This window comes from Fistularia commersonii, chromosome 34 (genome assembly GCF_037954325.1).
Source record: "Fistularia commersonii isolate RoL2024-O1a breed Wild chromosome 34, RoL_Fcom_v1.0, whole genome shotgun sequence".
Classification (NCBI taxonomy): Eukaryota; Metazoa; Chordata; class Actinopteri; order Syngnathiformes; family Fistulariidae; genus Fistularia; species Fistularia commersonii.
In genome coordinates, this window is record NC_141317.1 from 4464527 (window position 1) to 4532745 (window position 68219).

Below are 68219 nucleotides of genomic sequence, written 5' to 3' on the forward strand. Positions count from 1 at the left end.
AACTGAGATCGCCTGGCAATCAGCAGCCTGCAATCAAGATTTCTTCCTCTGACAGTAACATTAGAAAAGCCTCTTCTCCTTTGTCTGAATACATCAGTCTACAGTTTCAGGAGGGGTAACACAAGAGAGAGTGTTTAATTTCGTGCGCATAAATAATATATTTCTGTTGGGGTAACGACAGTGTTCTCACACAGCACTCAATGCTGAACATTAATTAAGCATCATAAATTCCTCCTAATCCCTAATGACAAGACACTGGTGTAATAGACTCATTATGCATAGCATTGTCAAACTCCATGTTATATTACATTTTTGTTGTTTTTTTTTTTTGTTTGTTTTTTTTTTTAAATAGTGACACAGATACTCATTGGCCACTTTATTGGCAAGCAGTAGAGAGGTTGCAAAAGTTAGCTATGTCAACAACTGAAACTGCCAGGAAGGGATATTATTGTAATTTGTGCTTGTCATTGTAGTACAGGTTATGTCACACCTGCAATTATCCTATTCTGCTATTTTGCCTCTTGTACTGGGTGGGAAAATCAGTGTGGTCCAATTTAAAACAATTACATATGATAGATTAATAATAGATCAATAATAGATTAATAAAAAGATGATGCCATTTCTGCTTCAAAAGCCGTTGCATTAGTTTACGATACATAGTTGTATACATCCTACTGTTATTTACTTTAATATTTCATTTTATATGAATGGTTGTTTCCTTCGGACATACCATAATAAAACGAGATTCTCTAAAACGAGATCTCGTTTATTTTGATCTTACATTTTGTGGACTTCACACTCTAGAACACCAAAATAATACTATCAGAGGTGTGTGTGTGTGTGTGTATCTGTATTAGGAGGGGGAGGATCAGGGTCGAGGTAGGCCAAGATAGGATCAGAATTAACTGTGATTCAAAATTGCACTTTGCAGCGGATCGATAAAAATATTACAACCTAAACGTTGTAGTCGACTGGAGTGCAGTTTGTTGTTGGTGTTTCTACCATATCCGGTTTTACGTGAAGGGGCTGCAAAAGAAAAAGGCTCCGCGTGACGTGTAAAACTTGTTTGTGTGCGTGTGCGGCTTGGTGACGTCATGGGCCGGCACGCCTGCCGGCGGGGGACTCGCGCCCGGCTCATCAGCTCCACTCATGGCACCTGTTCGCCGCCTAGGAAGAGACCCGAGGTCACGGAACTGCCGCTGCCGCCGCTGGTCGCCCGAGACTCGTTCCAAGTTGGAGAAAACAAGTAAATTCGACAACCGTGTAGCCCTGGAAGCTGTAGAGATACACTCTTAGACACGCTGAGGTTTACAGACAAAAAAAAAAAAAAAAAAACTACCCGAGGTACCGCGGCTAACTGCCGCCGTCGTTTCTAGGTGAGTGACGGTGTCTTCTGGGGAGGCGGAATAACAATCTTCGAAAACCAAAAACTCGGCGTCTTTCGACACAAAAGTCGTTACACTTGTGAAGAATAACAACCTTCCCTCAAGGGTCGACGGGTTTAAATTGTTTTTAATACATTCGCCGGGTTTATGGAGGCTTTTCGTTTCCTGAGTGAAAAGTCAAGAGCATCACCGCGCAGTGGCTTCGTGTTGGAAAGTGTGCCTCGGGCTCCGGCGGCCTGGAGAGACGCCGCGCTCTTCACACAAGTTTGCGGAACCTGATTATTGTTTAGAGCTTTATGTTTTCTGTGCTGAATGGAGTTTCAGTATCAACAAACGGTTCCCTTTTTTGTGTGAGAACAGCGTATTGTTTCATTGAATGCCATATTAAAACCTTGCCTGGAAGAACCCTGAACAACGAAAGTTTGTATTTGCGTCGTCGAATGATGTTTCGGAACAAGAGTGAAGCATGTTAGGGGGAGAAAATGCTAAATGTTATTCACTTTAACCACATATGATTCTTATTTTTCTGGAAAAAAAAGATTGAATGAATATTCTATGATAAGGCTGGATCTGACTCACGGGCTTCACTGTGAAATAAAACTTGAACTTCCTGCTATTCAGTTTGGTGCAAGGTGGCAAGCGACTGAAACGGAGAACCCCCCCTTCTGCAGCTCTGCCACTCAAAATCAAAATGAGTTCATAGTTTCCGCTGTCATAGAGCTGTGAGCCACCAGCGCCTACGTGCCTAAATCCCTTTGCTTTTTTTTTTTTACAAATTAAAATCAACGCCACGTTGCTGTTAAAAAAAAGTGTGCGCTCTTAAGGATGTGTACCAAACTAACATCCTGATTGTGAAATTTGATCGTCAACTCTTGCTACCTGATGAATGAGAAGATAAACCACTGTGTCTGATTCTGTTCGAAGGTATGGAGATCATTTAGGCAAGATCCAGAAAACCCAGTTTGCTCTCCCAGTTATTTATTCAACTGTCTTGAGTGTCAATTTATATCAAAGGTAACAAGTTTCAGAATATACTGAATTTTATTATTGACAAACAGTGACTGAACCTGAAGTAACCTACACAGCACTTATATTCTGTTTTGCGTAGCAGGAAACAGGTTCTTATTGTGCAAAGTCTGGGTGAAATTATGGTGCTTCCAATAGGTAACTTCCTGTTACAGTTAAGCGTTACTACAACAAGCCTCTGTCATTCACTCAAGCAGCGAAAGTCTCAGGTTAAATAAGTCCTGCCACATCCCACCTGCTGCCACGTAGGTCCTGGAGGACTGGGACCGGAGCAGGTGATTGCAGGTGTTTACTGAGAGGTGTGGTTTGTTTGCTCACACCCTCCCACTGATTTTTTTTTTCCCCCTCTCACACCCTGTGGAATTGTTTCCCGGAGAGATAGGGCGGGAGAAGTGAAGGTGACGAGATCACCTGCTACCATGACATTCATGGCAGCACATAAAACTGTTCCAGCCATTTCTTTTTGATTTTTTTTTTTTTTCTGGAAACATAATTCTGTCAGTGAGTAAAACCTGGCATGGATTCAAGAATATTGTAAATGATATACAAAGTCAACTGACAGTTTTTGAGGATTTTTTTTTTTCCTCTTTCCTCTTGACAGCCTTGGAGACAATTCCATTCTGAGACATGCGGTTTTTCCTATGGCGACGTATCTCCCCTATCAAGCTTGTACTCCTTGGGGGCACAATCTTCATGATGGCCATCGTGGTTCTTCAGAGGGATGTTGGCCCGTCTCCTGCCGGGGACCCCTGGTTTCAGGAGTTGGTGGACAAGAGGGACAAGGTCATGATCATAGTCCGTGAAGCTGTCAACAATATGGGCTTCCAGATAAAAGCTCCACATGCACCCCCCTTAGCAGAGCAGTCCACTTTTAATACCAACTGCCCTGCTGGATTGTACTCTCAAGCTGAGCTCAAGCCTCACCTGGAGAGACCTCCACAGGACCCCACAAGCCCTGGAGCCGATGGGAAGGCTTTTCAGAAAGACAACATGACTCCAGAGGAGGAAAAGGAGAAGGATGAGGGCATGACCAGGCACTGTTTCAACCAGTTCGCCAGCGACCGCATTTCACTCAGCCGTAGTCTTGGGGACGACACAAGGCCTTCAGAGTAAGAGCCTGGTTTACTATGGACGCTTCAATTTCACTTTTTTACCAAACAGTATTGAGGTATGTACAAGAGGTACAGAGCAAGCCAAATATAACTTAAGTGTCGACTGGGGTTAAATTGCATGGCAGTAAATTATTTACACTCTGAGCTTATGAATACCCTGGAAATACACAAGGTCAAAGATAACTATGACTTTATGCATGCAAAGTGAGTTTTGAAAATTCCTCTATCGCTTCTTTGTTTTCCATGCTTCTTCGTATGTTCATCGGGTTTGTACATTCTGTTATAGGAAAACTCAGTAATCGTAACCAATTATCAGCAAACAATGGTTTGTTTTACTTAGTTCTGCTTGACTGTCATTTTGTCAGGTATGGCATGCTGTGCATGGATTCCTCCCATTTATTTTTCTTATTGTACTACGATTTTTGCAGGTGCATAGAGAGGAAGTTCCGTCGTTGTCCTTCACTGCCCACTACCAGTGTAATTATAGTCTTTCATAACGAGGCTTGGTCAACCCTCCTCAGGACAGTCTACAGTGTTCTGCACACATCCCCTGCTGTCCTGCTCAAAGAGATCATCTTGGTAGATGACGCAAGTACTGCAGGTATGAAAACTCAAAGCACAAACAAGTCAAAAAATGTACTTTTGACTCCCTTGCCACGGATATAAGACAAAATCCTTCTTGAAGAGCTGTTACGATCAGAGTGAAGGTATATAATCTAGCCCTATATCTGATCAGAAGTGTATATTTGGTAGCCTGTTTATTAACAGAAGAATCATTTGGTATTAAGTGTTTGTTTTGAGAAAGTGGTGATAATACAGATTGGCAGAGTTGGTAGATAGCTGTGTGGTGATCACTTTGTTTACTGATGTTGCAGTCAACATGATCCTCCGTCAAAAAGGTTTTGTTTCGTTCCACAACTACCTAAAAATGTGGTGTTCTATTCTCACTCATTCATTCCCTCCCCCCTGCTAAATACATAATGTTGGTCAGAATGCAAGAGTGTATTGCCACCACCTTCAAGTTCAATTCCCCCTCAGTGAAATCTCTTTCTCTCGATTTCACAAGCCTGTATTAATTTTGGATCCGCTCAGTTTGATCCTCTCTTGCCAATTTAGTCTGCTTGGTCATTTCTCATGATGCCTGAATGTACTGGAACCCAAGTGAAAATGAGCCTCTCAGCTTTTTGAACTACTTTTCAGTTTGTATACAATACCCCTCGGACCATGTGCTGATTGAGAATCATTACTGATCAACTGACATTTTATAAAAACCTGCAACTGCACATTTATTTGTGTTGCAATAAAAGCGAACATCCTGGCTCATGGGATTGCAATCAGTGTGCTGGAGCTCACACACTTGAGTGTGTTTTCTTTAACCTCTTGATTCATGTGTGCATATGATATGTAATCAGTACATATAAATATCTTTAGAGAGACTTTAGTATAATGTGTATATTTGGATCCATACCAATGTTTCATGGTATTCTAAAAAGAGACCACAGGGGTTGTGGATTGTCGTTTCTCACAGTGTAGTGGTATTTAGCAAGTGAAAAGCTGTTTGAGGGTATGCCTTTGAGTTGTCTGGGATGTTGATGGCACTAGTTTAATGTTATCACATTCAAGCTGAGAATGGCACAGTATAGACTGCTTTTCATGACCGAATCATCAAATGAGTCTTTGCAGTCATTATACTGAGACTGCAAGAGAGCAGAATCTTCCTGTTATCAAATAATTGGTCAGCAAAAAAAACCACTGTAAGCAATTTGGTTATTCTTAATAATATACTAATATTAAGTAGTTCCCTTTGGGTTGTCTTTCAGTCAACTCATCAAAACAGTCTTCTGTCTGGTTTACTTAATTCCTCCTCTGTGAGGTTTTACTGTAAGTTTTGTCTGTGGAAGTTGCAGAGCTGGCTTTATGCTGCAGTCTCCCTATGCCCTCATTGCATGCATGTCTTTCAATATGTAATGTTCTGTCTTTGACATACAGTACATATTTTATGCAAGTTGAAAAGAAACACACACTTAACTTTGATAGGTCTTTAGCAATTCACCTACATGAATGACTGAGTCAAACAAGGCTTTTGCTGATCGCAGAGCTAATAGAGTTCTGCTGAGCTTGACTGGGGGTTTTCAGTGAAAAAATCAGGTAACTGTGTGGGTATGGCCAAAAACTCTGCTTTACAAAATCCATGCATCATTTTCTTCTTACATTACTGAAGCTAATGTGTTTTTAGATTACAAACATTTAAGCAGGTAACTACGGTATCTTAAGATTAACATCTGTCCTTGATGTCTCAGTTTCCCTTGTGAGAAATGCCACCTATAATGATCATTTGAAAAATATAATTGTGTTGGCCATAAAAGTGTATGAGAACCATATTCACATAATACCTGTCATGATCGATTGGGTGTCACATGATCTCAGTTTTAAAGAGTTTCTTGACAAAATGTCCCCTAAATGAATACCCACTGTCCCTGGCAACTCTCTCACCAAACCTGTTAAGTAAATCTGATATCAAAACAACTCAGAGAAACATTTGAAGACGAAGCCCAGGTTTTAGTCAGGTATTACGTATTACTGATTTAATGACTTATTTAAAGAGTTTGAAATGTCCGCATTGTCTGTTCCATAGGTGTATAATGTGCCGTTAACAAACACTATATACAGTTTCCTATTTTTAAACAAACTATCTTGCGGACGACCAGAGAAATAGCTTTCTGTTAGTGAGACAAGTCTGTTTTGCAAGCACTTAAAATCAAACAAAGTAGAAAGGAAGTATTTGCGTTGCTGTAAGAAGTGTTGCTGAGGGGAAAGTGTGACCAGTCCTACCTGGGTGGTTTCTATTTCATCTTTTTTGGCAGTAGTTTGATACTATTTACTTTTTCCTCTCATACAGTAGGAGATTTTTATTTCAATCTGTCTTAACCAAGTATACCTCAACAGTACTGACCCATCAGCCTTCACCGACTGTCAAAACAAGTTCCAAATTAAATGTCTCATCATGCCCCTAATGCAATATCACAATATTTTAAAAAGCAGACTGAAAGGGATGATAACTTTATTGCACATTACAAGCTTAGCTGTCCTAAAATATTCCCAGATTGCAGTTCTGAATCATGATACCTTCAGCTGCCAGTGTTTTTCTCATGGAATATGTCTATTTTGTATTTTATCTTTTCAGAGCACCTAAATGAGAAACTGGAGGAATATGTCGCCCAGCTAAAGATTGTTCGTGTTGTGAGACAGCTTGAGAGGAAGGGCCTGATCACAGCGAGGCTGCTGGGTGCCAGCATTGCACGGGGCGAAGTCCTTACCTTTCTAGACGCACACTGTGAGGAAACACACAGCCACACAGCTGACATGAATTTACAATCTTTATAAGTTCAAGTCTTTAGTTTTTCATCCACAAGACAACATTTTTGCATGACTGCAAGAAGTATTTAGTGAATATTTGCAGCACAGCTCTAAATAGAAATAGGATTATCTCACTGAATAAATATAAACGCTAATTTTCTCCCAGTTTTATCAACTGATATATTACAATTATGTTCCTATCCAAAATAATGTCTTTGCTAATTCCAGAATAATGATTAAATCTATGTGCTAAAGTTAATTTGTGATACCTTTATTTTCAGGACACCTTTCAGTATATTCTCATGTTTATCATTTCTTTTTTTTCTTTGACTTTTTCTCAGTGTACTTTTTTCCTTTTTTTCTTTGACCTTCCTCTTAATGGTTGTGAGTCTGGCAATTAAGATGGCCAGGAAGAGTGTTTTCATCAGAGGCCTTTATTTACCATAATTTTCAGACTGTTAAGTGCACCTGAATAAGGGCTGCACTGGCAAAAAATTAAAAAAATAAATATGTTTACAGGTATAGACTGTACTTGTCTCGAAGCTGCAGTTGTCCATGTTGTAACGTGACATATTTACACAAACGTCTTTTTAGCTTATAATTTATCCGGTAACATCCACAAATACATATTGGAAATGCTTTTTTCCCCCCAAACAGTTCCTGTAACACCGCTGATGAAAAAGATTAATAATAAATAACACAAGGAAAAGTCCATCCATCCATTTTCTATCCCTGCTTTGTCCTACTCCAGCTGATCGCTACCTTAGTCTTCCTCCAGCGTACTAAAACCATTAAAGTCGTTGTCTTCAGTGTCAGAATTGAACAGCCTCAGAATTTTACGATCATTTCATTGGTCCGATTCGATGAGGCTAAATGTTTTGGCGGCATGAAGCTCGATAGCCCAAAAGTCCATACATTTGTTATACGTAAATGAGTTTAAGCCACAAAGCAAAATGTTTCAATGTGAAAAAAAATAGTGGCTAATAGCTGAATCTGAATCTGAAGGTACTTATCCATAACATAAAATCTAGTGTTAATACATTTTTAAGCGAAATTACAAACTGATTTTGTTCAGTTCATGAAGAGTTGTGTAGCACTACTCACTGTCCAATCTGACAAATGTCTTGTTTTTTAACAAGTTTTTGAAGTAATGTGGCCAAAATAATAACCACCTTTTGTAATGCAAAGCCATGCATATTATGTCTTTGTTTCTTACTGACACAGATGCAGCAAAAGATTAAATGATAAATAAGCCCTGTCCTGTCTGTTTAGGTGAATGTTTCCATGGTTGGCTAGAACCCCTCTTGGCCCGCATTGTTGAGGAGCCCACTGCTGTAGTTAGTCCCGACATCACCAGCATTGACCTCAATAGCTTTCAGTTTAACAAGCCTGTGGCCAGCAGACGGGCCTACAACAGAGGTAACTTTGACTGGAGCCTGACTTTTGGTTGGGAGATAATTCCAGAAGATGCAAAGAAGCTACGCAAGGATGAAACCTACCCTGTAAAGTAAGCAGAGTCCTGTATTTCCACTAAAATGTTTGTTTGACACATGACTGGCACTGTTTTATGTGCTTGACCATTCAGGACACCCACTTTTGCTGGAGGCCTCTTTTCGATCTCGAAGGCGTACTTTGAACACATCGGAACATATGATGACAAAATGGAGATTTGGGGTGGCGAGAATGTGGAGATGTCCTTCAGGGTCAGTCTCGTACTCCTTATCCCTCAGTTCCATTATTTCTGTGTGTAATTTTCAAATTTGTATTTGAATACGTCTCAATGCAGATTATTGCTTATAGGTGTGGCAGTGTGGTGGTCAGCTTGAGATCATACCATGTTCTGTGGTGGGCCATGTTTTCCGTACAAAGAGCCCTCATACATTCCCCAAGGGCACAGAGGTCATCACTCGCAATCAGGTGCGCCTTGCTGAGGTCTGGATGGATGATTACAAAACCGTCTTTTATCGGCGCAACAAACAAGCAGCAGTTATGGCCAAAGAGGTCAGTATTTGGGTATGCTGTGTTTAAGACAATAGTTGTACATTTTTACATGGCAAGTTGCTTTTAATTGCCAAGTCAACAGAGGTTATTGGATTGCTTTGGTTGTGTCTACCTCCCATTTTACAGGATTTTGTGAAAAATTGAAATAAAATACATGTTTTGACAATCTTAGTGTACCACATGTTACTTTTTTTAAATCCAGGAACACTTCACCACTGTGAAATGGGGTAAAATTCCAAAGTATTCTTCCTCATTCATTTCCTTCAGGCTATTTCCCTTATTATACATTTCTTAATTTCTAAAGAAATATTGCACTGAAAATCTCAATTCTAATTATTTTTGAATTGTCAAAATAACTTATTTGACAGCTCATGCTGACAAATAAGGAAGTCAATCCATCTGAGGTAATTTCCAGCAGATGAGTTCTACAAATAGTTTGAATAAAATGTTTTCACTGTCACAGCACAAGTATGGGGACATCTCTGATCGACTGAAACTTCGAGAAAGGCTGCATTGCAAGAACTTTACTTGGTACCTAAACACAATCTACCCAGAGATCTTCCTCCCAGATTTAAACCCGGAAAAATATGGAGCAGTAAGTTTCACTCTGTGTGCATACATCAACAACATTGCACACTGTATATTACATGACACTTTTACCTTTATGCTCCATATTGATGCATATTTGCTTCAGATTAGAAATTATGGATCACAATCCTGCCTAGACGTTGGAGAGAACAACCAAGGAGGGAAACCTATTATAATGTACCAGTGTCACAACATGGGAGGAAACCAGGTATAAATACTAATTGATGGAATTAAGAAACCATACAGAATGGTACATGCATTTGTGCTTTGCGGTCAGGTGTCTTAAAGGATGCTTGTCTCCTTAGTACTTTGAGTATACGTCGCATAAAGAGCTGCGTCATAACACTGGAAAGCAGCTATGTCTTCACGCCTCACCTCAACCCGAGCCAATGAAGATAGAGCTCTGCAAGCTGAAAGGGAAAGGCACAAGCTTAGCACCCGAACAGGAGTGGGTCTTTACAGAGGTGAGGAGAATTCTGGAACCAATTGCTTTTGGTAAAGTCAGTGTTAATAATGTTCTACTGGATGGTAAATCACCTTCTTCCCTATTGTTCTTTCTAGGAAAATCTTCTGAAAAATCCCAGCAGTGGGAAGTGTTTACAGCTGAATGCAGGTGTTATACAGATGAATCACTGTAATCCTGAAGATCTCTACCAGCACTGGTCTTTCAGCTGAGGCCCCTGGTCTGTTTATCAGATAAACAGACACCTTGTGTTCCCCTTCAAAGGCTGGACCCAGTGTGGTGAGCTCACTACTGAGCCAGCAGGACACATTGTGAGATGTGGGACATCTGGCCATTCAGAGGAGACCGTTAACAATGGGAATGACACGTTGTGCCGCATCTGAATACTCTCTAAGGTTGTTTTAAATCTATTTATAATGGAAAAACATTAGATTACGGTTGGGAATCTTCAGTTGACTGTGAATGGCAATGAAGTGATATCAGTGTGTTTACACACCAAATTCCAAAGTCACAATGATGTGATGTTACTTATTCTGACGGAATGTTGAAATGTCACGTAATGGACAATGTTGATGAGTCAGATGCTTTGGTTGTTTTTTTTAATAAATGTATTCTGTTTTGTGTCAGAAGAGTTATTTTTTTTGAAAAATATTTTAAGGACTTGTGGCAGAATTCTTTGTAATGTTATGGTGAGGCGGTGACGAAAATCTTTGTGTTCAATTGTATTTTGATATGCCAAATCATAAATGGTATTCAGTCGATCTCCAAAGAACTGGCCCCCAGCCTTCTTTTCATGTTAGTCACTAGACTTAAATTCACCCACACACGGATGTGTCAATGTCCTTTTTTACAACCCTGTCACAATGTCCATGCCACAAATTGTGTGCTGATAAAATCTCCTTGCTGTAACACACCAACAAGACTTCATCAAAAGTCACTGCCTAATGTTTGCGCAACATTTACCCAGGGCGTGGCGTAGGGGCCAGACATTCTTGCTAATTCTTTCAGCCTTGTCTGAGAAGACCTGAAAGGCAAAGGACTTCATCCAACTTGTCAAACCTGATCTGACGGAACGGAACCGTTTTATTTCAGGACCAAACAGCCTCATACACTCCAAATTCCTGGATTTAACAAGCTGGGGGAGCAAAGGTTTAAATACACAGTTGTGACAATAAGGTATTATCTCATTGCAACATTAGATGGCAGCATTAACTTGCCATGTATTTCTGCAAGGCTATGATGACATAGGAAATTTCACCATAGTGTGAGTAGCATGTAGCCCCAGGGAAATTCAGAGTTGCCACAGAAGGGACAGGCAGGTTGCATACGGGAGAAAATGGGTACTGAGGCTTTAACACGTTCTGAGGTGTTTAAACAGCTGAGAAAGGACCTGTATGGAGAGCAGCAGTCAAGTCCTTCCAACACAAACATATTCATCATCCTGGGAGCCTCTGTGAGTACACCTGAACAACTTACACTGTGCAATAGCTACTGAGTGTCCTTTAAATTAACAAATTTGCTTCATCAATAAAATTGGACTTCCAGATTACTTGAGGGAATTCTAAGCTATACAAATTCTGGACTTGACCTCTTTGTGCGGTCTCAAATCCTTTTACCTACAACAAATACCAAAGGAAAGTTTGAAGTGACAGTGGCCCGACCAAGTTGAGACATAGCTTGAAATGAATAATTGGGAAAAAATTCCCTCAGGAAGCAGCGGAATGGACACAGTCTATGACTGAAATGTGCTACAGCCACAGTTTCCTTTGTCAAACATTGATAGGCGGGGATAACCGTTGCGAAAATATTTGCCCAGCACTATTTACGACCGTGTCCTTTTCAGGCTGACATCCCTACTGGTTAGTGTTACAGTCTTCCTCGGTTTTGTACAAAAAAAATATTGCCTCAAAAAGGATGTTTTCTTGTTTGTTTTTTTTTTTTACTTTTTCAATGCTTACCAGTACCATTCATACCACTTTAATCTGACTGGTTGTTTTAAATGTTGACCTGGTCTTTGCACATTGATTATTTACAGACAGGTCATTATGCTTACTCATAGCTCAAATCCAACTTTTGATTTTTACACACCTATATGTACACATACTCAAATGTGTCTATTTATAAACATGATTGTTATCACAATATATACAGGGAGATCTTGCTAAAAGGAAGATTTATCCAACTTTATGGTGAGTAGAGAAGCACTTCTTATATTAAAATCTGAAGAGTCTAAGTTTGTTCTTTCACCCGTGAGAAGTTTGACCCTCACTTTCTTCTCCAGGTGGTTATTCAGAGATGGCCTTCTACCTGACAACACATACTTCGTGGGCTTTGCCAGGTCTAACTTGACTGTGGAGGACATTAAGACAGCATGCTTGCCTTATATGAAGGTAGTACCTTATATTCAAGCAATTTAATTGATTGATTTTATTGAATTGAATTGAGAAGATTTAGTAAACCTGTTATTTATGTGAGTACTTTTCAAATGTCTTTTTTTTTCTTAGGTTACTGATGAAGAGAGTGAGGTTTTATCAGTATTTTTTAAAAAGAACTCCTACCTGAGTGGCCGATATGATGACGACAGCTCCTTCAACCAGCTCAGCGTCCATCTCTCCGCTCTGCCCGGGGGAACTGATGCTAACAGAGTCTTTTACTTGGCTCTGCCCCCCACTGTGTACCAGAGTGTCACTACAAATATCAGCACCCACTGCATAAGCCAAAGGTTAGTGTCTAATTTACTTACGCGTCCAATCAGAACCATGTTTTACTTGCTGTTTGGCCGCATTTCAATCGTCTTTTTTTGGCGCAGAGGTTGGAACAGGGTTATTATCGAGAAGCCTTTTGGTCGTGACTACCAGAGCTCTCAGGAGCTGTCGGCCCACCTCTCCTCACTGTTCACTGAAGACCAGATCTATCGCATTGATCACTACCTGGGCAAAGAAATGGTCCAGAACCTCATGGTGCTCAGGTAGCAACTTCCATAATAACATTCAAGTTCTTTGTCACTGGGGCAAAATTGCAAGTTGTCATTGATAAAACCATTGTGTTCCAAGAGAACTTAAATTTAGTGTTTACTGGCAATCACTCTACTAGCTTAAAAACAGAGAAAATAAAGGTGGATTTTAGACATTTCAAAATGTAGGTTCAATGTTATCCTGTGCTCTCGTTACGCCTTAAAGATGATTTAGCATGTTTTTGAAGTCTGATTGTGTGTAGCTGCAATATCAAGAGTTAGGTTTTTGGTCTCAGGAAAACCAAAAAAAAAAAAAAAAAATCATGCTTATGTTACACAAGAACATAATGAAATTGTATCACCAAGCATATAGAGATGCCTTAAACTTTAGACTACAAACTTCAGACTTTCTCTTTCTTTTCCCTAGTTTGGGTAAAAGTACTGATTTGGGAAATAAAAAATAGTTCATGCAAAGTATTGGCAGATCCAAAGACCCCCCCCCCCCCCCGCCCCTTTGCCATTTCTGAGTTTTCGGTGTTTGTATCTTTCTCATGCAGATTTGGAAATCGCATTTTTGGACCTATATGGAACAGGAACAGTGTGGCCTGTGTGGTGCTCACCTTCAAAGAGCCTTTTGGCACCTACGGCCGTGGAGGATACTTTGACAAGTTTGGTATTATAAGGTGATGGATACATTCAGCAGAACACGTGAACTCTTAATTACATGTTAAATTCAGTACCTGCTCTGATGCCAGCTCTTTCCTCTCATGTAGAGATGTCATGCAAAACCATCTCCTCCAAATGCTTTCTTTAATTGCCATGGAAAAACCCACCTCGACCAGCCCCGATGATGTGAGGAATGAGAAGGTATCGACAGTGACGGGTCAGTTTGTGCACACTTTTATGTCGCTAATACCAGGAATGTCATTATAATGCAGTTTTGTCATTTAGGTAAAGGTGCTGAAGCATATCAGACCTGTTGCTCTGTCAGATGTTGTTCTTGGCCAATATATTGGTAACCCTGAGGGGGAGGGCCAATCCAGACTGGGTTACCTCGATGACCCGGCGGTACCAGCGGACTCCTTAACGCCGACTTTTGCAACTGCGGTGTTATACATCCGTAATGAAAGATGGGATGGTGAGGCAGCTTTTTTTTTTTTTTCGTAGTTTATATTTGTATGACAGCTCTTTCCAAACGGTTCTTCCACTCTTTGTGCACGTCCGCTCCATCAGGGGTGCCTTTCATTCTGCGCTGCGGTAAAGCCTTGAATGAGCAGAAGGCCGAGGTGCGTCTACAGTTCGCAGATGTGACGAGAGACTTCTTTGGGGAGCGTTGCCAGCGAAATGAGCTGGTGGTGCGAGTACAACCTAATGAAGCCATTTATCTGAAGATGATGACCAAGAGGCCTGGGGTTCACTTCACCCCAGAGGAGACTGAGCTGGACCTTACATACAGGAGCCGATACAAGGTGATCGCTACACTCAAAGGCTGATTATTTTATTGTTTTTTTCATATCAAATTGTTTTTAATATCTTCTGTACAAACAGCTATACTTAGTCATGAAATGGAGTCATCCGAACCCCCTTCAGGGTTGTCAGGACAGTTGTACTGGGTTGACTGATATATCACTAAACCTGCAAGAAAACAAAGTAAGAAACCTAATATTTTAAGGACTAAATACAAATACACCTGATGAGCAAGAAGAAAAACAAAACAGTAAAAAAAGACACACCATAAACACGCACTACTTTGGCAACTAACAGCTATGTGGGCATTAATAACACCCAAGGTCAACCATTACATGCTGGCATTCAAACAGCCAGTGGCAGCAGATCTGCATAAAATGCTATATACACATATAAAACTTGATAGAATTTGAAAGATGCATCTACAGGCTAGTGAAAAAAAGCTCTTCAATATGGAGCTGTAGATCACGATCATGATTCCCTTGTCCGTGCAAGGATGGCTGCCGGGCGACTGACCGGTTAGAGGATATTCCAGATATCCCAGAGTCTCAGCGGGATTATTTAGCCTCAACTGAATGGTTTCCATGTTCCTCATTGCCTCGCATGCTGTCACTGAAGTTCATAAATATGTGGTTTAACAATTTAGCCGTCTCACCCTGCAGCATGTGAAGCTTCCAGATGCTTATGAGAGACTTATACTGGACGTCTTCTGTGGAAATCAGATGCACTTTGTCCGCAGGTTGGTAACGCCACTCATTGTCAGAGTTAATGTTTCGCTATTTTAATGTCATGTCCTCCCTGAATTTTTCCTTTTCCCCCCTCAGTGATGAGCTGCGGGAGGCCTGGAGGATTTTCACCCCCCTCCTTCAGCAAATGGAGCAAGAGAAGACACCGCCGATACCTTATGTATATGGAAGGTATTATTTTATTTTACTCACTAAAAATAACAAATAAATTCATGATTCCTGTAATTCATTAATGGTTTTCATATTTGTTTGCATAGTCGTGGCCCGGTCCAGTCTGATGATCTTGTCAAAAGAGTGGGATTTCGATATGAGGGGACATACAAATGGGTGAAACCCCCTACAGCATGAGGCCTTCCCACACACACACACACACACACACACACACACCTCCACAAACCCACTTTGGATACTCATTAACACAAAAAAACACATAATTTTACCAACAATAAACTACTGAAATCTTTCACACTCGTGCCGTCTTCTGATTTTTGTCTGCATATAGGAAACATCACGCTGTTTATTTTTTTACCAATCAAGTGTAACTAACTTTAGAGGCCAAATTAATGTTCACATGGAAATACCACTTTACAGAATAAATTATTTTCCCCTCTCAGTGTGCACTTTTTTCAGCACTTAAACACCTTCATTTAAAACCCACAGAAAAATCTACACTTTCATGATTGGTTCTTGGTCTCACTCGGAGCATCAGTATTTGCACAGGATAGCTTGAAAATGAAGATTTAAGCTGTTTCCTCTGCTTTCAGCTGCCCAGTGTCACCACCAGGTAAGATGACACTTGCTCACTCAAGCTTCAACTTCAAATAACATTTCTACAAAATAGGCTTGCTGCTCTAGTGCTTCTATAAACAATGGTCTGATCCAAAAAAAAAAAAAAAACATTTACTAGCCAGCTTCAGATAAGAATGATTTCGGGTAGACGTTAGAAATGATTAAACCTCATTCATTCTGCATTTTGTAACATTCGATGTCAAAATCTGTGTGACGTCTGACTTCCTTTAATGGTGTCTGTCCTAAGACTGATGGCTCAAGCGGGTTTACGACCTTGCTGTGGGACATGACAAGTCACGTTTACATCTAAACAATCAATCCGCAGTTAAACCATTCAGAGATCTAATTCTGAAAGCGATGGAAAGTAAAGCAGTTCCGTGCTAGGACGAGTGTTTGTGCCCTTGTTCTTCAAGTCTTCAACTTTTGCTCAATGCGGTGTGTCATAAGTGTAGCATGAGATACTACTTACTGGAACAAGAAAAAAAATTGCCCTGCATGTTGATGCCATGAGAAAGGCAATTTAAGGCAGCTGTTTAGACAGAAATGATTTACCATTAGCCAAAAAGGAGGCATTTTTATTTTATAAATCTTTCCCCAAAAGCTGCACGCACTGCAAACAATCCACAGTTGACTGTTTCATCAAACGGGAAAATACACGAAATAAAACAACAGCACGATGAAACAAGCACAACTGAAATTCGGTTAAGGCTCGTGAAATCGACGCTTTGGCCACGTCAGACCGGAGGTTTACTTTCATTTCCCAGATGGGCCTTATCATATGATCGGTTTCTAGGATTATCAAAGGCTAAATTGGGTCTATTTGTGCTCGGTGCATCGTCTTTCACATTCATATTCCTCGCTGCCGTCGTGCGCCGCCGCTTTGTCTTCGATGCCCCTGGCATACAGGCGCACGAGCTGGCCGTGAATCCTGAGGTAACAAGCGAGCGCAGTTAAAAATTGCTGCCAGGAAATCTTTACTTACTAGTTGTAAACAACAAAAAAAAAGTCCCCTTCTTACCTGCAGAGAATGTCTGTAACAGGCAAAATCTCTCCATCACAGTTCCACACTGACACAGTCGGAGTTTTGCTGCAGCACAGACAGCACAGGAAGGGGGATGCTTCTTTCTGCTCTTTTGTCACCACCTGCTTCCCATCGCTTTCTGCCAGCTGCAGTTCAGATCCGTTCCTGCTTATAGTGTCGATAAAGCCTCTCCCCCCTTCGTCCAGCGCGTCATTTATCCCTCCGATCTGCTCGTAGGTTTCATCCTCTTTGCCAGGGGAGAGGAAAAAGCGGACGGCTTTGACACGGTGGACCTCCACAAATGGCAGGTCAAACTACAAAGAGAAGGGAGAGATTTGGTCACGTGGTGTGAAACCATGCTTTTAATTTTATTTTTTCTTCCAACATGAAAGTGATTATACCTGGTCCTGTGTGCTCGTGTGCCTGTAGAGGAACTTGAGGAATCCCAGCTGGTCAGTGTCCCATACAAGGATGAGATCCCCTGTTCCATCCGCTAGGTGTGCAGATGGGGAGAGGCCCAGGGGACTCCTGGGACACGAGCTGGACATGCACGTGAGAGAGAGACATCTGAAGTTGCCCTTCACGCTCACCCACTCTTCTGAAGATCCTAACGGAAAGAGAAGATCAATTTAAGACACAACCGATAACGAGAACCGCATCACATTTGTGCGATTTGTTCGCTTTTAATGATTTCCTGCTCAAACGTAATCCGTGCGTCTACAGGACTGTCTCAGAAAATTCAATTCAATTACAAAAACATTCTGGATTCATTACAAATCAACTGAAATATTGCAAGCCTTTTATTATTTAATATTGCTGATTATGGCTTACATCTTAAGAAAACTCAGAAATCCTATCTCAAAATATTAGAAGATCATGAAAAAGTAATTTTTGTTTGTCTTAATTGCATTACAGAATATAAAGAACTTCATCATAATATTCAAATTTTCTGAGACAGTCCTGTATATTTGTAAAGGGTTCGGTTTGAGAAAGCACCGCTTGGATTGCAGATGCTTCTTGTGATTTCATTATTTCTTCAAGTTAATCGACGGACGAATAAATGTGATCTTTGTAAGATTAGAACGAACAAAACTCGAGCTGTTTGAGCATGCAGAAAACAGATAATTATACAAAGCCAATCGCGCACACGATGCGATTAACCAAAAAAAAATTGTCTGACTCCCCAAGGCTTAATATTGCCAGTGCTCTATCATCCAAAAGCATTCGTTGACGGTGGATTTACTCAAGTATCATAAAAATCCAGTGAATGAGCTACTCAGAAGTATTTAAAAGCTTAGGAGGCAAGGTGAATCTCGTGATGTAAAATAAGAATAAGAATAAGAACAACTTTATTTATCCCGTTGTGCCAAAGTTACAAGAAAAATACGACAATAATAAATAATAGTAGAAAATTCAAGTATCGAGATAACATACCGTTGCCAAAGGTTTTTGCAAATTTTTTCCAATTCGAGGAAGACCAACATCACCATCCACTCATGCATGAGTCAAATAAAGTTATTAAAAAGGATTGTATGTGCATGGTATTTGATCATTCTAACAACCAATGGACAAAACAATCTGATGAGAGTAAGAATGAAACTCTTGTATTACCTTCTGTGTCACTACTGAACTGACTTAGATGCGAGCTGTACAGCGAGGCTGAGTCTGAAGAGTAGGGGATGAGTCTTTCTGTACTCTTGGAGCACACGCTGCATCTAAACACCAACAAAAAAAACATCTGTTTTTCCCTGTGCTTGAACATCGGTAAAATATTCTCCACGACCTTGACTGCAAGTACAGTACATTTATAAATCATTTGTTGGCAGCCAGAGGCAGCTGCCCTGACACATAGAAGCGTTGCAAACACCGCGACTCAACTTTCATCAAGATCAGGTTTTCTTCCACCGAGCGTCCCGCCCTCCTCAAGGTTCACCCTACACCTGCCTCTGCTGCTGCCGGTAGCAGTTACACAAACGGTGAGTGGATGTCACCTGCGGCGACGATCCTTCCACAATGATTCCTCTCCTTCCATCTTCTTCAATGCCGTTTGAGTTTGAAGAGTCATTTTTGTCCTTATGTTGAAATGATTTAGGCTAACAATAAAACCAAAAGTTTGCACCGAAAATAGAATATTCTCCAATCATCATCTATGTAATATTTTACAACAAGCTTTATGTCTCTGTCAGAGCTATGTCCATCACAGATGGGTCATTTTGGCAAAAATTACTACAGGACTGTCACGGAAAACTAGAATATTGTGATAAAGTTCTTTATCTTCTGTAATGCAATTACAAAAACAAAACTGTCACACGTTCTGGATTCATAACAAATCAACTGAAATATTACAAGCCTTTTATTATTTTAATATTGCTGATTATGGCTTACATCTTAAGAAAACTCAAAAAATCCTATCTCAAAATATTAGAATATCATGAAAAAGTATTTTTTGTTTTTTTAATTGCATTACAGAATATAAAAAACTTTATCACAGTATTCGAATTTTCTGAGACAGTCCTGTATGTACAGTATATATATTACACACACACACACACACACACACACACACACACATATATATATATATGTGTATATATATATTCAGTTGAGGTGTTTTACCCTGAGAGACAGCGAGTTTTGTCTCTTGGACTGGAGAGCAGGGGGTCTGCTGGCAGATACTGAACTACGCCTGTGTAACTCCTGTTGCTCAGATACACCACTGTGCCTACACACACACAAATAAAAAACAAATACAAGTTATTAACCGATTATGAGTGGCATTTCAAAATTACGTAATCAGATATGTGTGACCGAAAAAGGGTTCTAAATAGAGCATGGATCCATCTTAAGGTGGTAATAAATGTTATTATTTCTGTGTAAATTCTGGTGTCAGAACAAAAAATAGATGCAAAGAATTTAAAGAAACACACAAAAAAAAAAAAAATGTTTGGACTTCACAGAAAAGGCAATGAGGAAATTACTAAGAGCTTTGAAAATATTAAAACTCTTTGAAGAAGGAAAAAATTGAAAACTATAGCAAAAAATAAATCAGTATAATTCCATTTTATTGAAATGTCCTTGAATGCTGCATCCAGAGGCAAAAAACAAGCATTTAAATGTAGTGGAGATGAATTGTCATTATTGTTTTCATTCATTTAAATCTTAATTTGGGGATACTGGGAGGAAGATCCAACTTAGACTCAAGCCAAGTGAAAAAATAACTGATAATCACCAAGAGACAGAATAGCAAACACCAGTAGCGGAAAATGAACTAACAGAATGCATTTTTTCTAGCAGGCAGTCATTTCTTTATCTAAAAGGAATTGTCAGTCTGTACCAGAATAGTCGTATCTGAAAGGACCCATCCAGCGGTGCTTTTCGCTCTCGGCCAGCACGTCCCCGTAGAAGCCGTAACCCACCAGGGACACGGAGTAGCGCACCAGAGCAGAGGCGTGATGCACCGAGCACACGTCCAAGGGCTGAGAGTCCCCTGCAGGGCATTGTGGGAGGTGAGAAAAACACAAAGGTGAAACTGGAAAATATATATTTTTTGACGGTGAACAGACGCAAACGTCTTCCTCACCGATGACGATGTGCAAAGCAGACGTGACCGGGTCGATCACTCCCACGGTGGCGTAACACACGCAATCTGTCGAGCCTGCGGAGGGGGACAGAAGACCACGTGTCACGACTGTAAATCTAACTCCACTCTTTCTCGATTGGAATACGGCGTCCAGCACCTGCCGGGATTATGCCGATATGAAGCGGACAGGGCTGCAAAGTGGTGTTGGTATCGTTCTCGCAGAGGCCCGCTTCTTGTTGCGTCCGCCCAATCACGCCGTGTAGTATTTCGCTGAACATGCCATCGCCGCCCACGCACACAACACTGTAACACAAGAATTGCTGTTAGGCGGCGACCGAGATCGAAAAGCCGGAGTTGAAAGAGCCGCTTTTACCCGTCGAATCCTGTCAGGTCTTTCTTGAGGAGATGGTCTCTGGCCTGGTTTGCCCGCTCGGTAACTGAGCGATAAACGTCATCATTACAAATCGTCATTAATGAGTACGAAAATGATAAAAAAAGGAATCTTACCGATGACATGAGAGCTGATGCCAGCCAGCTCGAACAGCGGGGCGACCAGAGAATGATAGATTTCTTTCCCCTTTCTCTTTCCGCCAAAAGGATTGATAAATACCAGGATTGAGTGAGGCCGCAGCGGACCTAACAATTTAGAATATGACGTGTTAAGTCTTTAATTTGGGTTTGTAAGAGGGGAATAACTCGGCGTCGTGTCTGATGATCTGTCCTTACTGTGCGTTTTCAGAGCGGTTCGTAAATGTTTCGTCCACTGGTCTCTGAGCACACGACTCGGACAGCAGAACTGGGTCCGGCCCAGTCTCCATAGCAACCCATAGGAGCCTCCGCTGCTGCTCCGCTTCACATAAAAAACTAGAGAGGAGTCACGGGTTATGAATGCCTGCTGTTAAACCAGAATTTCAACTTTTCTTTTGTGTGCGTGTGTGAGGGGGAGGCAATGTGTGAGGCACATTATTAATGTTATTAATTATAGCCTCAGCATGCGGCGTAAAGACGCTCACAATTACAGGCGTGCTTGTGTCAGCCTGCCTGTCCACGCATATAAAATCTAAAATTCTAATTGAAAAAATCTCATCGGTTAATCATGTATCTATTAACGACCGGATATGTTTACATGACGGCTTTAGTTGTGAAGTGCAACATTATGTAAGACTATTGAACGACGTTTGTTATTTTAAGCGGCGTGACCGAAATCCGTTGACTGTCCAAAAGTCCAAATGTCTTTCTGAATTACGGCAAAAGACGCACGGTTTTCGAGGATCTTCGTGACCTGGGTTCTGTCGCCCCGGGAGGGGAGAGAGGAAGGAGAGGAAGAGGGGGGCCCACCTGTGAAGTCTTTGTCCGTGTCCTCGACAGCCTTCTGGGGCAGGACGTGCACCCTGCCCTCCTCCACGCCGACGACATCTGCCACCGACACTGAAACTACAACAGGGGTCGAAACATCGGTTGACAATGTTTTTCTTGGCAAATAGTGGACTGTCACAATGACTGGAAGAAAAACACCCTCCCTGCACTGAGATCACAAGTGACATAAGCCGCTCCATCTGCTTAGGATATTTTAATGAATGAAGTGCGCCGTCGGTAGAACCGCATTTTTCTCATGTGTTCATTCTGCTGTTGATGCCCTGAAGGAAGGATGTAACTGTGAACATCAACTCAGATCTTCTCTTCCAAGATGCAACTTGAAGCCAAGGACTATGAGGGAAGGGGGGGGGGGGCACACGCACACTGTACACGCACATGTATGCACATGTGCGTGTGCAGCATGCGTGTGCAGCCACCATCAGGAGCAGTGTTGTCATTAACACCCCTCCTCCCACATAAACACACACACATACATACACACACACACACAGAAACACATAACACACACATACATACACACGCTTTGAGTTCCTTTTCGGGTTAATGCGGTTCAACTTGTTTTGCGCGTTTCCCCTGCGCACGGGTGCGCTGCAATCCCAAACAATGAAATGTGCAATTATTATGAATAAAAGTTAATTATGATGGGTATTTTTTTTGGAAAGTTGATGAAAGTATACATATTTAACACACCATCTCATGCACCATATGTGAACACAGAAAATATAAATTAATAAAAGTTTATTTTGCGCCGCTGTTTCGCGCGTCACCGCGCCAAAACAGCTGCTCTGTAAAGACAACCTACTCGTTTTCCTGTCGCGATTCTTCTTGTCGACCTCGGTCCAGCTGAAGGTCCAGCCGGTCAGGACCGCCCTGTATCTCCTGCTGCCGATCCACAAACTTGACTCCAACCGCAGGTCGGCCTCCATCTCCGGACGGGACGGCGCGTCTTTGTGTCACATCCAGACCGTCTCCATGTCGGCGGGAGGTCTCACCCCGCCATCGGCACCCGCCCCCCGACCCAAACCCAAACCCAAACCCCGATCCCCTATCTGGAGGTTTCCATCTCCCCCCGCGGACGGAAGGCAGGTCGTTAATGTGTTCAAGAAACGGCTTGACACACACCGCCGCCGTCTGCCCCTCCCTATCTCAACTTCTTTTTTTTTTTTTTTTTTTTTTTTGGGAATGGGTCACCTGACAAACGCCTGCAGTTACACTAACTTTGTAGGGAACTTATATTTTGTGGTGCGTTCAAAAGTGACACATCATGACCTGTTGGTTGCAAATAGAGCACACTGTCTGGTACGCATGATGCGTTCACCGTGTATATGCACAATAGTAATGGAGGTGAAGTGAGTGTAATTTGCACCCTCCCCAGACATATTCAGTAAAGCAAAAAAAAAAATGACTGTAAGTCTACTCAATAATAGGTTGCATTTTTTTCAAATCAAATTTAGATTTTAATCCTGTTACAAAAACATCTCTACCAAAATACAACTTTTGCTGTTGTTATTATTGTTGTTATTGTTATTGTTTTGGTTGTTGTTGTCATACCAGGCCCTTCAATATAAGGTCCAATGAGAGAAATCATTAATTAACAGAGTAAAAGTGGATGACGGTAGTGACATTTATGTCTTTTGAACATAAATTGCTTGCCGTGACGAATCACACTCTTGATTTGATAAGAGGCAAGGCTGAACAATAGCCTGCTTGTGAGTCACTCAGTTTGTATTTAGATTGATTTGTGGTAGAATTAACTGCAGCTTTATTTAGAAATGTGGAACATGTGAACATAATATGATTTAAATAGTCATAGACCTCCAATTAAATGTCACAAAGCCTCCGATTTTTGGCACCATTTGTCTTTTCCTGTTGTGTAACCACGCAAAGGTTACTATAAACGACATGATTACGTCACTTCAAATGACATATAAATGATACAAGGTGAAAAAAAATCTCCTTCCCCTTTTAATATGCAGTATGTATGTGTTTGAGCCTGAAAACTATGTACTACTCAAACTAATTTGGAAATTAAAAAAAAGACAAGTTTTCTTTTTTATTTTTTTTACTGTTTCTTACCTGGCAACACAAGTGTCAACTTCTTGAAACGGTTTAAAACGATTGAAACTACAGCTGACTCAACAAACAATGATTCCCACCGCAAGGCAGCATTCGTCTAGTTTATTGACTGTGGTTCCCATGGTAACTAATCGCACTGTCATAATGAACTTGCTGTTATAGAAATTTTTTTTTTTTTCCCTGTTATAGAAATTAAATTAAGCAAAATCTCGACACATCACATATTTCAAAGTCAAACATTTAGAGTTAGAAGGTATTATAAGAATAAGAATAAGAACAATAAATAAATAAACAATAAATTATGTAATTCACGATAGTGCACATTTAAGTTTGCTATGAGGATAGGCTGACGTTGTTTTAATGTTTAACGTGAATAAGAGGCATACTGTATAAATATAAGTTAAATATAAGTTAGAATTTGTTTCTACTTGTTTGGGGCGGTACAGTAAGTAAGGGTGTTCCCCCAGAATACAAAGCCGTTACCGGCGTGACTGCGCGTCTTTACTACTTCCGCTTTGTCATACAGGAATATGTGCCCTTCAAAATAAGACTATTTAGGGCGCCATTCGTGCGTTGTTGTCGAATTTTAAATGCTTTTATTTTGAAGGTCCGGCAAACACGTTAACCGGATACGATCCACCGGAGCCGCACGCTTCTTCCTCTCCTCCCTTCCTGCTAGTGCCGATCGGATTAGCAACGTACCGAGTGTCTCTGGAACTCGTAACGCAAGTGTTATGAATTGATTTATCAGTAAAACTGAGTCGATTATTGTTTACATACTACCCGTACCTATTCATTTAAACAAAATGAACATTCGAAACGCCCGGGTAAGCACGTCGAAAACGCTCTCGGCAGCCATGTTGTTTCAATAAATGGTTAGCTAAGCTAGTTTTGTGCAGCCCATATGTGCTTCAGAACAGATGCTAATGTTGCTGTTGTTGGTGTCACTGCTTTATTTTGATGACATTCCCTTTCTTTCATTACAGCCGGAAGACCTCATGAATATGCAGCATTGCAACCTGCTGTGTCTACCAGAAAATTACCAGATGAAATACTATTTTTATCACGGACTCTCGTGGCCTCAGGTTCACTACTGTTTTGTTTCTTCTCCACTTTTTGTTCTTCCCTTTTGCACAGTATATGTTTGTTTCATTTGCCTTCACACGCCTTGTTTTCCCCTTCCCTTTCAGCTCTCTTACATTGCAGAGGATGAAAATGGCAAAATAGTGGGATATGTGCTGGCAAAGATGTGGGTATCTGTGCTTCTTCACCCACTGGAGTTTTTCCCCAGTTCTTCTTCATATTGTGATTTGCATACTTTTCAGGGAAGAGGACCCGGATGATGTACCTCATGGACACATTACGTCCCTGGTGAGTCCGAGCAAACAGATATTACACCGGGATGCCAAATGTCGCACGATGCCATGATTCACGCTTTCAATTTCAGGCGGTGAAGCGCTCCCACAGACGCCTGGGACTGGCTCAGAAGCTGATGGATCAGGCTAGTCGTGCCATGATAGAAAACTTCAACGCCAAATATGTCTCGCTCCATGTCCGCAAGAGGTACAGTGTCTGCGATGTCGTCATTCTGTGAACGTGACCTCCAGTTAACATGTCTGGACAAATATGCGTGGTTGTTCATATATCTATTATTGCCTCTAACCACTTCTGTCGTCACTACAGCAACCGGGCAGCTCTGCACCTGTATTCCAACACACTGAAATTTCAGTAAGTCATTCTTTTTGTCAGTCAACCATCATACCATTATTTACATTGTATTATACAGACTGGTGTTTTGATATCAATGTCACGTAGGCATTACCTTGATTTCCGAGAATCGCGAAATCAATAAATCACCCATTAGTAAGATCATTGCTCCGCATCTGCAGCAGACACCAATTGTTCAATTTGGGGACACACATCTGCTGTGTGGCAGAGGTTTCCTATTTTACTGCAAACATAGGTCTTATAAGGTTTAAACAAACACCGCTCTTCATTCCCAGACGAAAGATTGTCACATGGTGGTTAAAATTACTTTTAAGATCAGTATGTGATGTAAAAGAACATTAGTGTTGGATTTGTTGCCCTTATTTTGTGATTGCTCAACAGGCATCAACCTTGAAAAGGTTGAATGGAAATGTCTTGAAAAATTTAAGCAAGTCCCGTCGACAGGATAAGATCTGTCATTAAGTACCTCAACCTCAATGAACAAGAAGCTTTACAAATATGAACTGCAAGTCATTTTCAGCTGGATTTCACCCATAATTTGAAGCACTTCATTTTAATATTTGTCAGGGCAGAAGAAACGGCTCATTCATTCTGCCAGTTTGGCTATATTTTGGGGCGGCAAAGAGTTATTGTAAGGATCTGGAAAAGTAGCATCAAATATCTCTAGTTTCACTTAGCTTTATTTCATTTGTTATGAATGACCAGATGGTAATATCTACATAATTAGACTTTCAAAATCTCTAACACAGTCTTCAGAATAGATTTCTACAAGGTGAAATGTTGAAATCCTTTATGAATCAGTATAAATGTGTTGACATTCAAATCTGTGGCGTTCAGGTATATCGGCATCCCATGTAATACCTGCAGTGGATTATGTTTGGTGTATTTGCTCACGTGTTGCTTCTGTGCAGCAAAAACTTCCTTGCACAGAGCACAGCAATTTGTCCCGAATACTCAGACCCAACCTTTTGTAAACACAGGGTTTCTGCTGGTCATTAAAAAGCATTTAAAGTCACTGAATAGATTCAGCAAAAAATTAAAGCATTAAATAGCATTAAAGGGCAATGGAGTCAAAGTCAAGAGGCATTTAAAATGTAAATACACTTGGCGGGAAAACACATTGTTTTTTGCAATTAATTTTGATTAGGTTATATAAACACTGAATAATTTTGATAGAAATCGTGTGACGATGGCCAGGGAACAAACTAAGAAATATGCTGTAATAATCACACACAAAGTGTAATCCATGTGCTTCTTTAGTTCCTTTGTCACTCAGACGGTCATGTGTACATATCTGCGACTGTGTAAAAATCTATTCCAGATGTAAAGAGTCGATTACAAATAAACCTGTCTGCAGTTGGCTATGGTCATTGAATTTAAAATTGGGTATTAAAAAGGATTAAATTCGATTGTCTGATACCCGCAGAAAGCCTGTAATCAGTCCGTTCTTTCGGTCCCTCGCAGGATTAGCGAGGTTGAGCCCAAATACTATGCCGACGGGGAGGATGCCTATGCCATGAAGAGAGACCTGGCCCACATGGCGGATGAGGTGACTTCACTGTCAAGGTTTATTCACCAAAACATACCACGATGGTGTTCTCGAGTCCAATAAAATAGCACAATTACTTCTAAACGCGATATTTGTGTTTGTGTCCCACAGCTGAGAAAGCCGGGGGTTCGTCTGTCTGGTCACGAAGCGCCGTCTGGCCAGAGCCCGTCGGGGTCCGGCGAGCAGGAGAGAGAGAGTGAGAGAGACAGTGGAGGGGAGAGCAAAGAGCTGAGCGAAGTCAGCGAAGCCACAGAAAGCACAGACGTTAAAGATTCTTCCTCTGACTCCCAATGACACTCGCCTCCAGACAGTTTTTAATTGCTCTCTCATATGTTTTTATCTTTATTCAACAACGCTCGGGCTTTACAAACTTTATCGAAGCCGTTCCCAACCACTCATTGTCAAATCTTCTTAATGCGGGGATGACAAACACAATATTGGGTTCTAAGAATTATTGTTACATAAATGAAATTAAAACAAAAAAAAAAAACAATCTCTTTTTTTGTATTGTATTGCTGTTGTTATTCACAAAAGTCTGAAGTTGTGTTGAGTGTCAGGTCATTTTTTTGTGGCTTTGTGATAACATGCACATTTTTTTGTTTTTTACTCACTATAATAACAGACAGATAGAGGAAGCATTCACCACACTTATGAATATTTCCCATATAACATACTGTTATACGGGAATATTTTTTGACTCAATCTCTGTGAAATGTTTGTGTACATGTGACTGCGCCACCAGTCCATGTCTTTCTAGGCGCCTTGTTTCTTTTTCTAAGTGTAGTTTGCAGAGGAGCAAATCTTGCCGGGGAGTTTAAACTCACTAAGTCTTGCAGCACGTGTGACCTTGTAGTTGTACACGTGTTGACTCCGACCAAGGCCTTGTTCCTGTGGTGTAAATACTGAATCAAGCTGCCTGGAACTTTTAACAAGATCTCGACTTAATCGAGCAAATTCACCACCGCAGACGAAAAAGACAAGTAAGAAAATACCTGCACAGACGGTCCCGTGGCCTGGAGCCAGTCTCAGCTGACAGGGCAGCATGTGAAGAGTAGGCTGATGGATATCTGTTAGAAGAATGTCTGTCTCCTCACTGGAGACTTACAAAAACATATAGACGATCTTGAAATGATCTTTCATGTGAATGTACTAATAAGGTGCAAAAAGAGCCGGTTAAACAACCAACAGGTGTTTTTATCAAATGCAAGAATAGGCTTTTATTTTTAACTGAGTATAAAAAAAAGGTTGATATACTGGACAAAATGTGCCTCATGACTGGTGACTACACTCAATGATTTTCTATTATTATACAGTTCAAAAAGAATGTTTTCTTGATTTATTGTATTTATTTTTTGACTGATTCTTTTAAAGGCTGATGTACAAGGGGTCGAAGCTTTGGCGAAACCTAGTGGAAATAGTTAAAACGACAGCATGAGTGCTATTTCTTCCTCTTGCAGAACTGATCATTGCTGTGCCTATCTTCAAAAAGACTGACATCATTTTCAGGAAAAAAAAAAAAATAGAATAAAAAATGATTATGATGTTTTTAGAAACTCAAAAGAAAAGGAAAGTCCACCTCCTTTGTGTTTTAACCACAGACATCTGACACACAGCTCAGGCGGCAAATCCAGAATCTTGATCTTTAATCAGATGGCAAACAACTATAAACAGGAACTTCTATTTTCTCAAGGTACAAGAATATTTTTTCCTCATTAATTTTTGGTTGCGTGTGCAACATGATCATTGCTTGTCTGACAGAGGAAGGAAACATAAGTGTGAAAAGAAGTTTGTGAAAGACAGAAAGAAATGTACTTGTGGTTTGTCAGAGTTCTTTTTTTTTTTCTTCAGAAAATTCAGAAGTACAGAACTTTTTTCACACTTTACAGCTTGGTGGGAGGCAAACAACACCATTTCTGTCCAAACACAGCCTTGCAGTATTCAAGCGCCAATGAAGGGCTCAACATTTCATACTGGTTCTAGCTTGAATGTCACACACATAGACAGTAATGAAGATGAAATGGATATTTTTCATTTAAGAATCAGAGATCCTGAGTGTTTTGTTAGAGGCCCTATGTGACTTGCCTGGAACCAAAGCAAAAGTGTGTTTGCAGACACCGAATTGCGTTTGTCAACATGACAGCAGCTGATTTCACTCCGTTAGCAATGAGTGAAGGGCCAATCAGTGAAGGCAGCTGCTGTTTGATTACAATGAGCTGCTTCGGAGTTTAACTCGGGGCAAGTAGGCGACAGAAAAACCATGAATCGGAGAAAAAAAAAAAAAAAAAGTTTTTACAGGAAAGATGCATTGGACTGTGAGGGTGTGAGTGATTGGAGGGTTGAGAAATGAATTAGAGAGTGTGTGTTCGAGCAAGTCAAGGAGATGAGTTCCTCTCCACCCACATCCATCTGTGTCAAATGTGAGGGGGAGGTGGAACCGTGGAGAGCTCGCCGTGCCACTGACTGCTATCATTTAGTTGTCTCACCGTGAAGCAGAGACTAGTCAGCACGGCTCCTCACCAGGTACGACTCTGTTGTTAGGCTCTTAAACTTTCATCGTTTTGCTCATCGAAACCCGGCATGCTGCTTTTCATACTATAATTTCATTTGTTCGTTGGTTTTTTTATTTCTAATTCAACCTATAATGGTGGTTTTACTTTCTTTCTCTCTTTCTTTTTGCAGTTATGTTGTAAATGTCTTCACACTTTGCCCTCAGGGCATCGGTGTTTTAAAGGTCAGGCGGCTTCTATGTGTTGGGACTTGTGAAATGTGCAGCTTTAATTTAATACCAGTGGAAGAAAGGCAGACGTGTGGCATTCATGTCTATATCCAATTTAAAATATTGCAGCAGATTGAGACAACAGAAGGTGCTGATTCACTGCTGATCACATTTAGAAAGAATGAAGGAAGAACTGTGACGGCTTGGAAAATGAGACCTCCGTTTAAAAGTGTTTTGCTATAACGTAGTGGGACGGTTAATTATACAGTTGAATAAGAGGGCGTGTATATTTCTGGGATAAGAGTGTTGGTCATTGTTTTTTTAACCCTTTTTTTTTTTTTTAAAGACAAGTTAAATGTGAATGAAATTAATAAATGAGGTTATTACCCAGCAAGAAAAACTACCCTGCTCCCTTTTCCAATGAGCGCTAAATATCTCCCTTTAGATCCTTAACTTTGTAAATGTTGGGTTTTAAATTCTCCAAAGTTTTATCGTGGAATCATATGTTTCCATAGTGACTGAAAACGCTGAACTCACGTTCTCTGGTACACCATTGGCACACACAGGCCAGAATGTTGTGCAAGGATAGCGGTTTTCATCGCATTGCTTCATAGGAGTGCAGTTCAATCTAACTTTCATCAACAGCCTAGTTTTTCTTTATTTACTTTGTCTTCTTAATTAATATACCCCCGGTGAAACTCAATCATTTGAATTGGACGAATACAACCTGGTTGCCCAAAGAGTGAAACTGCATGCCTGGTCAATTTTGAAAATGCGAAAGCCAAAATCAGGTTTTCGTGACAAAGATCCCTACACATTTGTACCCCTTGTCGCTCTCTCTATTTTTAGGCTAGCTGAGATTTTGCTACAGCTATTTTTGCCCCTCTTGCAGTTTTGCAGTGTGATCAGTGCAGCAGGCTGGACATGCCAACTGGCTTTCTAGCTGACTGCCATTCAGCAGTGTTGCAACACACCGGCTCCAAGAGATGTGTTACAGTAGGACAAATGCGGTGACAAATGTATTTTTTTTTTTTTTTTTTTTTTTTTGACATGTAGTAAATAGGGCCTGCTTTGGCACAGCAGTGACTTCTAGCTTTTTTTTTTTTTTTTTGTTTGACCCGTAATGAACGTCTGAACTTGTTGCATGCTTTTCGTGAATGTAAAGGGGAGTTTAAAAGCAGACATTTGATTCAACATGGCGGCATTATGATGTTATACAGAAGCAACAATGACTTCCAATGTGAAACTCAAGAAAGAGAAGATTGGTACAGTGGACTATGACACTCAAATCAAAGGTAAAAAAAAACTTTTTTTTTTTTTTTTTTTAAGCTTGATCATGATGAGTCATTATGTTGAAACGATTTATCACCCACAAACACTTGAATTTCTCCAACGTTGTCGTTGTTGTCCAGAGGTGCGTTCACAGTTTGTAGAGCAACTGAAGGTATTTGACTTGCATCTTGAGCAGAAGAGCCAGCAGCTACAGGACTTGACTGACTACCTGCGGCGTCGGGGTGAGATTGAAAATGAGTACTCCCGCTCCCTGGAAAAACTGGCCGAAAGATTCACAAACAGGATTAAAAGGTAGAGAGTTCATTTTGGGGATTTCGCCGTGCAGAAAGATGGGCTTTATTTTGGAAAAATTCCTCATTTTGTTTTTCGCTCCACGACGCTCAAGGAAGGAATCCAAAGGTCATTCCGTAGCTCACGTCTGGTTGACTCTGTTATCCCAAACCCGCCAAGAAAGTAAGGATCACAACAGGCTCAGTGAGAACTGCAGCACTTTGCTCATTCAACCAATCACACATTGTCTGGAGTACACGCAGCGGCTCGCCAAGAAGGTACTAATGCAATCACCTTCCCATCCACCGGTATCAAGTCTTTACCTGTACACTGTGTCGTACCTGATACATGTAGTTCGGACAATTTTACCTGTGTATTCATTTTGATTCTATCTTATTGCCACCCAGAGTAAAGAGATCTGCATTCAGCTGCAGGACGACCTGTTGAAGGTTACCACCGAGCTGCAGATGGTGAGTGAGAGGGGGGGGAAAAAAAGCTCAATCCGAACCGTTCCTTGACAAAAAGGAGAAAACCAAAACTAGATGTGTGTTTTGCTTTTTCTTTGAGGCGTGGCGGACATATTACCAGTATCACAGTGACTATGTGTTGGCTGAGGGGAAGTTGAAGGAGGCAGAGGAAAAGCAGAAGCAGAATACTAAGAAGCTGGAAAGGGTGATAGAGAAAGTAAATTAATACTCTTAAATACTCGTGCATACATGAGTGCATGGATAAATATCCCCTTAAGTTTGTGTGTGTGTGTGTGTGTGTCGCAGAGACAAGGTAAAGTTCAGGAAATACACCAGAAATGCAGCAAGGCCCGAAACGAGTACCTCCTCAACCTGGCCGCAGTCAACGCGTCTATCAATAAATACTACCTCCTAGACGTCTCAACACTCATTGATGTAAGTTTGTGTGTTTGTGTTACACTGTGCTTTTAAAAGCAATATTTTCAGAGAACTGGTACATTTAAATCACGAAAAAGAGGAAGGGGAATTAGAATAACGCAGCGTGTTGTATGAAGTAAACTCTATTCTTGACAGTTTGGGAATTAATATGTGCTTTTAAAGTAACATTACATGGCACTTTTAAGCAGAAATGAAAGACTGCACTGCTGATCACGTCTTTTTTTTTTGTAAACAATGTTAAGTCCTTATTCTCCCAGGACCTTTAACTTTACCCAACCACACATTTCACAAGCGGTGGCGGGGCATTCAAGTACATGAAGCTTGCTCTGAATTTTTCAGTCTTGCGTCGATGCAAAAATCTACTTTTTGAACAGTTCTTGTCGTAGAACACCGTCATGGGTGTTGGGGATGAGAAAAGTCGTCCTCTGCTCCGACATGAATACAGAAATCCTGTTTTTAATGAAAGCTGTGTCAGGAGCTTGACCTAAAATACAGGAACTTTGTTGACTGCTCATTCTCTGTCCACGCTACACCTGCTTCAGCTTTTTCTTCCATTTTTTTTAAAAAGCTGTATTTCAAGCAAAGGAGTTTTGTAACCTGGACAAAGAACTTTGAAATTCCAATAAAAAAAACATAATACTGAACCTCTGACCATGTAAATTCTCTACTTACCAATCTAAAGTGAACATAGATTTATTTATTTATTATCTTTTTTTTTTTTTCAATTTTATTTTTTTATAAAAGCAAGATCATAGTTTAATGTTTGAAACTGCAGCGGCTGTCTGAAATGTCAGTCTTTCCCAGTGTGCAGATGTGGGATACCACCTTTGTCTTGGCCGGGTGATGCAGGCATACCTGTCCAGTCGGTTGAAGTTTCAGCAGAACCTGGCCGCCGGGTTGCAGCAGCTGCAGGATTCTGTGTCTGGGCTGGATCAAGGCCGAGACAGAGACGCCCTCATGCAGGAATACTATAACTCCTTCTCTATGCCGCTTCGATTTCCCTATCAGCCCCACGACGGAGATCAGGTTTATTCCGTGCGATCGCCGGCAATGTTCCGCTTCCTGTGGATCTTTCGTTGAGCTCCTGCCCTCCCTGTCGCTCAGGTGTCCGAGGTCAGCGCGACGTCCGAGATGGGATTCGAGCTCGACATCCGATTCAAACAGATACAAACCAGACTGAGGTCGGTCACCGTGGAAACAGAGAAGGTAATCAATCGTTACATTTAATGGTTGGATCTTTTTGTATCCCCTTTTTGATGAATTGCTGTGGCAGACTTGAATTTATTATTTACTTTGCTCATCTTGATCTCACATCTTTTTAAGTGGCCTAAGTGGCAGTCGTGCATTTATTTGCAATTTAAGTCTGTCTTATATTTTTGTTCAAAAATACAGGTGTAGTTTGCATTATCATTCAGAGCTTCGACAGTTTATTCTGCAAAACGATGTTTCCACGCAGAATCCTTTCATTGCATTCTTGTCGATCAAATTACAGTTTCAAAAGCCTCATTTCTGCTTCCATATATAGATTTAAATTACATTTGATCCATTTACAAGTCGGAAGGTGTGAGTGTCCTCAACTTTTCATGGTTCAATGGTATAACATGCACAAATACAGATAGTTTGCAGAAAATAGATGGGGTAGGTATTTCTTTTGAATTTTGAATGCCCTTCATTGCAGTCTTTTCCCTACTGCCGCTAACCCGAGGTTCCCTCCAAGTAGAAATGTTACTTATACATGACTGATGGGTTTATATAAATGTAATCTCTAACCCGGTCACAGGCTACTAAGAGCATGTCATCAGCTCAGTCGTCACTGCTGGAAAACCTCACCGACGATGATCTGGAGTGCAGCATAGGATCCTGTCAGGAAGGGAGCACAGAAAACCTAGCTGTTCGACCCAGTGTGGCACGTCGCAAGGCCAACTTCCAGGAAATAGAAAACGCCTATGTTACTGTAAGTAGTTTTTAAATAAACTTGAAACACACACTGTCCGGAAATGGTCACACTGAGCGCTATGGGTGCTTCTGGTTTCTTTACACACCATAAGATATTTGTGAGGACCAGAGTGGTGAAGCAATAAGTTGTGGTCTAAGCATTTTTTTTTTTTTTTGTCTTTTGCAGAAGGTGAAAGAGCACCTTATTGGCACTTCTTTAATATCCAAATTGCAAGCCAAACATGACCTCCTTAAAGTGGCTGTCGAAAAAGGTATCTTGTTTGCCTGTTCCATGAAATGTTGCATAAAAGTGCTGACAGAAGTGTGTGGGGTTTTTTTTTTTGGTAAATTGTTCAGTTGTGGTATCACTTCAATGTTCCTTGACCAGCAAGTCATATTTATATTAAAAAAAAATAAAAACAATTTCTGTTTCATTCCTCACAGGAGAAGCATCAAATAGACATCAACCTAGGTGAGAATAGAAATCTTGTAAGAGCTGCTTTTTTTTTTTGTTTGGTTTTCAGATATAATTAGCCTAATAATCTGTGCTCAGAGGAACAAACTCTTTTGTTATATTTTTCTAGACCCAATGGAAAGTCCACACGTGTCAGAAAAAATTACCCAAATACCAATTTGACCTACAATCAGAAGCTTTTTGGCGGAGATGTGTCGTCCTTCATACAGGTAAAACAACAGCCGTATATGAGATCTTTCTGAATCACTGAATATATATTGTTGAGTGTGTTTCCCAGCAGCTGATGTATTTACTTCCCTCAGGCGTCGGGACAACAGATTCCAATCGTTGTGGAAAGTTGCATCCGCTTTATCAACCTTCATGGTGAGTACCGTACTTTCCAGACTATTGAGCGCAAATGAATAAAAGCTGCACTGGCTAAAAATCAATAAATATGTGTACGTATATAGGCTGCACTTTTTTTTGTACTTAATAAATCCACAAATACATACCGGAAATGCTTTTTTTTCCCCAAACAGCACCTGATGAAAAAGATTAATAAGACAAGAAAAAGTTCATCTATTTTCTATCCCTGCTTTGTCCTACTCCAGCTGATTGCTAGCTTTGTCTTCGTCTTGCGCACTAAAACCATTAAAGTTGTCGTCTTCAGTGTCCAAAATGAACGGCCTCAGAATTTCACAGTTATTTCATCGGTCTGATGTGATGAGGCTAAATGTTTTGGCGGCATGAAGCTCATTAGCCCAAAAAAATCCATGAATTAGTCGCACCGTTGTTTAAGCCGCAGTGTTCATAGCTTGGGGGGTGGGGGAGTAGCGGCTTATAGTCCGGAAATCACGGTACTCAAACTTGATCAGTATAAGAGGACAAACGGCCCTTCTGCAAAAAGTATATTGGGATTTTTCTCAAAGGTTAAAAGAATTTGGTGCGCTGGTTTTAAAGTATTTCTATGTGATCTGCATGCACACTTGAGGTCTCCACCATGAAGGGATATTTAGAGTGCCGGGTTCCCAGATGGAGGTCAACAACCTCAGGGATGCATTCGAGCGAGGTATGACTCTTAGCGTTTGCACGATCCAAGCGGCCCTTGCCGCAATTGTTGACGTGGTGCAGTGTGCCACGGGTTTCCCCTGCAGGAGAGGACCCCCTGGCTGAGCAGAAATACGACCTGGACTCTGTCGCCGGTGTGCTCAAGTTGTATTTCCGAGGTCTGGAGAATCCGCTCTTCCCCATAGACAGCACCGGCCAGCTGCTGGAGTGCTCCTGTGAGTGGAATTGTTCATTGTGTGTATGTCGACCCACAGCGGGGCCTTATCTTTTAATTCTCTATTTTCTTAGTGATAAAGAATGAAGCAGAGAGTGTTGCTCGGTTCAAAACGATCATCTCTTCCTTCCCCGGGCCTGTCGTCATTGTCATGAGATACCTCTTCGCGTTTCTTCATCAGTGAGTTTAAATTATTGCAATTTAGTAAATAATTATTGCAGAGGGTGAAACTTTTCTGCTCATGAAAGTTAATCATAAAATCGCATCCCGGCAACAGGACTTAGTCCTTCTTCCTTGAAGATGTTTCACCTCTCAGCCGAGAGGCTGAAAAGAACAACTTATTTCAGATGCCACGATAAGATTTGACCATGACTGACTGAGAACCTTTGTGAGTTTTGAAAAAAATTCACACATCAAAAAAATGCAAGTAGCAAAAAAAAAATAGGCTCGTCCTCTGATGCTTACCGGGGATATGAAACGTCATGCGTGCAAAAAAGTGTTTTGTGTCATATGTAAAATAAATCTTTTTGGATCATTTTTAGGTGTGCAGTTTTTTTTTTCCAAAACTAAGTCCAATTTTTTTTTTTTTTGGTCCAGCACCCATCCCTAACTGGGCTGCAGATATGCATGCTTTTCTTTTCAAAGTCTTTGACTGAGAACCTTCACCAACATAATCTTGAAAAGATTCAAAAAGATCAAAATGTGAATATTTTAAAACAATGTTCACCCTGTTGGCCCTGTTTCCAGCGTGTCAGAGTACAGCGACGAAAACATGATGCAGCCTTACAACCTGGCAGTCTGCTTCGGCCCCAGCCTGGTGAGAGGGGACAGCAACGATGACGTCGTCACCCTGCAGCCGCAGATCAATGCGCTGGTGAAGAGCATCATCCTGCTGCACGAAGGCATCTTCCCCAGTCAGAGTGAGGTACAAGGACCCGTGTATGAGAAATGCATGACTCTGGCGCCGGACGACTGGTAAGCGGGGAGATGTCGAGATGCACGCGTGCATTATGGTAGATCAGATGATCTGACTGATTGTTCTCGCAGCGAGCCTATCCTTGAAGGAGATGATGAGCCAGAGTTCATTTCCAGTAAAGCCGGTGAGTCTTAACTGCTCGCTTTGTTTTCGATCGGGACTTCACGCCGACTTTGAGAACTGTCTCATTTCGATGTTTACAGAGGCGGAGACGGGATCCTCGGCCGACCCGAGCGGACCTCCGCAGAAAGAGGCCGGGCATCAAAGAGCTGCCAGCAGCGGCGGCTTCACTGACCACAGCAGGGTGACCTCTGGATCAGTTGGGAGCAGCATCAGTTCAGCAAGCAAGTTAATGCTGCAGATTCCCACTGGGCCGCAGGTGAAGCCTCGACAACCCCATTCCTCTGGCTACGTGCGCAGAGAGTGAGTTGTGCCATCCGCTGACACACTGCCAAGAGGAAATTACATTTGTGTGCAGAAGCAAAAATTTTTTTTTTTGTTTTCCATTCAGGTCTCAGAATAATTCTCCCGAGGATATTCAAGTAGATAAGGTCAGTTTCATTTGTTTTCTTTTTATAGAACTGGCAAAACCTCCTTTAAAAAAAAAAAAAAAAAAGATTGTCCCTCTAAAGCAGCCTTTTTCTTGTCTCAGCTGTAATATAGTCCCATGGATACTTTCGTGTGTGTGTGTGTGTTAAATGTAATGTATTTTGTGTTTCTTGTTTGCCTGGTGAAAGTCAAGTATCTGAACAGGAGTTCAAAATCTGACAAAACTCCTTTGCACCTTCTGGGAGGATGATGATCAGTGTCATTTTTCAGGCTTTATGGGGTGGCTTTCTATATACACCACTGTGGTTTTTGATGCCATTTTCAATTATTTACTAATGCTTAAGTAATACTTTTATCACTGTCTGTTACTGCACTTTTAAATTGGCGGCAACTGCTCGGACTCAAGTCTTAAAATGGCATTTTTAGTTGCTTTAATTATTCACTAAAAAGGGCAACACTAGTCATAAAGTGGATGCTTTGGCTGGGTATTGGAACAAATTATTACTCTAAAAGATGACAAGGTTTGACAACTCAACTGACCCAAAAGACTGAATGTCATAACAACCGTCTTGGTAAATCTGCATTATCGATCAGGAATAATAAACCATTACAAGCTGTGCTTGGAAGACATTCATTTGTTAACTGATAGCACATTGCGCTATACAAACCAGCTTAAAAAAATGTTTTTTCTGTCCTCTCAGGAGGTCTGTCAACTGATGGACTCTGTCTTCAAGGAGCTCCTCACAAAGCACAAGGCCATGCCTTCTGCCTCCTCTGCTGCTGTGAAAGCTCCCCAAAGGAAAGGGTGGCGTGAGGAGCGCAGGACGAAGTGAACGGGCTGTTTCCAAGTTGTACATCCGCAAAACTATTGGATGATACATGCAATCGGAGGCGCGAGGGGACGTGCACTGACAGGAGCTTTCAACAGAGCTATTTGTGAAGGGAGAAAATGATTACCCGGCGGTATTTGTGGTCCCTGTGATTTGACTTGCTTGATACACTGACAAACGGATTCTTTGTAAAGCTGTGTTGGGACTGCGGACCATGAAAACTGCAGGTTGAAATAGTCTGTAATTATGTATATTGTATCTTGATTAAGGTTTATTCAAATAAGTCAAACTTGCATACCTAACTCAAATTTCTGTTGACAGAAATACAAAATACTTTGAAACTGTGTCTATAAGAATGTACATTTGCAGCTTGGCTGCAAATTGTTCCCTGCCTGTATATCTAGGCAACAAGTCAAATAAATATTTCTGTTTTTTCTGAGTTTATTTTAAAATGGCTGGCAAATGCATTTTTTTAAGAGGCTTTTAAATGGTTTTGGCGAGTTAGTCAGTAATCCCTGCACATATTCTGACTTGTTTGAGGGGAAATAAAGTGAATTTTCCTGTGCTATTTATTGATCCGCCCACTATAAAAAGGACATTCCAAATCAGGTTTACAGCTCTAGGCTTAATATTTGGACGTGACTGCTTCGAAAAGAGTCTGGACTTGCCAAGTAATTTTTCTTGGCCCGTTTTTCCAAGTTTTTAAACTCCCTTGAATTTGCATGGGGTTATTTCAGATCGATGCATGCAATTAAACACTTATATGAGAAGTTTAAACTGCATTTTTAACATTTTAGTAATGCAACATCTCAATCCTGCAGAAAAACAAATCCGACTGCAATAAACTTCAAATTATGACCTAAATTACAACAAACAGGTAATGGCTCGATCATTATAGGTCATGTTGACAAATGTGCACGTGCCTCAGTGGAGCTCCATCTACAGTGAAAAAGGAAAAGCCCCCCCAGCCATGTATTTCTGCATAAGAATTTCAGTGGGCATGTTTATCACATTACCATGATAAATAGTCTCAGTGACATGTCCTAACCACAACAGGAAATGTAGTCTTTTTTTCCAGTGTTTCTCTGTGCTGTTTTTATCAACAAATTGGTTGATGCCAAGAAAATATGAAGTACAGGATAGGCCTTGTCAGTGTTAAATTAGGAGACTTTTGAATTTGCTACACTGCGTGAGCCTTGGGGGGTGATAGGTCACAGTCATTTTTTTTTATTTGTTCCTCGCCTTGAATTCTGGAACATCTCAAAGTTTCATTTTCATAGAAGTCCCAGCTGTAGGCATTTGCAGGAAAAGGCAAGGCACCACCTGCTTGTTATCTAAAACAACTTCCCATGGCCAGGTCCTCTTCAGATTTTAGATGACTGATTATAATTTTTTATGCAAACATTGGCAATTTTCAGGTTTAACAGTAGTCTTGCACACCTGTTCATTTCATTTTTCTGATTATAATAAATTCAAATTTGGACACGTAGTTTCTCTCAATGGACACTCTATGTGTCCTTGTGATTGACTGGTGACCAGTGAATTAGGAAGTGCATGATAGAATGCACGATCCACAGTTATACTGCTTTGGTGGGATGATTTTATATAAGGGATTTGATCTTCTAAGTCCAATATTTTCCCATTTAAGATTGTTTTTTTAGCCATCTTTATCTTGGGTGCAGAGGTAATCTATGCTTATCCACTTCTGATGACGTGTCGCAATATTCTAGCGCAACGCCACGTCACTTCTGCGCAGGCGCACTCGAGTCACATCGGTACGCTGAGGTGGACTTCTTCAGTCATTGACAGAAAAACAGGACCTTTCGGTGTTGAGACTTCACTCGGGAATAGAAACAAGAAACTTCATATAAACCACAATGATTCGGATAGTCGTCTTCCTCGCCTTGTTGGTGGTCACCAGTGCCGGTAAGTCAGGCGGAAACCATTTGAAGCGATATGCCGGCGAAAATTAGCCTGTAATGCTAACGTGAGCGGGTAGCAGCTAGCTACACTTCACGTCAAATCACTGACACATGCGCCGGAAATGCATAGCGCCGAATGAAAAAGTGGTGCTGAGGTCAATATCTGCACTTTGTGAATGTTATATTGACGGAGTCGTTTTGAGTTAACTTCAGCTCTGCCTCCGACAGAGAGCTGCACAGACCCGGTGATCACCCCCTCGGCCTATACCACCTCTGACGCCGTCATCTCGTCGGAGTCCGTCTTCATCGTCGAGCTCAGTCTGGCTTGTGGAAACGGAGCACAGGTGACTGTCCGCCTCCAGCTCCCTCAGGATTCATACATGTTTGCTAAAACCAGCATTAACATAATGTCTCCTTTCTAAGAGTGTTACTCTTTATGCTGATGTCAACGGAAGACAGTTCCCAGTGACAAGAGGCCAGGATGTTGGAAAATATCAGGTACGTCGGCTCGATTTTACACAAACGCCAAAACTAAATATGGTAGTTAGTCCTCAGCTTAGTCTCCAAAACGTTCTGCTCATTCGTTACATAAATACTTCGATCTCTCCCAGTATTATGTACACGCTATAGCAAAAACACTTTTCAAATCTATTTGCCCCATTTCACCACATTGGGTGGCAACAATACCATAAATCTTGCTTCTCTACGGACACCACCACCCTACATGGTGATTATCAACTGTATCTGAATTATACAATAAATATTCTTGCTAATATTACCAACAAATTTGTATCAATCACAGTTACTTTTGTGTTACTTTGTATTTCCCTCTGTCGGTGAAATATAGTTTTCACCTGAAACACCAGTCATTTCCATTACCTTGGTCTTTCCCTCCTTGCAAGTGGGATATGAATGGATCTTGGTCAAACTATATCTGCTTTATGAGATCAGTCGGCCCTGTGTTGTGCTATTAACTAATGTTGGTTTGAATAACTGACCATCACTTTAGATGCAGATACTAAAATATTTCCCTTCTCATTAGGTGTCCTGGAGTCTTCCTCATAAACAGGCCAGCTCTGGAACGTATCAGGTCAAGTTCTTTGATGAAGAGTCTTACAGTGCCCTACGCAAGGTGTGAATGTCATTTTGTTATTGATTAAAATCATGGCGGGTGGACTGTGGATCATTGCTCTTCATTTTTTTAAAGTGGGTTTATTTTAAGTCATACACATGCATCTCTCGTGTTCCAGGCTCAGAGAAACAATGAAGATGTAAATGCCATCCAGCCTCTCTTCTCTGTCAACATCGATCACAGGGTGAGTTTTTTTTTTAATTGTCTAAAGATTTTCAGGGGAATTTTTACCCTGTGATTGTAAGTGGTATTTTTAGATTTTTTTTTAAGAGACTTTCCCCAGTAATCTCAAATCCTGAATGAAAATAAAGATAGTTTTGTTTGTTTAGCCACCGGGGAACACAATTTATTGCCACAACTAACAGAAAAATGCAAAAAGCAAAGCCATGTGGTTAAGGCTGTCTATCTTTTTTCCCAACATGTCTAAATGATGAAAAAACATTATCTTTAGATGATCAAATGGATAAGGATGACTGTTATTATCATTATTTTGAAAGGACTTTAAAGCCTACTAAAAGGTGCACTGTTCCCTAACTTATAAAAAAAAAAAAAATTCTCACAAAAGATAAAGTAATTATTTAAAAAGGTCATGATAAGTACTGAGCACTGTGAACAGATGCTATACCCCTCAGAGCAATATCGTTACTAGGAAAATTATACAACTGGTTATCTTTTGCCTTTTTTTTTTTTAGCTATGTAACCGTCATTTATTTATCTATTTTCCGTAAATATCACTTCAGGGTGCATGGAGCGGCCCCTGGGTGTCTACTGAGGTTGTGGCTGCCCTCATTGGTATCCTGGTCTATTACATGGCTTTTAGTGCAAAGAGCACCATCCAAGCATAAATGACTTCCACATCACTTTTCAACCACTGGATGGTTAAAGACTGAATTCCCGTGCTGCTCAACACCAAGCGGTCATCCACATTGGGGCACACCCGCAATATGTGTCACACAATCTGCTTTAGGATGAAGAGCTACCAGCAGCGGTCTTTGTCTTTTTTTATTCAGACTATGTCTGTATGTGTACGGCCATGTCGATGAACAGATGGTGTCAGTATGGCTGGAAACTTCGATTCTTTTTGTAAAGCCAAACCACAAAACCCCAACCACAGAAATGGACATAAAAGCAAACCTAAAATACGTGAATGACCATATGCTGTCCTGCTCCACAAGATGCTGCGGATGGGCCAGAAGTTCTTTTGTACTCTTACCTGGGTAAACTGGTCAGTGTGTCTTTTCCCGCATATGAAATATCAGTAAATATGACTCCACTGACAGGCCTGAACAAAACTCAGATCTCCATCATAAGATCAATAAACTGCTTGGTTTTTCCTCTAGTTCAATGTGTGATTTCATGTCATATTGCATTTATGGACCAGCTCTATGATGACTTCCTTTTTTTTTCCCAGACATCAAATGTTTTTCATTTTAATTTTCCATAGCTACCATGGATCTATCAATTGTCAACAGAAACAGCTGATGTATCTTCCGACAATTGGTGTAATGAATGATTAATTCTGAGATGGTTGTCCAAAGTAGCCAGTTTTAATTTCAGAAAAAGAATCCTAGTAACATACATGAAAAAGGAGAATTCTTTGGAAAAAAAAAGCCCGATCTCAGAACTGACATATGTACCATAAATGTAGTATAACATCGGGACAAGTCTGCCTTTTTTAATGGTCTGTTATATTGCGGTTGTCCAATTTTACCGGTAGGTGGCGCCAACGCGCTGTTTTGAAAAGTAGTTGCTCTCGATTTATAGATAAATACATTTATATACACACAGATCAGTAGTTCTTCAACTTAAAGATATTCTCCCACCCTGAATTGAAGCCATTTGAGACTTTGTTTATAGGGACCTTTTATATTCAGATATATAGGGAATGATTTTGAGATACCTTTTGGAAGCATCATAGTATTTGAACATAGCCTAAGCAAACCATAACATTCGAAAACAATGGTAAAATTAGTGTTATAACAATACTCAATCTTTTGTAGAGTTTATTAAACAAATGTCCTATGTATTTACAGTTATCTCAAAGTACCTTGTGAAAAATAGAAATCAAACTATTTGACATTTTGCTGAAGACACAGTGGAAGACCCTCTGAGACCCCAGGGAGACCCCTGAGCTTAATTTGAGAACCTCTAACTCGGAGCAATATCATGCTCGTGTGATCTGTTTTATTACAGAGATATCAAACAGAGCATGTCTATTTCTGTTGCTGGCCCAAATCGGTGTATGCACTGTCTGCAACATGGAGCTCACTGAGTTCTGCTCCCCAGCCCTTCATACAACCAATACTGCAGCTTCTCAGTGACTCCCAGGAGACCAATGCACAGTCTGTGTATGTAACACGATCCGCTCTCACCAACTCCGTACAATGTATAGAATACGACTTTCTCAAATGACTGTATTTTTCCACGGCTTCATCAGCACAAATGCACACTATTGCGCTGTAAGCACATGCAAAGGTTTGTCTCCTGTCACCTTGGCACAGAGACAGCGAAGACATATTTCAGAAATGACATGAGCTGGAGTGAATCCAGACCCTCCCTCATGGAATCATCTTTGACACTGTGGGAAGTGAGGGGCAGCTGGATAGCGGGATATAAATGAAATGAAGAAACAAACACGTACTTGCAACGGTCCAGTCACGTGACACTTGTTTTGCTATGATACGGGTCGGAAGAAGTATAAAGTATTTTAATACTTTCGAATGAATGTACAGGAGATTACCGCTCATTCGGTAGCTTGTCCGATTATTGGATTCAGATGATATTTGACTGAATTATATGACACAAAATCTGAAGCACTTCATATTCTTGAAACCTTGTGAAGCTTATCTTGTTTTTGGCAATGAATACAGTTAAAATTCTTCTACATTACATCTGAACACTGGTTTGCAGAAGTCGGCTAAGGACTGCGGAATTTAGCTTTTCTCGTCAAAGGACATTATTCAGTGCAGCCTCGAAAGTATAGGTTTTGGTTGTAGAAATGACAAAGTAACAAAAGTTGTGAGGAGTTTCACACTTTTCGGTAAGAAATTGTTGATGTCACCCCCCCCCCCCCCCTCCCCGCGGGATCGGAAACTGACTAAACTTTATAAATTTCCAATTTGTCTGCCAACTTTTTTCCCCTCTATTAATCTGTGACTTGTCAAACAAATTCATGACGGTTTCCCCAAAGCCTGAGGCAATGGTGTTTGTCTGAAGAGAATAACCTTAAAGGAGTTTAGATTAGGGCCTGGGATTGCCTGGCGACCGGTCCAGGGTGCACGCCGCCTCTCGCCCGATGACAGCTGGGATGAGCTCCAGCGTCCCCCCGCGACCATGACTGCAGGATAAGCGATAGAAGATGGATGGACTTAACATTACTATCAATGAGTGCCAAAGAAACAATGTGAAACGTTGATTTCCCTCAAAAATGTCTTAATCGATTATGAAATCGGCGATCGGTTTGAAGTGTTGGAATTTAGTTGTTAAATCAGCTCCCTGGAACATTTACTGTTCTAAAGTAAACATTGCAGGGTGGAGGGGCCACCTTATACTGAGCTTTTGTCCGGGAAGACTCTGAAAACCTCTGGCGTAAAGGGAATGCCCTGCTTTTCTTTCTCTGTCTCTCTCTCTATCCCCATCTGTGTGTGTGTACGTGCGTGTGCGTGCACATGGCCATGTGTATGTGCTGTGAGGAGGAGCAAAGCTGCTTTGAAAGAGGTGTGTAGAACAACATCAATGGGGGTAGACGCCCAAGGGGCTTAGCGAGATTCAGCAATGTGGAAACTGGCGTCGCACAAATGATTCTCACATGAAGTCACACTTTCTCTGCCGTGAGCATTGTTTTTATGACTTGTTATTCACACTCTTTGTGAATCTGAATAAGGTCAAAAACTACAAATTCACCAATTAGGCAACAGACTGTGTTTTCTTGTACTTACACGACAGTCATTGCCCTGGTTTTTATAGCTGATGTGGACAGTGAGGCATGTTAAATGTATAGCTGCCTCAACATAAACATTCGGCCTGGAGTGAATAAACTCAGTAAATACCAACTCTTTATGCTTTCCTCTCTGTTAGCTCCCGCTTCCTGTCCAGTTTGGACTATAGTCCGCTTTGCCTGTTGTTTCAGTTGCCAGTCAAAAACCAGGCATAAGTGTCTTTTTTTTTTTTTTTTTGTGGAAAAATCTTTTCCTCCACTATATGAGAAACCTTGTCCCCGTTTTGTACTGACGGAACAGTCACCCATTGTAACCGAGCACGAGTTTAACTTTAGTGGACTGCTGAGGCCACAAGCAATGAAATATTAAAGGTATAACAAGAGCACACACACACACACACACGCCACAATGAACTGTTTTGTTGCCCAAAAACCCAATAAAAGCATGTTGAATAATCTTCCATAAAATTACTTGTATCATACTCTTCCCACACGCCTGTTTTTACTTTAAAGAAGAAAACTCAAAGGTTTTTGTCGGGGCATAAACACGACCAAGCTTTAAATAATGAAAACAATGTGGGCGAATATGATAAAAGCTAATCTCTTTTCCCCCCCGGCTCTGGGTGTAACCCCCTCTAAACCAGCAAGAAATTTGTCTTTGGAAAAGTATTTTCTGAAAGAATTCTAATTGCCATCAGTAAAAATAAAAGCGGGGCTATATTAGGTAAGAGTCACTTAAAGCCGCTGAACTATGATCAAAAACAGTCAGATGCAGATGTCTCGTGCTTGAAAAAACATTGATTAACCGGCAATATCGGGGGGGGGGGGGGGGCTGAGGACAGAGAAAAACAGAAAAGCTTTTTGAGAAATTTGGTGAGACGCTGCCCAAGTTGTTTTTCTTCTGTTTTCGTCTGATAGTGAAGTCTGATGCTCCAGTGATCTCGGCTCGCAGATGAACCCAGTTTGGTCATGTATTTTGGTCTGTGTCTTGGAATGAGCTTATTAGTCAGTCATCGGGTCTGAGTGTGGAGGGTCAGAGTGAAGCAGACACATTGCTCAGCGTGGTAAAGCTCCCGCCTTGAGGTCTGATTTATACCGACTTTGGTCAAGGTTGGGGGTCTCTGTCATTCTTCAGGCGCTGGACGCACTCCTTAGCTGCACCCTAATTGATTGCAAGTGAGAAATTCGCTGTTGTTACAGCCACCAAGGAGAGTCCTTCATTTCCATCGTATTTCACGAGGAGCCTGACAGAACACCCTGCACTCACACACACACATGTACACACACACTTCTTATAAAACGACCTCGAATTTAATATCAATCTGAATTAATATTGTAAGAAACTTCTGTCAGTATGTGCGGTATGTGCAGACACACTGAATGATTACCAAGAAGTCATGGTGTCCAATTTATTATTATTTTTTTTGCAATTTCCCCATCATGGGACTAATAAAAGATTATCTTATCTGTGAACATCTATCATATGCTCGACGATGGAGTGTGAAGTTGTTTTTTTTTTCCTATGCTCACGGGGAAAGTCTGGATTGGTGAACCCTAGTTTAGGATTTTCTGTTTGTGTCTGTTTTGAAGCACACTGAGTCATTTAGCTGCGAGCATCCTCGCTAATGTTTTTTTTTAGGAGACAGTGTATGGTTTGTTTCGCATCTCTGATCAAAAGTCTGAATGGATCTGAGGTCTTTTCAGCGGTGAAGAATCATCCTCTGACCTCTCGACTTCCTGTCAGGATGAGGGAAAGTACATGAACACCCAAAAAAATTTTTGGGAGAAGTTCATCTATTTCCTGATGTTACAAAGTCATACATTGTTTCTTTAGCCTTTCATTTGGCAAAGAATCAAAGGGGAAGCGTTTGTCTAGCGAACAAATGCACAGTGGTGTGCTGGAAGGCCAAACACCCAGGCCGCACAGAGGAAAAGGTGAGGCTCCTCTTTTTGACACAGTCGAGTACTCCTGAGACACCTTGAAAGCATCCCAGCATTGTCCTGCGGATTCCTAAAAAAAATAATGCGCTGAACCGGCTTAAAGTGGACGAATCGCATTAAAAGCGCAGCGGCAGCTGAAAATGTACAACTTCACTAGAAAGAGTAAAGACCAACCTCACTTTAAACGTACAGAAAGTCGGCACATCTACTGTATGTCCAACGGCTCGCATAATCATAATTTCATCGAAAAAGTTAGTCACTACTTTAAGCCTGTCGTGCAGCTTAAGGGCGTAAAACATTATATTATCATTAAGGCAGTAACAGAGATAGGTGACACAACAAACAGACACATACACAGACAAAAAGGCATATGTGTGTGTGTGTGTGTGTTGGTGATTTATGAACGTGCATATGTGTTTTCATGAATACAACAATAAATAACCAGATAAAAGAATGCATGGCTCATGGTGTGACATAACATATCCAAAGATCCCTGCCCCGCTGATAGCTCTGTCTAGAATAACATGGTTGACATCATTCAGAGATAATCCAGTGAGGGAGGCCCCTCTAAATATGTCTACTGACATTGCAGGCACTTGGTTTTGACTGGGAGCACTTTCATGGTTGATGGGAAGTTCTTCCACCGACACGGCGTCTAATGTATGCGCATTTGTTTCCCAGCGACGGTGACACGCTCAAAATCTCATTTGAAACCCCGCCGGACCTTTACTGTTAAGACCTGCCTCGGTTCCACGGTTGAGCTTTATAAATAATATTTGGTTCGACATCCGCTCGTCTACTTCTGTACGCGTCTGAGCTTTACGGCCCCGACATTTACATTCAACACTTGCACAAAATGTATTCATGTGAAATGTGCCTCACATTTTCAATAAATAGACTTTACATTGTTCATCCCTGTACATGGAATGCTGATAGATATCTTTTCCGTTTCCTTGTCGCTCAACATAATGTTCAAGTTTGTGCCCCTCGTGCCTCCTGTGTTTATACGAAATGCATTTGCATATATTGTGTCCCAGTTGGTTGCATTAACCAGGTTTGCTCATTTGTATTCCTCAAGGCCTGGCCCGGCCCATCTGACTCAAGTTTATGAGTACGCGCGCACGCACGCACGCACACGTGTGTGTGTGTGTTCGTCATTGCAAATGCTCTGTATTCCAGAGCGGGTGGTGTGTTGAATTCACAACACCGTCTTCTCGAGTGAATCTCTGACCGACCCGTTTGCAAGTCACTTTTGTTCTTAATATTTTGAGACGGTGCTCCAACCTGACCGAATATGAATTCAGCCCCGAGCGTCCATTTCTAAATTCACTTCCTTGAATTTAACAAAGTTTCTTCACATTATTAGATTTTGACTCCGGCCCAGTCGGGAACGTTCTAGCCGTCGTAACATCCATGACATCCCCTGTCTGTTCTCAGGAGTCTGGCTTTCTCGTCGCGTGTGCGTCCAGCGGCTTTCCCTCCGCCCGCTGAATCGCTTCCTCTGCCGCTCTGTGCATTAGGAGTGACTTAAGGCCATTTTTGCTGCTTCCAGGTCTTCAATAACTATAAAAAGAGCATGCTCCATCCCCTCTCAGGTGAAAACCCGTTTAACGCAAGGCCGCCCTGTATCCGAGATACCGTCGCCGTCAAAGCTGCCATGATCTAGTGTTGACATTTTCAGTGGCACCCTTCGGTGACGGGGCGAGGCCGAGCGATTACCGACGGATTGTCCCGGTGAGAGTACGGCCGTCCTCTGTTGATGAAAACGCCTGGTGGTGCTGAAGCTGCTGGTGGCAGAGTCGTGTGCGGTGGCGCGTCCTTGGAAAGGTCATGGATGTCTTTTTGTCTCCGTATCACCGGGGGTGCATCACATCTGTCTATGTCAGTACTGGGTGTCCTTGGTGGTGGAGGTGTGTGTAGTGGTGGAGTCGTCAGGCAGGGAGCCGCGCCTGCCGCGCCGCGACTCGCAGTGAAGCAGGTTCTGCAACTCTTTGGAGACACTGCTGGAGAACGCTGTGTATATCCACGGGTTGGTGCATGAATTCAAACTGGCTAACAGCATCAGGATAGTGAAGGCTACCCCTGCGCACACACACACACACACATGCACACACACTGTTACATAACTACGTTAACGCACACAAGGCCGAGCATCAAAACGGAAGCCCCTTTCTTCCGGGGGGGTTAATGTACACAATGTACATCACATTGTTCTTTTGTTACTGGTCCTCTTATTACACATTTACATGTACAACAAACTGTTAACTTGGAATACAAACTATTCATGATTATTGTTTATCCATTATGTTTCCTTCAGGAAAAGAAACACTGTAAATATTCTGGGTTGACAAAACACCGCAACGTTCATCGTTTTTTTTTTTTTTTTTTTCAACTTCCAACATTACATCTTTTATGTAATGATTAAAACACTGTTATTACACTGATGCTTATCAAGGAAAAGAGATATATGCCTCAGTGCATATTTGCACAGTGTTTGCCTATGATTTATTTGTGCGCACGCATGCGTGGGTGTATACGTGCAAGCCAACGCATCGCGGCCCGTGAGTCTCCGATTGCGTCAAGGTAGTATTGATATTATTGTGGATAGAAATGTCAACACAGAGTCAGGTCGTAAAATCAGAAGGGGATGTGGACGGGTTATTTATTGGCCTCTCACGTGTGTTTTGAGCTTAAACTCAGAGGATGTGCAAACAATCCATTGGAACTGCAGCAAAACAAGCCTTGTTTGCTTATTTCAAGTTGCTCGAGAGGTAATGGGCGGATGCTGTTTGCATGCTACGTGTCCAGATACAGTGTGTTTTAGACCTTGTACTCCAATCAATGTTTCCGCTCCCGAGCCGCAGTTTGCCGCATGTTCGGAATCGCAAAATGTAGGTTTAGGGTTTGTTACAAAACGGACGAACCAACCCTGCCGGAGAGTCCAATTTCGCGCTATATTGGAATTGAAAACGCGGAAAACGTGACATGGGTTTTACAGTTACGGAACTTCCAGGGCGAATTTACAACATGTGCACGTAACAAAGCGAAGGGGATATTTGACTTACCTTGATCTGGTGGGTCGGGGTCCCAGGCGGCCCACAGCTGGACGATGAAGAAAGGTGACCAGCATATCGTGTAGACCAGCACGATGACCAAGGTCATCCTGACCGTTTTGGACATGGCCTTGGTGATGCTCGGCGGCGGAGCGGCGGCGGGCGGGGGAGGGGGAGCGTAATCAAGGGAGCATCGAGGCGAGCCGGACGGCAGCTCGTAGGACGCGCGGGATTCCTGGCAGTGTGCGTCGTTCAAGGTTTGGGGCGGTGCGGGCGACGCCGCCGTCACACGTTCGGCAAGGCAACTGTTGTAGTGAATCGCGGATGGAACGTAGTCGTAACACTCTCCCGCTTGGTTGTTGTAGGTGTTATTGTGGGGCTTGTTATTCACGGCCTTTATATGCTGTCCTCCTCCTCCTTTTCCGTCCTTGCTTCCTCCGCCGGACGCTCGCCTCCCCCGGTCCCTGGCTCGCTCGTCTTCCTTTTTGAAGCTGTGGAAGCGGAAGAGGATTTCATTCCTCTTCAACTCTGCCATCACCATTCTCTCTGACTTCAGGTAGATGTTATTGTGGATCTCCCGGAAGATTCTTATCTGAATGATCAAATTGTTGTCATTATTTTAAGAAATGGGCGATGAAAACAGGAAATTCAATTACAGACATCGGGGATTGATGATCACTCGTGTCAGCCGGCTGCCCGATTTAGTGGCCCGCCTTGGGTCTTAAAAGAGAATCGTGCTTATGGTTCTGCTCCGACGGTGAGAATAAAAAGTAAAATTAGCGAGGCCCGTACCGTCAACGATAATGAATGTCAGACATATCTATTTAGTGTTATTAAATTCTGTAATTCTCTTACCGTGCCACAGGAATAAAATCAATAACAAAACAGATGATTCCGCATACTCTCATGTAAAAACTAAAACGGTCTCGGAAAGAATTTTCCAAAATAGCAGCTAATTCATAATTGCGGTTATTTACACGCTGCACTCAGTCAGTGCTTCTAGCTTCGTCCGTTCCGAGCATTGGTCTTGGGCACTTTTCATTTTACATCAGTAAACTTTTAATTGCATTCTAAATCCATAGCATCATACAATAGAATTAAGGGGATGATATTTATTTAGGTAGGGTAGACCGCGCTGAGCCACTGTCTTCAGCAGAGACAACATTATCCATCTGTCTAAAGAGACTCTTGATTTTAAAAGCGATCATAAAAGTAAAGGTCAGGGTTTCTGCGTTGCTTCGATCCGGTACGTTCTGGCAGGAGGGTCTCCGAGTGGTCGGATTTTCGGAGCATCGGGGCTGTATGTCTCAGTGGTGATCCTCAAAGTGTCATGTTAATTAGGGGAAATAGCAAGTCCCCGGAAACATCCTTCCACAAATAGAGCGTCGGGGTTAATGGGGTGTCTCCCAGAATACCTATCCACCGCCGATGCTACATTACACCGGCCACTTTGGCAGAAGTTATCAAATAATCCCCGCCACCCCTCGGTGAATTTGAAACGGCTTCTCATTCACGGCTTCCGTTCGATTGTTGGATAATGTTGCTCGCAGACTATACTTAGGAACTGGGCTTGTAGGAAAAAGCAGAGATGGAAGGTCTGGACACGAGAACCAGCCTTACCTGACAGATGGTTATAATAAGGGCCGGCAATAAAAAGACGGCCACCGTCATCCATGTGACGTAGGCCTTCAGCCCCCACGGCTCGGCAAAGTGACCCCAGCATTCGAACTCTCCGGGACCCAGTTCTGAGCGAGAGAAGATGAAAACCTAACAGACCGAACAAAAGGCGGGCGGTCAGCACACCCACGGACAAGACTGTCGGTTTTCTCCCGCATTCGCTGAACTTAAATGACCTGGTGGCTCCGAAAATAGATCAACATGTTGAGTTCTACTGTAGAAAGCAGGGTGTGAACACCTGCCCCGCTCTCATTTCCTATTTCGACATGTGTTTTTGTGCGTGCGAGATCAAGAGTTTTTCCTGTCTGTTTACCACTCCCTACCTGCGGTATGCTGAGGACCAGCGCTAGAACCCAGGCCACCATCACAGGAGTGTTCCAGCGGGAGACTTTCCCCCCGCGGTACGCCTGCAGCGGGCAGCAGATGGCTTGGTGCCGGTCCACCGTCATGGCAACTATCATGTAGGACGAGGCAAACATGCCCACAATCTGCAAGTACTTGATGGCGCGGCAGAGAATGTCGGGACCCTGGAACCTATCGGTGATGTCCCATATTAGCTGGGGAAGAACCTGGACACAGATTGAGAAAGAAATGATCTTTGGATAGGGTGCGGGAGATTTGTTTTTTTCATCAAGCTTGTCCCCATTGAAAGCTAGAGAAGGATAAATCTCGAGTTGTTTTATATTTGTTTTAAGTTCACGTTCAAAACACCCACAAACAAGTCAATGAATATAGCCTACTATAACAAAATACAGCTAAATTCAATGTCAAATGTATGCACAGCTAATCAATTGTATGAACACATAAGAAGAAAGTCCTTAACAACATTGAATTTTATTTAAGATTTGATTTCCCGGCCACTTCTATTTGCAGAAATGGCTTCTGTTTTCATCCTGTTCCCATAAGATACCGTCAAACCCGTTTCCATTCCCCCCCCCCCAAAGCCCAGTAAATGACCACACCCTATTTTCCCCCATGCAAAAACATATTTTTACTTTGGAAAGATGGATCACAAAAATATTGGACCCGTTTGATACCTGTTTTAAAATGATATCATGTCCAAAATAAGGGAAAGGCACAGAATAAGCCGAGATTTTAACATAATAGGGCCACATTATTCTGTCGTGCAAATTCCAGTGTATAATTTTTTCAAATAGTGGATATACCGCCAGTTTCGGGCATCATTTTTAACCTAGTGAGTTGATACTTGAGGTGCGCTAACCTGAAAGAAGGCCACCACCAGGTCAGCCACACACAGGTTGACCATGAACACGTGCATGGGCGCATTGTGCTTCCTCCTCCTCAGCAGCACCCACAGCACGAAACTATTCCCGAGGGTGGTGAGAGCCAGCACCACCCCGAGCACTGCGATCTCTGCCCGGGCCAGGCCCTGGTCCCTCACCCTGGGCTGGGGCAAGTTGTGCGGGGCGGCGGTCGTAACGTTCTCGGGAAAGATCCCGAAAAACGAACCCCCGCTGTGAGAACTGTTGGGGGGGCTCTGCTCGGAGACAAACAATGACGAGGAAGAGAAGTTGTTCCTTCCTGTGGTGACCAGAGAGGAGAGGGCTAACCCATCCCAGTCCGTTTCCACACTGATGCTTTCCATTCCTGCAAGACAAACAAAGTGTTCATGTGGGAAAGATATCAAATTCTCTTGTTGTTTATAGAGACAGCAAAAATGATGCCCTGTGCAAAATCTACGCCCGGAGTGCAACTGATGGAGGATCATGAGACTGTCTTTCCCTGGACTCTATTAATCTTTCACGTTTTCAACAAACAGCACACTTGTTCGGTTTTTATCAAAGGATCAGGACTTGATCTTTCTACATATCACCCCCCATTTTCAGTTGTGGGTTATTTATTTATTTATTTATTTTTTTCATTTTTCTTTTTTACTCTTTGTTTGTTTGTTTGCTTTTGGTTTTTGGTCCAAACCAAAATGTCACCTTAAACACGGCCACGTTAAATATTTGGCTAAGTTGTCAGGCCGGTGAAAAGCCTCCAGGAGAACTTTGATATGCCAAAACCCTCTTTCGCAGCACTTTGGCACGGCTTCTTTTGCTCCTCTGGTAGGATGAACACAATTTTTCCAAAAGATATTCCCTCATTTGGTGTTTGGATGGTGGCGGTGGTGTTGGAGAATCCTGTCTCACACATCGGGTGCAAATTCTGCCTGGGGTGTTCAATTGGGTTCCGTTCAAATAACATATGATTAGCATTATAAAAATAACAACTATTAATCCCACGGCGGGGATATGGCATCAAACTGTGCCATGACCAATTGTGCCTTAATAAATAAGAAAGTGCTTGTGGAAAAAAGAAGAAGAGATACAACACGTAATTCCAAAAATGTCAAGCTGAAATTGTAACCGTCGGATGAGCTTGACTTAGCAGGTGGACCACGAATGAGCCGGAAGAAAAGGTTAAAAAAAAGGAACAATTGATAAGAAGCCGCTCTTGGTCTCGCACTTAAAAACAGAGCAAATACCAAAAAAATATATACATATATTTTTTTTTCTTTTTTTCCATAAGCTCTTATTTTGAAAATCATCCTGTAGCTCACCCAATCTAGGCCTCACAATACTGGGCCTCTAATTCCAGTTTTGTAAAACCCTGAAACATGACTAAATACGTCACTGTAAGCTTCCTATTCTTAATTTTAGCTCTTTTTGTCAATTGCATAAAGGGTCTATTCATACTTATTTGTGCTATTAAGGCTTTAAGTTCTGGATGATAAACGGATGTCACCCGCCACCAGGCTTCTCTCCCAAAAGGCCAGAGGGAAAGGACCCGAACACCAAACTAATCCGCAAACCGGCTTGTAATGTGAGATTTTACTCCGTTCACTTTTTAGGCAGTCTTTGACCTGTAGGTTCATATAGACTTGAAAAAAAAAAAAAGAAAAAGAAAAGAAAAAAAAAAAACAACCTCTGAATAATCCAATTTGATTGAAAGAAATGAGAGCCAGAACTCCACAAATCATCCTGTCATGCAAGTATTATTACATTGTTGACGCTTCCTCTGGTTTTTAATATGTCTGGAGCATGCCTGTTTGTCCATCGCTCAAATCATCAAGGTCTGTTTGACGCAAGTCCCGCATGGTTTATTTTCTCTTTCATACTTTCTCAAGGTTGATTCGACAGATTTTTCCTTCTATCCCACCGCCCTTATTCCTTCACCTCAACTCATAACTGCTCTCATCCTATGCTCATTGCATACATTCCTGTTTTCCCTTGTTTTCATTCCCCCCTCTTTCTCTCGCTCCCCCCCTCATGCACCCAGGCCTTCTGCTGACTTCTGCTGCCATTCTTGAACTCAATAAATTGCAGCTTTATTTTTCTTCGCTTTTAGATAAATTGTTCAAAACACCACGATGTTGATAGGAGTGAGACGACAAATTAGACGACGACACGGGATGCCGGGGGGGGGGGGGGACAGCCTTGGCCAAATAAACTGCACTCCGAAGGAAGTTTGGGGGGGGGGGGGGGTAAGTTTGACGAAAACTGTCCGGAAAAGGTGAAAGAATTACGTCTGAGCTGGAGAATGATATTGAAAGAGACAGCGGCTGAATATATAGCATGTCCCAAGAGAGCTATGTGCCGGTTATTATCAAAACAGGTGTTTCCTCAATGCCTCGTGGATGTCAGAAAATATGCACATTTCAAAAAGAGAATAACTAGAAGCGCAGTTTTGTTCCCGGCCGTGCACTGGGACCCGGGGGCCGATCGTATAGCGATAGCTTAGCGTGTTACGTTACGCAAGTGTCGCACGCCGCTTTGCCAGATGAACGGTTTGAGACGAGCGGCTGACGGGCCGAGGCCAGCTGGAACGCTCGCTGCGGCGTGAAGGTGGGGAGAGCCACGCGGGTGGAAGGACGAGAATGTGAGCGGAGGTTAGACAGCGATCCTTTGTTTGGAGTGAATCCCCTCCGTACCGCGCGGATGTCGGGCTGCCTCGACTAAAGGCCGAACCTGTGAAAAAACATCTCTGCAGCTCATCCGAAACATTTTACGCGTCGCAACAGAGCAATGCTGCTCATAAACAGTTTTTTTTTTTTTTTTGGTTTATTTTCTAAAGTCTTGGCCTACTTCCGTTGCATCCTAAAAAGAATACCACTCTGCAGGAGCATTATGAGTACCTAGTCGCCAGGATAGACGTGCACAGATCTGCAGAGCGCAGACTAACTGCACCTGACAGTATCATGAATCTTCATGGGATTGTGCCCATCTGCCTTTGTATAGTGCTTATACTGTTTATACCATAAAGAAGATAATAAAAACTTCAAAAGGCTTATTATTTTTTTCAGTTTCATGCTTTTCTTTAATTAAGGGTTGAGACAACGAGTCCTTTTTCATCAAGGAATCTCCTGGCCCCTCTTTGTTGGAGCCCGCGGAGCTTCGCTCTCCTCTGTAATTACAGTTTGATTCATGAGAGGATTCTTTGTGCTGATGCTGTTCTTTATAACCACTATGTAATCTCATTAGGAATATTTGTCCATAATTTCAAGCAGATGAGGTATAATGACTTTGAGAGGTGCTATGATAGGGCATAGAATGAATCCATGAACTAATATGCTGCAATTTTACAATTAAAATTAAAAGAGCGGTTCACTGGCTATCGGAAAACGTATTTTCTAATCACGCCTCGGTTGATTATTCAGTTAGATGTGAGTCTGTCATGAACTCGCACGGTTCGTGTGAACCTTCTCTAGAACTAAATTGGCTCCGGCTTTCTTAAAAACCCGGAGGAGAAGTTGTTTTTTCCAAACGCGCTCATATCTCATTTGCATCGCGTGCATGTCCAAAGAATTAAGATGGATTGTTTTCAAATTGCTCAACGGCTTAACTACGGCAGACCCGTGGATAAATCAAAACCTCTGGCGCCCACGCTTCCTGTCGCTTGAGGAAATTTCTCGAAGACAATCATAGGAAAGATAAATGCCGTCTGCAGAAACTGCACTGGATGCAGTTTAATGTGTTGCGTTATTGTGAGGCATCACTTCTGAAATGAGCCTCAGCTTCTGCTCTGCCTAATCACACGAGCGCCGCACCATATTTCCATTTAGCCCGATCGACTAAATGCGAGGCAGAAATGATTCCATCTCTTCCGAGTTCGATGGGCGTTGCTTTTAGCAGTTAGTGCAGTACATCACCAACTCCCTTCACCTTAAAGCTTTCACCGAGATCGATGAAGGAATCAATCCCTCACTCGTTTTTCCTCTCCGAAGGCACAGCCATCAATTTTCACGTCCTTTCCTTCCGATACCGCTTTCCCATAAGCGCTAAAGTTCTTCAGGAATGAGAGAAACAGGTAGTTACGGAGCACAAAAAATGTCAGTCGCGACAGACTGTTCAAATCTTTCAACATCTCAGTTTTCTTTTGTACTGTTTGCACACGTTTGGTCCAAACCCCGCTGTGTCATGTGTTAGCTATGTAGAAAGCTATCAGTTTGTGTCAAAGTCCTCTAAGACGCGTTTACATTGAGCGGCAACTAAACTGAAACAAAAATAAAATGATTAAAAAAGGGATCGCCCCTGGTAAAAAAAAGATTTTGAAATGATGCGAGTCCTTTAGAAGTATGGGGGAGTAGCTTATCTTAATGTTACATTTAAATGGTCTGAACTTATGGAGCGCTTTCCCACCCTGCACTTTCAAAGTGCATTCACCCATTTATACACACACACACACACACACACACACACACACACACACACCGATGGTGGCACGGCCGGCATACAATGTGCTCCCCCAACTGAGATAAAGCCACTCCTTAAATCTTGGACGACACATGCATCAAATCTGACTCAGAATCCCCAAAGATATATTTTACTAACAGCTCGACTTGCAGCTTGAAAGTCAATTAATGTCCGAACAACGACCGTGAATATTTACAGGCATTATTCCTTAAAAAAATGTTTATCTAAAGTGACCGGTGAGACAGTAGTTTGTTTTTTTTTTTTTTGCACCAGTAAGGCCACTGTGTGAATTCAGATTCTTTTATCAATTTTATTTGTGGGATTTTAAGTGGCCGGGATGTGCCGTGTCAAGAATAAATCCCAAACTAAACAGCATCATTTTTTTCTTTACAGTAATCGCCCACTGATACAGCACTTTGTGAATTCCCCGACTGCTATCCAGTAACTCCCAAATTTATGTATTGCAGCATCTCCGAATCCTCGAGCTTTTACGAGCTTCTGGGGCAATTGGCTATAATTTAAGAGTTTCCCAGTCTGGCCGGGCAATGCCTGTCAAGACTCCCCATGTTGTTTGTAATATATTGTTTCATGATTTATTCACAATATGAGGCATTAGAATGGAGTTGCAGATGGCAAATGATCAGTATCAGTTTCACATGTTACATTTAAAAGAGTACAAAGCTGAAGTGACACACAGCCCGCATTTGCATTAAATGATATAAGTGTAGCTGGTGCCGCAGTGGTTTCTTCCTGCCTCTGTTGCCGTTTTCATGCATAATTGATTCCTAATTGTTGAAAAAAATGGAAATCAGGCAATTACAGGCAGTAACGTAACAATTATTCAAGACTCAAAGATTGGATTTTTTTTTAATTTTCATTTATACAATACGGAAACTTGCTTCCTTGTACAATGAAATTTTTATTTTGCTGTCCAGAAAGAAGCCAGATACGTAGGCAAAAAATAAATTATGTGACTATAATTGCATTTCTTTTGTTTTTCAAGATTTGATTTGAATGCACCCAAATGTTTGTTTTTTATTCAAGAATTTTTATCAAATAATAATAACATGAAAGAGCCTTACATATCAAGTGGACATTCATTCAAAAACAAGGTTTGCATAATTTTCTATGGCACAAACCCAGTAAGGCATTTGCAGAACATGATGTGAACTGACAGTTACTTGCATAAAGGGTTTTAGATTTAATGAGAAGCCAAATAAACGTCCGAAAAAATATCATTTTAATTGAGCAACATGAAATGTACACAATTTCTAAAGTTAATACCATCTGACAGAAAAAACAGTCTGATTCGCTCTGTCACATGTTGCATTCTGTTGGCATTTTAAGGCACTGGCGGTGAAAGTGAATCTGGCATGCAGATTTAATAATAATCAGTAGCTGAAATGAAATGTTGGTAGCAGCGGCAGACAAAACAGGTAGTCTTGCGCCGGGCAGCGTAATCCAGACGTGATGGAAGACTCATCACTTCCTGCTCTGTCTTGCTTGAGCATGTCGGCTCCTTGATTAGTTCCCATTGACCAGATTTGACCCACTCAGATTTATGAGGACCTGTCTGCCCTCATTAGCGCTGGGGAAGGAGGTTATGAGATAATTTACTTCAAGCAAAAGAACTGATACTCCGTTGTGAAACTGTTCTGCAAGAAATGTTTACTGTGTTAAATAAAACCCAATAAAAGTAGTGCGACACAATGCCCTAGGGAATTTTTTTTGTGGAATTATAGTTCCTTGTGGTAATATATGTAGAACTAACATAGTAACCCTGGATTTATATGCCAAATATGAGTTGCATCGCTGAAGTCTTGGTCTTTTTTTCTCTTCTTAATCAATTGATTTATTTTTTTTTATGTAATAAAATTATTGTTACATTTCCCACAAATAGTTCAACATTCAAGCTCAGCTGCAATGAATTTTTCACTAATAAAAAAGGCAAGATATTATCAAATGTCTTCCCGGTTGTGGTCTTGATGAAGATTTATTAAGAGCTTTGGGTCTGTTTTCAGAGTTGTGGTTTATCGTGGTTTCAATAAGTCACGCTTTAGCACATAAAGGCTAAAGTTAAAGTTTAAATTATCGTTTTCTGAGAAAGACTTGCGGGAAACTTTTCATGATATTTACACGTACATCCTCGCCTCAAAAGTCCCATTGTTTCTCTTGCATGTGACAACTTATTATGCAATTCTTGCAAACAATCTACATTTCATTTATAAAAAAAGAGCACTGACTTCAGGAGTGAGTCATTTCTACATGCCATAAAAACATATTTTGCCCAAAGGCTTTCGTGCCATCCATGGTATCAATTATCCCATGCCTAGTCACAAAGAAAATCCACATTTTCCATCCTTGCTCATTAGTGGCTCAGTAAACACTCAACCAACTGCTAATTTCCCCTTTACTTTCAATCACCACCCAACTGAATTTTCCTCCACGCAGTTGGGTTCTGATCTTCCGTCCCAATGACTCCCGCTCCTGTTATTCCTCATTTTAGTTGCAGTGTGAACTCAGTCAGAGACGCCTGTCGTTTCCATTTCATCTTAATCAGTTCTCGAAACCGACTGGAAAAGACGGCCCTTGCCTTATTTCGATGTCTCCATTATTTTCTGTTTTTGTCTGCACGGCAAGAGAATTTATTTACATACCCGATCAATAGGGTCCTCCATGATGAAGGTCATGTTGAGTCATGTGATGCCACACAGCGGACTGTGCAGCAATACATCTGCATGATAAAGCGGATTGAAACACACTTTTCTTCTTAAAGCTGTGTATATCTGTAAATTAGATCCCCGTTGACACCCTCTCATGAAGTGTGAATGCATCATCTGAAGGAGTTTGTTCAATAACAGCTGGATCCTCAGCACATATGCATGCACTCCAGGCCCAGGAGGCACCTGTCACTCAAACTGCAAATCCCATTCACCGCTATCTGACCATAATATATCCCTGCTGTTCCGTGCATGTGTGTGTGTGTGTGTGTGTGTGTGTGTGTGTGTGTGTTTCACATCTCCAGAGCGAAAGCCCAGTCAGTAATCAAAATAAACATTTTTTTTTTTTACCATCTTACTCAAACAATCAAATGAGGCTTAATCACGCAGGAGCACCTCTCACCACACACGCTGATTCGTGACTCGACCTCATTTCAGCAGCACGTGCACATTGTAAGTGTTGCATTCCCAAATCATTGCCCGGCTCCTATTTTCATAGCGCACCCCCCTGAAACGCTCGCCAGGTATTACGTAGCTGAAGGTCCCTGTGCTTTTATCAGCACCGATGCCTGTTCACCACCAGACCGCCGTCTGTCTGTGTCCCTGCCATGTATCATTAACTAGCACGCCGTCAACCAAAACAAGACCTTTTCTCGATCCCCGTGTCGGATACGAATTTCAGACCGCTCTTCCTGAACAGTGGAAACAGGGCCGCCGTGTCATCGACTAAAACAGACCGCAGAGGTTTCGGTATTTTTAGATCTGCGCGGCTCAAATAAATTCACACAATGAATGATTCGCCGTCGGAAAAAAAACAGAGCAAATTGACCGAGACGAAAGCAATTACGGCGGTGATGATTATTTTTCCGAAGAGGCAATCGCAATCACCTCTAATTTTATCCACATTGCGGATTGTTTCAAGTGTAAAAAAAAAAAAAAAAAAGATGAACAATGAATAACGATTGGAGAACAAGTGTGTTGATACACACAGCATCCTGTGCTCGATCATAGAAAACGTCTTTGCCAAACGCTTCTCTGTTGATTAAACAGACGGGCGAACGCAGTCCACCCCAAATATTTAATGGCTATTACACAACTTGGCAGTGTGGCAACAGTAAACACACGAGTTTTCGCTCATAATAAATTTTGATTGAGGATTTTTTTCATCTTTGATCCCCACTTCTGGTATAAATAAAGGTAATTATATTCGGCTTGGCGTCAAGCGGAGCAGCCGCCGCCGCCGCCACCGTACAAAAGCCCGTCACTTTAATCATTTTGATTGGCCTTCTGAAATACGGGCAGGACACGAACAGGGAAACAAACACAAGAGAGGAGAACCCCTGAGGTGAGAAAACATGCCTCCGTCCACCTCCGCCTCTCACCTTGCCGTCAGATCATGGTAAGCTTTCTCACGCGTGCTCCCTTTTTTTTTTCTTGCTCAGCTTCTGCTCTCTTCTTGGTGACTCTGGGACAAAGCATTAGAGCCGTCACCATTACAGTCCATTAACATTACATGCTCGAGAGGGTCACATGAACAACCTGACAGTTTCTTGGAGCTTTTTTTTTTTTTTTTAATCCATCGAAAAACCTAATGGACCACACAAGTTTTCACTTTTAGCCGCTGCTAAATATATTAACTGCCAGGCGTGGGAAGTTTCTACGGGAAAACTGTATTTTACATGTTGACTGTCAAGACATTATCATGACAGCCTGTATCTGTTATCTCACAAATCAGCTGAATGTACTATTATCAAAAAATGTTTGATTATTAAAGGAATTGATGATCGAAATGAGGCAAAACTATTTTAAAGATGTGTACATGTACTGTTTGTTTACATTCGGTCTTCATATGATGCTCACATTGAAAAGATGTGTTTTTTTTAACTTTCATAATTTCTTTTCTATTTCTTTTCTCAGAAAAACTGGGAATATGGAAAAAAGTAAGGTTAATACTGATTAAATTTAAAAAAAAATAACAATAAGAGTACCTGAGTGGCATGCGTATACACTGTGTGTCAGACTTCATGCACTCGCTGTACACACAGCAATCAAGTCAGCGGTTCAGAAAACGAACCCGATCAAATCGGATGTGAATCAATTCCCATGGGTGACGGGATATGAGAGGAGAAAAATAATATTTGAACAAGTGTGATCATGCATATTTATAGAACTGTCAGTTCTATATTATTATTGGACATTTATGACAGATTTAATGAAAGGCAATCACTCACTTTTGATCCACTTGGGTTGCGCCGTTGAATGGAAAAAAAGCTCTGCAGATTGTACGCCCCCCTCAAAAAAATCATGTATATCGTCAGCGCTGCCAATCCGAGTCCCCGGACTCAGCGTAAAACCGACCGGCTCCTGACTGACTCAGACAGGACGGGCAAAAAAAAAAAAAAAAAAAAAAAAATTGTAAAAGCATCTGGATGAGAGCCAAGGGAGTTTTAATTTCCCATCAGCCTGACAAAGAAGTTGCGTGCCAGATATTTGTGTACCTGCAGATGGTATTGTCCTTGATGTGTCGCTGCTCGGTGCGTTTCAGAGTAATCCGTATGATAGCCATGTGTGTCCTGGCGCCTTATGTGTCACGTTATGCTCTTGAAATGTGCTGTGCCTCCAGCACCACCAGCACAAATGAATTTGAGCTCTGTGCGCGCTCCAACCGACCCCCACCTTCCACCTCCTCCCTCCCCCACTATCTCCTCCTCCCGGGTCAACCAGCCTGTCCTCTAGGACTGAGGGCGGAGCGTGCAGTCAATGGAGGAAGGGTGTGACTGTTCTACATACCTATAATGTGTATGCGAGGAAGATAAACAGACAGGGACACAATGTGATTGTCAACTTGTACACACGGCAAAAGGCTGCTTTGCCGCGGCGTGTTTGACCTGGACGTCCCCTCAGCGAAGCAATTTAGGCCCCGTGTGTGTCATTGATACACTCCACCTGTCCACCCCCCCCCCTCCGAGCTCTCTGTTTTTCCATTATTTTCCATTTCTTTTGTCGCTGGCCGACAAAAGGCTTGGTCTGCATCCCATACAGGAATGTCAGATGGCTGAGTCAGCCGAGCGCGCGACGGGTCACACCTTTGGCGGTACACACCCATGCACAAGTGTGGTTTTATAAATATAAGGATGAATTCTGATTTTTTTTTTTTTTTTTTTTTACATTTTTGCTTTAACAAGTACATCACTGTCATCAACAAGGAGAACGTGCTTACTGACCAAGTATCAGAGCCTTTTTATTATCTAACCACCGCACAGAAACACACACACACACACACACACACACACACTGTCTGTCAATCCCCAAGCAATCGATCACTGCCCGACAGAGACTGGATCGTCTCATGATGTCAGGGAAGTTGGCAGCGTTCCCCCCTCGCTGCCGCCAGGTTCACTTTAGATGTTTCCCCTCGGCCAGACAATCCCATCCTGCAGCTGAGGAGGTGGGGCTCTAAGCTGGCTGAGAATCACTCTAATATGATTATCCTGGCTCCTCCGGTCCCGGAGGACGTTTTGTGACATGGCAGGAAGGCGGCGAAATTAATCCACTGTCCACTTTGTCCATTTTACGAAATGGCTCTTTCACAGGACAAAACAATGGCGGGGGCGGGCGAAAGAAGAACCGCGTTTTGAATCACGTCGACCGGGTGGAAGCGGGACGCCTTACCTTGTGTATTCGGTGAGAGATCTGAAATTAAACATATCTGAAACTCAACCAAATAGTTGCGGGCCGCGCGAATATATTCGTAATGAAGCAGAACGACTCTCGAGTATCGTGTTCATTGGCGGGAGCAGCGAGCGGTAAAATTAACAGGAATGCCGAGACCTTTAAATATCTCACTTCATGACGAAGTTCTCCTCCGAGATTTTTAACTGGACATTCCCTCACATGTTCGGGCATATTTCCAGTGAGTAGATTGGTGCCAGAAATAAAAATGACAGCTGTTTTCCTTGGAGAGAGAGCCTCTTCTGCGCAGACCTTTCCCTGACTCCGCTAAGCCTCCATATTCAAACAGAGGTGTTGACAATTAGGACAAATGGTGAATTGAGATTATATCGACCGTGTTGCCAGTCAGGGTCCCGCCTTTGGATGGAGACGATCCTGGAATATACTAAACTTAAACCAAAAACACTTGTTTGATCAAAAGAAATTTTTTTTCCATTTCAAAGTTTGACTTGGCTTCCCGAACGCTCGGTCGGAGCTTACAAAGATGGCTACCATCAACTTCAAAAGAGCGGGGATTACGCTTATCTTGGTGTTTGCTCGCAGGGATGAAAACTCGAGCGCTCATCCGTCTTGCCGTTGGACGCCGCGCCGCGAGAGAAACGCCTGAAAGCGAAGGAAGACTCGCGGCCCGACGAAGCCGCTGCTGAAAAAGCTAAGCGGCATCTGAGGGAGTCATTAACTGTCAGTCAACCTATGAATAACCGTGAATGATGACAAAACCATCTCACGTGAATTCAAAAAGCCGACGGATACGTCGCGGGGTAGCTTTGCCAATAAAGCAAAGTTTTATTTTATCGCGGTGCCGATTGCCCTCATTAATCTTGAAAGCTCCTTTTTCCGCAACAGGTATGAATCACTTTTGCAATGCTGTCACTGACCATTAAAACATGCATTCCACTTCCCTTTTTGGCGCAGAGTTCATATTCTTACAGTGTCCAGAGCCAGAGAAGTTAAAAAAAAACAAAAAAAAAACACATTCTCTATCAATTACATTGCAGGAGTTGCTTTACCTAAATTCTCAAAACGTCTTTTCCCTCATTTCTCATGCTATCGGATGGCGATAAACAGTAGCGTGTTTGCCGAGTTGAAGCATTTCCATTGAATTGCGCTCAAATATATATATTTTTTGAAACCTCCGACTTTTATAGAGCTTCGTGTATATTTTTCCCTTTGAAACTCTTCAGTGCTTCCAATCCTTACACACACGCCTCGAATTTACCGCCGTGGCATTACTTGTCAAGAGCTTATCAGACGCCACGTGCGTTCATCCTCATTTTGCGATAATATTGCATCTGCGGGATGAATGTCGACGGTGAAGACGTTGATTAATGAGACCCTTTTGGCAGGACAGTCAACACCCTTAGTCGGGTTCAAGTTTACAGATGATCTTTATAAACACTGCTCCGGCTGCCAGACAACCCGGGCGATGCAACGTGTTCACTTTATTCTCATTTCAAGTAGACGGATTGTTTCATGACATTTTCATAGAATTTCACAGCGTGAAACATGAGCTGCGAATTAATTTATCGCATTATGGCGATCGCTCTCTGTTTGTGATCGCATTACAGTACCCATAACCACTTTTCACGGTGCGGTGCGGCTATTATCCTTAGTGCTTTGTCAAACAACCACTGAGGAGATGGATGCGGAAGACCCCGGGTTTCTCCCTGCCAAGCTTTTAATGGGAACGCGGGACAGATTTTATCCATCGGCCGTCACATTTCGATGTCACGTTGTTGATCACGGAAAAGGAGCCGCAACCGCTCCCTGTCTTTCGGGGGCCAGATCCGCGGAGGCCCGTTGAGACCTTCTCAGAAAGACGAGAGCGAACGTATACAAGCGTAAAAAGTACACAAAGTGAAATTACACGCTTGATCTCACGAGCGGGAAGATCGAAACGATATCGATACGGGCCTCATAATCCCGACCTATTTGTATAGTTTTCTCCCCTTTACCCTTGAGATCTCTTGGGGGTTTAACTTTTTAAATGTCGTGCACCCATTTGATGTTTGTGTTTCCATTTTGGTGCTGTTGTTATTTATTAACGCGCTCCGTCTTCTAATCCTTTTGCTTCATTCTTGCCCCGTGCTCCATGAATCTCCCGGATTTTTCCGTATGCGCGAACGCGCGGTAGAATAATAAATTTTTGTGACGTTTCGAGGCACCGGGGAGCCGAACGTGAGGCTCGACCGCTAAAGTGATGTCTGGAAATCTGTAATAAAAAAGGGCGAATGTAGTCGTAAATGTTTTTAAAGATTAAAAGGGAAAACAGTTGTTAAAGTTGGAAGGAAATTTAGAATTTAATGTTTTGGTTGTCTTGGCAACATTTGTATATCTATATAACTCACTGGGTGTCTGTCTTGCTCGTGTCTCCAGCAGCATTATACGATAAGAAAAGATACACTTTATCGATCCCTATAGGGGAAATTCCTTTGTCACAGTAACAGTTAATAATGTCTCAGGAAAAAAAAAAAGGAAAAAGGAAATAAATATGAATATCAATATGAGTATAAATAGAAAGGCAGAAGACAGGATATAGGAAGACAAAAAAAAAATCACAAATTAATTGACAGCTGATAAGTGGACAACAACAACAAACACAACATCAGGGATGACAATGGGCAACATCAAGGAACGGTCAGGGTGAAAAATATACAGCTAGAACTAAACGACAATATAAATTCAGGACTGTTTCAGAAAATAAGAAATTGTGATAAAGTTCTTTATCTTCAGTAATGCAATTACAAAAACAAAAATGTCATGCATTCTGGATTCATTACAAATCAACTGAAATATCGCAACCCTTTTATTGTTTTAATATTGCTGATTATGGCTTACATCTGAAGCAAACTCAAAAATCCTATCTCAAAATATTAGAATATCATGAAAAAGTAATTTTTGTTTTTTACAGAAGATAAATAACTTTATCACAATATTCAGATTTTCTGAGACAGTCCTGTAGAGTGACAACTTAAAATAAACGACACCATAAATAGTGACCACTAGAACTGAACAACAATATAAATAAAGTGATGACTAAACAACAATATAATTACAGAGGTTGGGCCGATTCTCCCTAAATACTTGAGGCTGAAATATGAATTTGAATATTATCAATACATGAAGACAACTTTCACCCAGAGACCCTTTCCTTCCACGTCATTTGAAAAAGATCATCAAAACTAGAGAATTAGTCTTAAATATTAAACTGAGAGAAGCGTTCACGTAAGACGGTCTGTAAATAAATAAACACCTCAACCGTGCAACTGTATCGTATAAGATTAAATTTTGTCTAGATCACAGTTCCAGAGCTGCAGAAAGAACATTTAATATCCTATTAGCTGGAAATAAGAGCCAACAGTATTTTGGACATTTCTAATTTGAATGCGTTGTATTTATATTTAGCACGTGGTCACGTCAAAGAAGTCACCGCCGCCGTCGCTGCAGAGTGTACAATGTACAGAGTATATATTTTCTGCAAGGCAGTTTTAAGCATCAAGAATCCTGGTCTGTTTTACTGTCACCGTTGTCACGCGTTTTTTTTTTTCCTCTTTGCGGACCCTGACTGTTTATCTGTCTGCTTCTCTTTTTTTCTCTCAGTTTGTCAGATCCTCTTACTGCTGAATCCGAAGAATGTTTTTTTCTTTGCATCCAATAAGGGAAGGACAAATAGCAGAGCAAATGAGAAAAGACATGAGAAAAGAGATGGGTTGAAAAAAACACACACACACACACACACACACACACACACAATATGGAAAGTATTAGAAAAAAAGAAGAAATATCCCTGAAACCTATTTAAACAATTACAGGTTTGCTTTCTCTGCGCTTAAGTGTCATCTCAGCATAATGCTTCATTTGCTATGTTTATTTTGATCCGCGTACGTGCACCATGTTTAAACGTTTGTCATCGGACCCATCTGTCAAAGGCGGGTGCAACAAAAAAAAAAAAAAAACTCCCACACTACCCGTCGATCCGAC

General features: G+C 41.7%; 7 protein-coding genes across 14 annotated transcripts; 5 read left to right on the top strand and 2 right to left on the bottom strand.

The window, feature by feature from the left end:
* Positions 1–1097: 1097 nt before the first annotated feature.
* On the top strand, positions 1098–10558 carry galnt6 (UDP-N-acetyl-alpha-D-galactosamine:polypeptide N-acetylgalactosaminyltransferase 6 (GalNAc-T6)). 3 transcript variants are annotated; one of them, XM_086141757.1, is made up of 11 exons: positions 1098–1376; positions 3013–3520; positions 3952–4124; positions 6708–6857; positions 8153–8387; positions 8466–8583; positions 8681–8881; positions 9345–9476; positions 9576–9677; positions 9775–9933; positions 10031–10558. In XM_086141757.1, exons 2-11 carry the CDS (start codon positions 3039–3041, stop codon positions 10142–10144), a joined length of 1866 nt encoding a protein of 621 aa, XP_085997883.1. In that variant the 5' UTR covers positions 1098–1376; positions 3013–3038; the 3' UTR covers positions 10145–10558. The 3 variants fall into 3 exon arrangements, with proteins under 3 accessions (XP_085997883.1, XP_085997884.1, XP_085997885.1); XM_086141758.1 differs by having other exon boundaries at positions 1098–1246; XM_086141759.1 differs by lacking the exon at positions 1098–1376 and adding an exon at positions 2257–2912.
* Positions 10559–10947: 389 nt separating this feature from the next.
* On the top strand, positions 10948–15708 carry LOC147214300 (glucose-6-phosphate 1-dehydrogenase-like). Its single transcript, XM_086141633.1, has 12 exons — positions 10948–11385; positions 12084–12121; positions 12214–12322; positions 12437–12654; positions 12742–12900; positions 13443–13568; positions 13659–13752; positions 13837–14023; positions 14119–14354; positions 15015–15091; positions 15177–15269; positions 15356–15708. The coding sequence occupies exons 1-12, from the start codon at positions 11269–11271 to the stop codon at positions 15444–15446; spliced, it is 1545 nt and encodes a 514-aa protein (XP_085997759.1). The 5' UTR covers positions 10948–11268; the 3' UTR covers positions 15447–15708.
* Positions 15709–16434: 726 nt separating this feature from the next.
* Positions 16435–22931, bottom strand: LOC147214301 (ceramide kinase). The gene is made up of 13 exons (XM_086141628.1): positions 22668–22931; positions 21827–21922; positions 21215–21352; positions 20996–21124; positions 20862–20925; positions 20646–20791; positions 20489–20563; positions 20243–20395; positions 19525–19630; positions 18520–18623; positions 17310–17515; positions 16906–17222; positions 16435–16815 (listed from the first exon to the last, which is right to left on the bottom strand). Exons 1-13 carry the CDS (start codon positions 22789–22791, stop codon positions 16704–16706), a joined length of 1770 nt encoding a protein of 589 aa, XP_085997754.1. The 5' UTR covers positions 22792–22931; the 3' UTR covers positions 16435–16703.
* A 1655-nt stretch (positions 22932–24586) lies between these two features.
* Positions 24587–27711, top strand: naa10 (N-alpha-acetyltransferase 10, NatA catalytic subuni). Its single transcript, XM_086141573.1, has 8 exons — positions 24587–24768; positions 24928–25026; positions 25132–25190; positions 25267–25312; positions 25389–25504; positions 25625–25669; positions 27134–27218; positions 27330–27711. The coding sequence occupies exons 1-8, from the start codon at positions 24748–24750 to the stop codon at positions 27510–27512; spliced, it is 654 nt and encodes a 217-aa protein (XP_085997699.1). The 5' UTR covers positions 24587–24747; the 3' UTR covers positions 27513–27711.
* Positions 27712–29641: 1930 nt separating this feature from the next.
* Positions 29642–38880, top strand: LOC147214303 (rho GTPase-activating protein 4-like). 3 transcript variants are annotated; one of them, XM_086141624.1, is made up of 22 exons: positions 29642–29738; positions 31155–31229; positions 31347–31518; positions 31613–31775; positions 31905–31967; positions 32065–32181; positions 32271–32399; positions 33207–33428; positions 33507–33608; positions 34183–34356; positions 34525–34609; positions 34782–34809; positions 34922–35021; positions 35115–35175; positions 35783–35860; positions 35946–36074; positions 36148–36253; positions 36821–37048; positions 37121–37173; positions 37253–37472; positions 37561–37600; positions 38300–38880. In XM_086141624.1, the coding sequence occupies exons 2-22, from the start codon at positions 31163–31165 to the stop codon at positions 38429–38431; spliced, it is 2469 nt and encodes an 822-aa protein (XP_085997750.1). In that variant the 5' UTR covers positions 29642–29738; positions 31155–31162; the 3' UTR covers positions 38432–38880. The 3 variants fall into 3 exon arrangements, with proteins under 3 accessions (XP_085997750.1, XP_085997751.1, XP_085997752.1); XM_086141625.1 differs by having other exon boundaries at positions 32065–32169; XM_086141626.1 differs by lacking the exon at positions 32065–32181.
* Positions 38881–40188: 1308 nt separating this feature from the next.
* ssr4 (signal sequence receptor, delta) lies at positions 40189–42821 on the top strand. The gene is made up of 6 exons (XM_086141634.1): positions 40189–40354; positions 40579–40694; positions 40774–40848; positions 41393–41482; positions 41601–41666; positions 42223–42821. Exons 1-6 carry the CDS (start codon positions 40306–40308, stop codon positions 42325–42327), a joined length of 501 nt encoding a protein of 166 aa, XP_085997760.1. The 5' UTR covers positions 40189–40305; the 3' UTR covers positions 42328–42821.
* A 6075-nt stretch (positions 42822–48896) lies between these two features.
* On the bottom strand, positions 48897–63194 carry LOC147214305 (vasopressin V2 receptor-like). 4 transcript variants are annotated; one of them, XM_086141630.1, is made up of 8 exons: positions 62738–62939; positions 62495–62539; positions 61889–61971; positions 53313–53698; positions 52414–52659; positions 52034–52180; positions 50426–51005; positions 48897–49442 (listed from the first exon to the last, which is right to left on the bottom strand). In XM_086141630.1, the coding sequence occupies exons 4-8, from the start codon at positions 53694–53696 to the stop codon at positions 49243–49245; spliced, it is 1557 nt and encodes a 518-aa protein (XP_085997756.1). In that variant the 5' UTR covers positions 53697–53698; positions 61889–61971; positions 62495–62539; positions 62738–62939; the 3' UTR covers positions 48897–49242. The 4 variants fall into 4 exon arrangements, with proteins under 4 accessions (XP_085997756.1, XP_085997755.1, XP_085997757.1 ...); XM_086141629.1 differs by lacking the exons at positions 61889–61971; positions 62495–62539 and adding an exon at positions 63005–63194 and having other exon boundaries at positions 62738–62874; XM_086141631.1 differs by lacking the exon at positions 62495–62539.
* Between the last annotated feature and the right edge of the window lie 5025 nt (positions 63195–68219).

What these genes read in the sequence shown, in the direction of transcription:
- LOC147214303 (XM_086141624.1), top strand. Translation starts at nt 31,163, where the DNA reads ATGACTTCCAATGTGAAACTCAAGAAAGAGAAGATTGGTACAGTGGAC. An exon ending in CTATGACACTCAAATCAAAG is followed by an intron (nt 31,230 to 31,346) that starts GTAAAAAAAAAC and finishes GTTGTTGTCCAG; the next exon opens with AGGTGCGTTCACAGTTTGTA. An exon ending in ATGTGTCGTCCTTCATACAG is followed by an intron (nt 35,022 to 35,114) that starts GTAAAACAACAG and finishes TACTTCCCTCAG; the next exon opens with GCGTCGGGACAACAGATTCC.
- ssr4 (XM_086141634.1), top strand. Translation starts at nt 40,306, where the DNA reads ATGATTCGGATAGTCGTCTTCCTCGCCTTGTTGGTGGTCACCAGTGCC. An exon ending in CTTGTGGAAACGGAGCACAG is followed by an intron (nt 40,695 to 40,773) that starts GTGACTGTCCGC and finishes CTCCTTTCTAAG; the next exon opens with AGTGTTACTCTTTATGCTGA. An exon ending in CTTACAGTGCCCTACGCAAG is followed by an intron (nt 41,483 to 41,600) that starts GTGTGAATGTCA and finishes CTCGTGTTCCAG; the next exon opens with GCTCAGAGAAACAATGAAGA.
- galnt6 (XM_086141757.1), top strand. Translation starts at nt 3,039, where the DNA reads ATGCGGTTTTTCCTATGGCGACGTATCTCCCCTATCAAGCTTGTACTC. An exon ending in AGATGACGCAAGTACTGCAG is followed by an intron (nt 4,125 to 6,707) that starts GTATGAAAACTC and finishes TTATCTTTTCAG; the next exon opens with AGCACCTAAATGAGAAACTG. An exon ending in GATGAAACCTACCCTGTAAA is followed by an intron (nt 8,388 to 8,465) that starts GTAAGCAGAGTC and finishes TTGACCATTCAG; the next exon opens with GACACCCACTTTTGCTGGAG.
- naa10 (XM_086141573.1), top strand. Translation starts at nt 24,748, where the DNA reads ATGAACATTCGAAACGCCCGG. An exon ending in ATGGACACATTACGTCCCTG is followed by an intron (nt 25,313 to 25,388) that starts GTGAGTCCGAGC and finishes TTTCAATTTCAG; the next exon opens with GCGGTGAAGCGCTCCCACAG. An exon ending in TCCAACACACTGAAATTTCA is followed by an intron (nt 25,670 to 27,133) that starts GTAAGTCATTCT and finishes GGTCCCTCGCAG; the next exon opens with GATTAGCGAGGTTGAGCCCA.
- LOC147214301 (XM_086141628.1), bottom strand. Translation starts at nt 22,791, where the DNA reads ATGGAGGCCGACCTGCGGTTGGAGTCAAGTTTGTGGATCGGCAGCAGG. An exon ending in CACGGACAAAGACTTCACAG is followed by an intron (nt 21,353 to 21,826) that starts GTGGGCCCCCCT and finishes ACTCCTCTCTAG; the next exon opens with TTTTTTATGTGAAGCGGAGC. An exon ending in CATCAGCTCTCATGTCATCG is followed by an intron (nt 20,926 to 20,995) that starts GTAAGATTCCTT and finishes TTTATCGCTCAG; the next exon opens with TTACCGAGCGGGCAAACCAG.
- LOC147214305 (XM_086141629.1), bottom strand. Translation starts at nt 63,072, where the DNA reads ATGGCTATCATACGGATTACTCTGAAACGCACCGAGCAGCGACACATC. An exon ending in GCAACCCAAGTGGATCAAAA is followed by an intron (nt 53,699 to 62,737) that starts GTGAGTGATTGC and finishes TTTGTCTTGCAG; the next exon opens with GAATGGAAAGCATCAGTGTG. An exon ending in TTATTATAACCATCTGTCAG is followed by an intron (nt 51,006 to 52,033) that starts GTAAGGCTGGTT and finishes TTGATCATTCAG; the next exon opens with ATAAGAATCTTCCGGGAGAT.
- LOC147214300 (XM_086141633.1), top strand. Translation starts at nt 11,269, where the DNA reads ATGGGTACTGAGGCTTTAACACGTTCTGAGGTGTTTAAACAGCTGAGA. An exon ending in CATGCTTGCCTTATATGAAG is followed by an intron (nt 12,323 to 12,436) that starts GTAGTACCTTAT and finishes TTTTTTTCTTAG; the next exon opens with GTTACTGATGAAGAGAGTGA. An exon ending in CAGAACCTCATGGTGCTCAG is followed by an intron (nt 12,901 to 13,442) that starts GTAGCAACTTCC and finishes TTTCTCATGCAG; the next exon opens with ATTTGGAAATCGCATTTTTG.